Source organism: Chenopodium quinoa, unplaced genomic scaffold (assembly GCF_001683475.1).
Source record: "Chenopodium quinoa cultivar QQ74 unplaced genomic scaffold, ASM168347v1, whole genome shotgun sequence".
Classification (NCBI taxonomy): domain Eukaryota; kingdom Viridiplantae; phylum Streptophyta; class Magnoliopsida; order Caryophyllales; family Amaranthaceae; genus Chenopodium; species Chenopodium quinoa.
Genome location: NW_018743136.1, coordinates 460,444 through 532,532, shown reverse-complemented (window position 1 = coordinate 532,532; position 72,089 = coordinate 460,444). Strand labels below are relative to the sequence as shown.

At 35.4% G+C, this 72,089-nt stretch overlaps 5 protein-coding genes across 6 annotated transcripts; 2 read left to right on the top strand and 3 right to left on the bottom strand.

Annotated features, from left to right (window-relative positions):
* Positions 1-5,326: 5,326 nt before the first annotated feature.
* Positions 5,327-8,578, bottom strand: LOC110732076. Its single transcript, XM_021911989.1, has 2 exons — positions 8,060-8,578; positions 5,327-5,383 (listed from the first exon to the last, which is right to left on the bottom strand). The coding sequence occupies exons 1-2, from the start codon at positions 8,576-8,578 to the stop codon at positions 5,327-5,329; spliced, it is 576 nt and encodes a 191-aa protein (XP_021767681.1).
* A 9,654-nt stretch (positions 8,579-18,232) lies between these two features.
* LOC110732075 lies at positions 18,233-18,784 on the bottom strand. The gene has a single exon (XM_021911988.1). It carries the CDS (start codon positions 18,782-18,784, stop codon positions 18,233-18,235), a length of 552 nt encoding a protein of 183 aa, XP_021767680.1.
* Positions 18,785-35,104: 16,320 nt separating this feature from the next.
* LOC110732074 (zinc finger BED domain-containing protein RICESLEEPER 2-like) lies at positions 35,105-36,152 on the top strand. Its single transcript, XM_021911987.1, has 2 exons — positions 35,105-35,602; positions 35,745-36,152. The coding sequence occupies exons 1-2, from the start codon at positions 35,105-35,107 to the stop codon at positions 36,150-36,152; spliced, it is 906 nt and encodes a 301-aa protein (XP_021767679.1).
* Positions 36,153-40,042: 3,890 nt separating this feature from the next.
* Positions 40,043-49,427, top strand: LOC110732042. 2 transcript variants are annotated; one of them, XM_021911954.1, is made up of 10 exons: positions 40,043-41,243; positions 42,847-43,977; positions 44,118-45,227; positions 45,439-45,480; positions 47,275-47,351; positions 47,495-47,579; positions 47,664-47,747; positions 47,832-47,933; positions 48,334-48,432; positions 48,772-49,427. In XM_021911954.1, the coding sequence occupies exons 1-10, from the start codon at positions 40,503-40,505 to the stop codon at positions 48,880-48,882; spliced, it is 3,582 nt and encodes a 1,193-aa protein (XP_021767646.1). In that variant the 5' UTR covers positions 40,043-40,502; the 3' UTR covers positions 48,883-49,427. The 2 variants fall into 2 exon arrangements, 1 of the variants encoding a protein (XP_021767646.1); XR_002513422.1 differs by lacking the exons at positions 47,664-47,747; positions 47,832-47,933; positions 48,334-48,432; positions 48,772-49,427 and having other exon boundaries at positions 44,118-45,171; positions 47,495-47,553.
* A 694-nt stretch (positions 49,428-50,121) lies between these two features.
* On the bottom strand, positions 50,122-57,478 carry LOC110732043 (patatin-like protein 2). The gene is made up of 7 exons (XM_021911955.1): positions 57,169-57,478; positions 55,914-56,095; positions 55,062-55,248; positions 51,390-51,551; positions 50,987-51,289; positions 50,695-50,867; positions 50,122-50,456 (listed from the first exon to the last, which is right to left on the bottom strand). Exons 1-7 carry the CDS (start codon positions 57,298-57,300, stop codon positions 50,345-50,347), a joined length of 1,251 nt encoding a protein of 416 aa, XP_021767647.1. The 5' UTR covers positions 57,301-57,478; the 3' UTR covers positions 50,122-50,344.
* Between the last annotated feature and the right edge of the window lie 14,611 nt (positions 57,479-72,089).

Genomic DNA, 72,089 nt, shown 5'->3' with positions numbered 1-72,089 from the left:
GGCCTCTACTAGCTCTTCTTTTTTCACAATTTCATCACCGAACAATATATGCAACGCGATACCTAAAACTAAAGGCTTGTTTGGCATCAGTTTTGGTTTTCAATTTCCTGTTTTTTTTTTTAAAAACCAAAAACCAAAAACAGGAAACAAGAAAAAGGTGTTTCCACTTTTCTGTTGTCAGTTTTCAAAATTATCATAATTTTAATAAGTTTATATAATTTTTGATTCATTATGGGACTCATATCATATACTTTTATGAAACAAAAAACCAAAAAATAGAAAACCACATCAATGCCAAACAAACCCTAAGTTAGTTAATTTTATTTACAAACATTAATCACGTAGGAATTACATTGCAAAGTCGTTATTCTTTATTTAATTCAAATTCTTGAAAGGAGCAAAAGTAAACAAGATTCGCCTTGGCTTAAGTGATCAATAAACCAATTAATTATTCAATTCTAATCTTATTTAACGCAAGATACTATGTGGAATTGATTAATTAAATATTCTTTTAAAGTGGTCAAACAACACTATTTAATTGATTAACGTTCTTTTAAAAAAGAAAAGTAGATGTGATTTATCTAAGTGCTCAGGAATTTACCACTTCTCTTTGCTAGATCTCTGTTTAGAACACTCATGGACTCCTTCTTGTTCGGGAACCTCCACTTAGTAACAAAGAGTAAGAGGGGTGAGTGTTTAGGACAAGAGGGTTTGGTAGCACAAGTTCACAAGAGTTTTTGCCAGAGTTTTTAGGTTAATTTCTGTGTGTTTAAGCCTCGTATTAAGCCCCTATTTATAGGGAATGGATGCAATTAGGGTTTTAAGCATTCTGCCGCAGCAAGTGTCGCGCTCATCAAGATGAGTTGCGCGCGACATCCCAGCGCAAGTAATTTAGTTGCGCTGTTATGGGCAACGCAAGTAGATGTCTTGCGCGCAGCATTATGATAATATTTGACGAGCGCATCTCTAGAAGTTGCGCTAGGTGTTGCGTATAACTAAATCAGTTGCGCGCGCCAGACCAGCGCGACTCATTGAGATTCACGCGGCTTTTTCTGCGGCAGCATTCAATTTAACCTAGGCGCCTTTAAATCCGTCATTATTGGGTCTTAAGCACGGGCTTAAGCCTAATTATGATAAGGTTTATTTAATTGGACCTAGTTTGTATTTGTTTTTGGGTTAGGCTAGTCTTTTTGTGTCTTTGCGGTTTAGCCAGTCATCCATACGTATTCTTTACTTTGATCCAACACGAAGATGGTTTATATTATCATCATTGTACTTCCTGTCGGGACAGGAGGCCAAAAGTAAATGTCTACAGGGGGCGACAGGCCTTGTCGCCAAGCCAGCGCACGCAGGAACCTTTTTTCGCCACGCATCAAAGCTGTCGCGATACGACAAGAATCACGCATCGCGTGATTTCTGTTGTTTGGCACTAGAGTCGAGTTTTCGAAATAAAACCCCCTTTCTTCTCCATTTCAGCGTGGCTGCTTCGTTTCACTCGGTTTTGCTCAGGAATTCAAATTACTCATTCTCCCTTGTTTCTCTACCAAATTCGCTCAAGTTTATTTGCAAATTGAAGCTTTCGATCTCTATTTTCCCGATCAATGTAAGTTTTCCCCGAACTCACCTTGGTTATGTTGAATTTTGCCATGAAATTGTTTGTTTGTGTTTATATATTGCCTGGGGAGTGTTTTTAGACTTGTTTGACTCGATTTGGTGAAGAAACGAACATTTTTCCATTGTTAACCCCTTTGAGTTCGTGAGAACAATGTGGCTCGTTCTTGATGTTCTTGTTAGCTATTCATGCTCAATTTGTCGCAATTTTTGTCATAGTATTATAAGAAATTGTTTGATTGCTTTAAAATGCTATTTTTGTTAAAATCAAAATCATGCTCTATTTTAATACTACATACTTTGTTTTTTTTAACATAGTATCATGCGGCTAGGCGAACCATAGATACTATAGAACCTTTAATTTATTATTATTTTATACAATTTAGCATGTCTCGACGTCGTGGCTCTGTTTCTCGTTCCCGTGAGGCTCACCAGGAGGACGAACCTGTTGACGGAGGCGAGGGAGCTTTCACTAACCTAGGAGAGTTCCCTGAGTGAGACGAGCGCACTCTCTACTTCGCGCCTGAGTTTCACATCTCAGAGCGAGTGTGGCTCGGGACGTCCAGCGATTGTGTTGGTTGCCACGGCTCAGGCAACGGGTTTATTGGTCAGTTGTACGACCTTCATTTTTGCGACAACAATGAGTTGCGTGAGCTATGGGAGTCTTGTGGTCTGACTCCTCTTCTCTAGGCTACTCAGGCCATATACACTTTCACATCCAGTTGTTCTTTGGTTCGAGCTTTGGTGGAGTTCTTTTGGGACACCACCAACACTTTTCACTTTCCTTGGGGTAAGATGGCTATCACTCATCTCGACTTCTCTCTTGTCATTGATTTAGAGTTCTGGGCAGTTGCGATTCCATTTGGCAGCGACATTACTGTATTCTCTCCGGAGGTAGAGGAGTTGATCTGCCCTATATCTATTCGAGCTCGTGGTGAGGCTCGGCCGACGCTGATCAGCACTCAATGCATTCGCCGGAACATGCTAATAGAGGCCTTTTAGGATGGTACGACTACCCTAGAGCAGCGGGAGCGCATCTTTGCTTTGATCCTTTTGTCGGGGACCTTCTCCCCTAACAAAGGTAGCCTCGTACTACTCTACTATTTGCCTGCTCTTTGTGACCTTCATATGGTCAGATCATATGACTGGGCCAGCTTGGCCTATGCTGACTTCCCGCTTGGATTGCGACTCGCTTATCGCCACCGCAGTTTCGACGGGGAAGTCACACTTTCTAGTTGTTGGGGAATCGTAGAGGTATATTTTATTTCCTTTAACCAAAGCTGGTTTCAGGTTTTATGCTAGCATTTGCTGACACCTCACCATGTCTTATAGGTCTGGTTCTATGAGTATTTCCCTTCTTTTTCACCAGCGAGGCCTTTGCCTCGAGGGCTCCCCATTGCTGCCAGTTAGGGAGGTTGTTTTAACGAACAGACTGCTACTGCTTGTGTTCGAGAGTTGATTCTCTCGGTATGTTTTCTTAACATTTTGTGTTTGTATTACCCTTAGCAGAACTTGAGCTTGTGGATGTTTGTTTTGTAGCAGCCTGAGGTTTGGTTTCGGCCGTGGGATGATTTTATCTTTCCTGCATTGGCCGTGCAGTACACTGCCCAGCGTTAGTATTTTCAGGGGACATACGATGTTGTGGTATACCTAGGTGAGTGAGTGAGTTGTGATTCAGCACTCTTTAGAGTCCCTTGTTGTTCCTTCTCGCCCTCCTAGTCATATGTTCGATTAGACGAGGCTGAGAGCTCGAGCGGCTAGGACGCCAGCAGGTTCAGATTGGAGGAGTCACATCCATCTGAACCGTAGCTATGAGGAGAGACTTTTGTTGCGCTTGGCCCCACCGCCTTCTTGCCGGAGCCGACAGAGGTATCTTTGTATTTTTCATTTGTTCATTTAATAGCCCCCGAGCCAATCCTAATTATTCCGATTTAACTTGACAGGCTTCGACTAGAGAGTTTGTGCCTCCGCCAATATCCATCGTCTACTAGGGCACTGTTGGTCCTGTTGAGGAGATGATTCCCCTGGCTCCAGAGCCATGGCGTTTCAAAGAGGAGTCGATGCCTCGACACCGGTAAGTCAATTTATTTGTTATCTCATTTGTGTATATTCCTTGATTATTTCTGACTTTGTGACTTGGCAGTTTTCTCGTGAGGTGATGACGAGGATGGAGAGAGGCATGGACGCCTTCCGCTACCAGCTCGCGAGGTTGAGCCACCGAGCTATGTATAGTCGCGGTGATGACGACATGGAGGTATTTCTCTTTGACTCCGTTTATGTTTATATTTTTTTACTGTACTTGACTTGATTTGCTTTTTCTGTTTCAGCCATTCCTTCGACGCGCACTCATATGAGACCCGAGGCTAGGAGGGAGAGATCGGGGTCTGACTCAAGGCGTCGCCGGACCTCGGCTGGGAGTCAGGGTGGTCGAGTGGAGTCGGACTGTACTGCCAGACTAGAAGGTTTTGGTTCTTCGTCTGAGGGTGCATCAGGGGAGCCGACCGGCCAAGGAGGCATAACGTCAGCTCCTTTAGCAGGTGGTGGGACGTACGAGTTTTACTCGTTGTCGCAGCAGCCACAACAGCCTCAGCAGCTTTCGCATTTGGGAGTGCAGCAATAGGCGAGCCCGAATGGGCTAGCCCTACTCTCTCAATTCCGGCTTCTGCAAATTAGGCTGCGGGCGAGGATCATACTCCATGGACTGTACAGTTCTTTGATACTTTTGGAGTTCTTCTTCATTTGCGCCCTCCGCCGTCATGGATGTACCTGTTCTCGTATTTATTTTGACTTTGTAGGACTTTGCTTATTTGACTCAGACACTTGAATATATATATAGCTATGATTATTATGTTTATTTTAAACTTTGCATTTTTTATTTATCATTTTATTATGCATGCAAGTGTGAAAATTACGACTAATTGCTCAAAAATTTCCGTCATTTTTATTATCTATGGAGGGTATCCGACTTTATTTCTTCCCCTAAAAAGAAAAAATGAAAAATAAAACTGAGCTTAAACTTGATCAGAATATTACAAAAGTATTTTCCATAAGGTTGGATTGAATGATTTTCTGAAAAGAAAGGTGAAAACCGTAAAATCGCAGTACAAAATCGAGTCAAAGTCAAGAAAAAAAACGTGGTCAGCGTAGCGTGCAAGGGTGGCGTGACAGACATCTGGCTGTCGCGATGCGACAGGCATCACGTGATGCGTGATTTCTGTCGCGTGGCGCTGGATTTATTTTTTCCGAATCCGATCAGGATTCGGTTTGCGCCGATTTTGTGCATAAATAGCCCCCAAATCTGACGATTTGTGGATAGTCAAATAGATTAAAAATAGTCTTCATTTTTTTATTTCTTAATCATGTAACACCCCAATAATTCTCTCTTAAGAACCTGTGAGAAACCTGTATATAACCTGAACAATTTCAAGAGAATTATTGGCGTACTACCGCCACGTATTCAAACATTAAGGCTATCTCAGAAATTAGCAGCGAAAAACTAAAACAGTTATGAATAAACTTCAAAACAAAAGGATTAAATCAAAATAAGTGTTACAAGTTGGAACCATTAAGGCCCTTATTCAAAACCCAATAAAAGTAGTAAGTGATTAAATCCAGTGTTCCAATAAATTCAAACCCAAAAGAATTAGTGTCAAATAAAATCGAATTAAAATAAATTCAAACTTGCAAAAGAAATAAAATGCAAACAACCAACTCTCTATTCAAGATCCCACAACCCTGATGAATGTTGCATGTGTAAGAACATGTGGTTATTCTGCAACCCAATATTACAAGTGTAAAAATTGGATCGTCACAGGGTCATTGAAAGGCGAAGTCCATGACCAAAGAAAGACACACACAAAAGCACGCAGTCAGCAAAGCTGAGTACATACAAGCTGCGAAATAAATTAAGAAAATACCTAACATGCTACTAATAATCAAGCACAAGCATCATTAAGTACAGACTCAACTCATGACTCAATTATCAAATTTATTAAGACCTCACTAATTGATATTAACTAGCTCACTTATTTATTTCATTGGATTTAGCAATAGACAAGGATGTCCAACCCATGTCCCATTTGGAACATCAATAAAAGAAAAACCCCATGCCTCCTTTCGGAAACATCAATAAACATCCAACGACCACGGGCGCGACTCCGTGACCGTAGCTAGTATGAGATCTCACCTAACTCCTAATTTTAGAAAAATAATATTTGAAATAGGATACTCGTAGATCAGACGGCCTCGATAAAAGTACACGACAAATACCCCATGTACCCCAACCCCTGATTGTCATTACTCCAAATATGCACCATTCCAGAGTTTTATTGCTCATCCATCTTGCACTTTACGTGATTTACAAGTTTAGACTTGGTGATGACTCATATACATTACAATACAAACATTCCAAACACAATTCAATCAAACATGGCAAATTCTCAATTTATATTCTTGATTTATTAGTGACAAACAACATTTATTAATTATTCCTTTACTACCTCGGTGTATAAACACCTTGAGTGCATAAGCCACCCCAAAACCTTAATCTACCTCGTCTTACAAGACTTGAATTTCTCCTTTACTCATCCTGTTTGCATAATCATGAATGAGTAATAATTTAATCTTTACACCAATCACATACCTTTGCCTTTAAGCGCACCTTGCATAATTAGAGCACAAATAATACTTGCATTATAAACTAGTGCACTTCATTTGAAATTCACAATGTATAACCAGACAATTTAACCCAGTCAATCCTATACATGATACTAAGTTCTCGATCCGTCCTCAACATGCACCTACAAGTGGTTTCGTAGCTTATACGTACCTTGTGTAAACAATCTGGTTGGCCACTTTAAAACTAGAAGTCGCCTGCTACAAAGTCCTCTCCTAAAGCAAACAATTAGAAATAAATCAATACCAAAGCAATTAAATTTACAGCAATACTAAACTACTTTAAAACCTCTTAAATCATCAAAATAAAGCCTTTAAATTGTCCCCAATAATCAAAGTTAATAATATAACATCCCAACTTTAAGTTTATATGTTAGAATTATGAAAATATAGTGTTTTATATCAAATTACAGCAAATTTAAAGTAAGTAAATAAATCTGGAAATTTGTTTTAAGTATATAAAATAACCCCATAAGCATAATTACTTGAAATAATCATTATATGGAAAGTTAGTGTGTTAAAAATCCAAGAATATATCAATTCAATGCAATTAGAGGCTTCAAAATAAAAAGTATGAAATCTGAAAATTATTTTTAAAATTAGAATTTAAAGTTCAAAGCTTTTTCAATCACAAAATACTCACAATAATTATTTTATAGGTGTAGAAGCATAAAAACATGAAACTAACATAACTTGCTCATTAAAATTGAAACTTTAATAATCTGAATATATATATATATGATCAAAATTATTTTACTTTAACAAAATTTAAGCATAGTATAATTAGATAACTTGATTAGCACGTTTTCAAGCCCTAAAACATGAAAAATCAATGTTCAAACCCTTATTTTCTTGATTAAACAAATCTAAAATTTTCTATAATAATTTAAACGTGTCAAAACTCATGAATTCATAATCTTTTACAACCCAAGTATAATATAAAACAATAATAACAATCATTTAGGATAAAAATTAAACAAAGATGACAACTTTAAATCAATTTAATAAAATAAAAAGAAGTAAATAAAAGGGAAGAAGAAGGGGCGAACTGCAGGGAGAGGCGCGGCTGGCCGAGGGTGGTGGCCGGAGGTGCAAATGGTTGTGGTGGCTGTGCGGCAGGGAGGCGGCAACAGAGCTTGATTTTTTTTTTATTTTTTGTGTTGCTGTTCGTGAATGCAGGGAGAAGAAGGAGAGTGAATGTTTTTTTTTTACGTGAGAGAGAGGAAAAGTGTGAGGGTTTTATTTGGGCCTTGGGTTTCCTAATTAGAAGGAGTAAAATTTGAGGTTTTGGGCTATTAAGTTAAAATTGTTTGTAAATTAGTCAAAAACATATTAGTTTACTTAAATCTTTTCATAAAAATAATTTATTCAATAAAATTGACATAAAAATATTTGTAAGAATAAAATATAGATAAATTATAATTAAGTTGAAAATATGGGGGATTACAATCTTCCCCTCTTAAAAGAAGTTTCGCCCTCGAAACTTTACCCAAAATCCATAGTTCCTCAAAAGTATTCAAACTTATGTGTTTTGTGTTGCTGTAAATGGAATGCGTCTCAATATGCATACTCAACAAACTGAACTTTGTACTCAATGAAATCATAGTTGGCCAAAGTTTACATACTTTTATTGTATGTAAACGCAATAATAATGCATAATGATAAACAAAAACATGCAAAATCAAGCAATAAATTGTATAATTGAGGTAAAAGCACGAAATTACATCGCATTCTTCCCCCCTCAAAAGAAAAGAGTTACGCCCTCGTAACTCACCTCATCAAAAAACTCGGGATATTTGTTTTTCATCTCATCCTCGGCCTCCCAAGTAGCCTCTTCGTACTCCTGGTTTGACCAAAGGACTTTCACTATCTTCACATCTTTGGTTCTAGTACTACGCACCTTGTGATCTACTATCTTGACTGGTCTTTCTTCATAAGTTAGAGACTCATCTAGTTGAATAGTTTCCGGCTGCAAAACATAGGTTCCACTAGGCACATACTTTTTCAATTGGGAAATATTGAACACATCATGCATTTTCTCGAACTCCATTGGCAAAGCCAATTTGTGAGCCACTTTCCCCACACGTTGGAGAATTTCATACGGACCCACATATTTTGCACTAAGCTTCCCTTTCTTGCCTAATCGCATCACACCTTTTGTTGGAGAAACCTTTAGAAAGACTTTGTCCCCAACACTAAACTCATCATCTCTCCTCTTCAAGTCGGCATAAATCTTCTGTCTATCTTGTGCTGCCTTGATACGCGACAGGATTACTCTCACCTTGCTCACCATATCCTCAATGAAATCTATACCCAAAGTAACCTGTTAACTGTAATCATTCCAGCAAACTGGGCTTCTGCACTTCCTTCCATACAATGCTTCAAATGGTGCCATCTTGATGCTTGCATGGTAACTGTTATTGTAGGAGAATTCGATCAAAGGTAGGTGATCCTCCCAATTCCCTTGGAAGTCTAAAGCACAAGCTCGTAACATATCCTCCATGGTTTGGTGTGTTCTCTCAGTATGACCATCTGTTGCAGGGTGAAAGGCAGTACTCATCTTCAATGCTGTTCCAAGGTTCTCTTGCACTTTTTGCCAAAACTTTAATAGAAACCTCGAGTCTTTATCTGACACTATGTCCTTGGGAACTCCAAACTACATTCTTCACATAGACACTTGATAGCTGCTTCTTTTTCCAGGTTTCTTTGATAGGAATGAACATCGCTGATTTTGTAAGTCTGTCTAACATCACCCAAATCGTGTCATTCCCAGTACGAGTCTTTGGTAAGCCTGTCACAAAGTCCATGGATATGGAATCCCACTTCTAACCTGGTATTTCTAATGGTTGTACCTTTCCCATGAGTCTTTTGTGGTCTATCTTCACCTTCTGGCACGTTAGACACTTGGATACAAACTTAGCCACTTCTCTCTTCATATTCGGCCACCAAGAGAACTCCTTCAAGTCCTTATACAACTTATCACCCCCAGGGTGAACTAAAAATGGTGTATTATGGCACTCCTCCATGATTTTCCTCTTAATATCCTCACACTTCTGTGGTATACACCATCTCTCCTTATATCTCAAGCTCCCATCCTCATGAATCTTGAACTCGGTCTCCGCACCACTGGTCACACGATCCCTAATCTTCTGAAACGATTCATCTTCCAGTTGATTTTCTTTAATCCCCTCAAATATGGAAGGTTGGATGGTTAAAGCACTCAGTAATCCCTCTAACTCTCCTTGGTTGATAACCTCAAGGTTCAATCTCCTCATATCTTCACACAACTCATTGGCCACAATCAAAGCACTGCCATTATGACTCGACTTGTTGCTAAGGGCATCAGCAACTACATCCTCCTTTCCCTCGTGATATTGGATGTGGACATGGTAGTTTGTAAGATACTCTAGCCATCTACGTTGCCGCATGTTCAAGTGATCTTGGGTGAAGATGTACTTTAAACTTTTATGGTCCGTGAAGATCTTACAAGAAACACCGTAAAGGTAGTGCCTCCAAATCTTCAAAGTGAACACAACAGCTGCAAGCTCCAAGTCATGGGTAGGGTAGTTGACTTCATGTTTCTTCAGTTGTCTCGATGCATATGCGATCACCCTTCCATTCTGCTGTAGGACACATCCCAGACCATGCTTCGAGGCATCACTATACACTTCGAATCCTTCTATCCCATCAGGTAATACCAGCACTGGTGCAGTGGTCAATCGCTCTTTGAGGGTTTGAAAAGCTGATTCACAACTCTCGTTCCACTCAAACTTGGTCTGCTTCTTCATAAGAGTAGTCATGGGTCTGGCTATCCTTGAAAAATCCTTAACAAACCTTCTATAATATCCAGCTAATCCCAAGAAACAATAAACATCAGTCACATTCTTAGGTGTAGGCTACTCACTCACCGCCTTGATCTTCGCATGATCCACGGATACACCCTCCTTCGAAATGTAATGCCCCAAAAATGCAACTTTGTCCAACCAGAACTCACACTTGGAAAACTTAGCATACATCTTGTTCTTCCTAAGAGTTTCAAGGGTAGTTCTTAAGTGCTCAGCATGTTCTTCCTCATTCCTCGAATACACCAAAATGTCATCAATGAACACAACTACAAACTTATCCAAGTACTCATGAAACACTCGGTTCATCAAGTCCATGAATATGGCTGGTGCATTGGTTAACCCAAAAGGCATGACTGTAAACTCGTAATGTCCATACCGAGTTCTAAAGGCTGTTTTTGGAATGTCTTTATCTGCAACCTTCAACTGATGGTACCCCGACCTCAAGTCAATCTTCGAAAACACGCTTTCCCCCTTCAGTTGGTCAAACAAGTCATCTATCCTAGGTAGAGGGTACTTATTCTTCACAGTCACATTATTCAACTCTATATAGTCAATACATAGCCTCAAACTTCCATCCTTCTTTTTCACAAATAGCACAGGTGCTCCCCAAGGTGATGCGCTGGGCCTAATGAACCCCTTGTCTAACAACTCCTGCAATTGAGCCTTTAGTTCACTCATCTTAGCTGGTGCCATTCTATACGGTGCTTTTGAGATAGGTGCATCTCCTAGAACTAAATTAATGGTAAACTCAACTTCCCTCTTAGGTGGCATTCCCGAAATCTCTTCTGGAAAGATATCTTAAAACTCATTCACAATGGGCACATCCTCCATCCGCCTACTCTCACTCATACTCAAATCTTGAACACAGCAAAAGTACAATGGACATCCCTTCGTCACTAGCTTCTTCACCTTCATAGCAGAAATGATCCCAAAACCCTTAGGCTTCCCTAACCGTCTATAGGACATTTTCTTACCCAAAGGATCTCTCAGTTGCACCCTCTGCATCTCACAGTCTATCTTAGCCTTGTATAAACTCAGCCAATCCATCCCCAGAATTACATCTAAGTCCCTTAGGTTAAACTCAATAAGGTCTGATGGAAAGATAGCTTCTCCTATTTTCAAAGGCAAGCCTTTGAATATTTTATTACAATAAACAAGTTTTCCCGTAGGCAGACTAACTGACATATCAACATGACTCGATGCAGTTAAGTTTAATTTGCGCACAACAGAAGTAGAAATGAAAGAATAAGCTGCTCCAGAGTCAAATAGAGTGTTGACAGAGACAGATTGGATAGAAAAAGTACCAGTAACTACATCCGAGGACCTCTCAGCTTCTCCCTTGCTCATCACAGACAAGCGGCCAGGAGTGTTGTTTCTTGACTGATTTATCATTGTTGTTGTTGCCTGAGTTGCTGCTGTTGCCATTGCCAGACCTGTTGTTATTGTTGCTACCATTCCCAAACTTCCCATTCTGACCATTTCCCCCTATTCCCCTGGTTATTGAAATTGTTAGGCCTCTTCTGGGTGTTCCCACCATTCCCACCATTTCCCTGTTGTTTCAGCTTGGTGTAACACTCATACTACCTGTGCCCCATTTTGTTGCAGAAACGGCAGGTCACCAAATTACCATCACAGTCTCTCCTAGGGTGGTTCCTTCTACACCTCTTACAGTGGTAGGTTCTCTCTCAATTGTTTGCATTAGAAGAACTGCTAACATTATGGTTACCCCTATCAAATAAGTTCCCATTCCTAGGCCTCTTAAGTTACTCTGATTCTCATATTTCCCAAAGTCCTTCCTTTTCTCCCCAGCCTCAGCACTCGCACTAGCAGTCCTAGTATTCAGATGGTACAGATGGGCAGCTCTCTCATAAACCTTGTCAAGGGTTTTAAAAACTTTTCCGGCTAGGTCCTTCTGTAACTCGTCAGTCAATACTACCTCAAGAGAAAATCTATAAAGGGTCATAAACTTATTATAGACTCAGAGATTGACATGTCTCCCGTTGCTAGGCTTATAAACACCTGATCCTTCTGTTTCTTCAAGAACGGGGGGTAAAACTTGTCACTTAAGGAGGTCTTACACTTCCCACCCAAAGTTAGGTTTGGCCCTAACGGTCACAGCATTTTCTCTCCACCAGATATCAGCTTCGTCCTTAAGGTACATAGCGGCCTAGTCCACTTTCATACCCTCAGGACAGTTGAGTGCCACGAACAACTTGTCAAACTCTCGAATCCAGTTTTCTAGGAAAGTAGGGTCAGCACCTTCCCTAAAAACTAGTGGCCTAACCTGGTCCAGCTTCTTAAACATTTCAGCTTGGGGGTCGACTTGGTCTCCCTGGTTTTGGATCACATTTTCAGCCAACAAAAGAATAGCATCAGCTAAGGCAGCGTTCTTAGCCATTCTAGCTCTACTCCTGAAATAAAATAAATATGCACTCCATTTTTAACGAAACCCAAATACTATTCACACATATTCATTGAATCACAATATTACATTTGTCACATAAATTGGTTCAAAAGGGTACCTTGAGATTGCACCCCCTTGTCCCAAGCAAAACCACACAATAAAAGTACGATTCATACAAATGAAGTTAAGAAAATAATTTTCCCATCCCGCGACACTCTTACTAAGTTTGATCATAAACAAAGAAATTTTCCCCAAGAAGTATATGATCACAAAAATTAAACTTGCTCTTGCTCACAAATAAAAGTAAAATGAAGCTCTTAAAAATAAAATATCAACTTCTTATTGTAACTTATATAAAGGTATCAATCCCAAATAAAGACTTTGTAACACTAGCTACTTATAAAAATTAATCATCTAAATCAGACTATAATGAGGTTCTAATAATATTAACAATGGCAAATGCCTTATTCATGCTAACTCTACCCTAACAAAAATAATCCTCAAGGTATCACATTGTTGTTCTTATCTTTCTTCTCATTATACTTGTTAACATCAAAATCAAGGTCATTTTCGTCATCTGAGTCTTCAATAATTATTGCCTTGTAGAGCGGATTCGGATTTCTAGTAGCTCTCTTCCCAGCATTTGGATCTTCAGGTGGTGGTTGTAACCATTCAAGCTCATCCTCATCTGGAAAATCAATAAGAGCATAATCATGAAACATTCTTTGGTAGGTTTTAATCTTATGCTTCTTATTCTTTGCTATTTTAAACTCATGTAAGTACTGGTAGTCTTCCTCATCTGGATTAGTTGGCGTCATAATCTTTTCAAACCTTTCTAGAGTATTGTCACTTCGAGTATCATTCTCATCCTCAGACACAACAATGGGGTTGTTCCTAATATCATTATTAACGCTTTCAGATGTGATTACTGAGTCGTTCATCTCTTTTCTACGTTAACCCAACGCAACGAACATTCAAAAAGCATAACACAAGCACATCATGACAGGGTAAAGTCGTATCCTCTAATCAAAAGTAATTACCTAAGTCCTCTAACTAAAGTAGATAGGGAAGTAGGGTCGTACTCCACAGGGAAACAAGTCTTTCTACTCCTAATTAATTATTATAATCTAAATTATCTAAGTAACCAATATTATTGTGAATGAATTCTATACTACGAAGAATAAGATTGAGGTAAATAAAGTAGGGAGAAATCAAATATTAAAAGACTTAGGGCATAGGTTCACTAATAAACAATATTCCAGGGCAAATCATAATAAGCAATCATCAAGCATTGATTAATCAGATTATAAAGGGCTTTCGATACGTATTATAATCACATAGTTAATTTACCGGTATTAAATCTCATCTGTCGAATCTCGACTTAACCATTTATAAATCAGTCCGCCTATTGAAACTAAGCCTAAACATCAATTCTCATCTGTCGAATCTCGAATTAATATTGCTAAACTCATACAATTAAATCTGGCCAAACCTAATTGCATAGCATTAAATCAATCAATAGGAAATTAACCACGCAGTGATAATTAACAATCACAAAATTACCCCTTCATATAATTTATTAGATCCCCATAAACCCTAGAAATAAAACTACTCAAGAATCATCATAACTAAACTAATCAAATAAATAAAGCAAAGCATAATTAAAAAAGTAAATAAATAGCTGAAATTAAAAGAGAAAAAATTGTTACCAAAAGAAATCTGGATTAATGAAAGTAATTAAGAACAAAAGTTGAGAGATAATTTAAGAGAGAAATAACCTAAGTAGAGAGAGAAACTCTAAAGAAGAAGGTAATTAGAATTTACGTACATAATTCGTACTTAAACATTTCACAAAACAAAAATTAAAAACTAATATAATCAGCTATAAGAAAAACACGCGCCTGATCGGGCGAAGGGCCGCCCGATCGGGCCCGCCTTTTTTACAACGCCCTGCTGGTATGTCGCGCCCGATCGAGCTTACGCTCACCCGATCGGGCGTGCTTCTTCCTTGAAGGTGCTTAAGCGCGCATCCGCCCGATCGGGCGTATGCTTTCCCGATCGGGCCCGGTCTTCTTCTTCGAGGCTTGGATTTCGCTTGGGCTCAATTCCTCGGCCCAATCTGGATTTCCTCATCGGGTCTTGATTAATCGATCCACTAGCCTCGGTATCTCATACCGAGCCCTTAATCACCGGCTCTCACCGATCCTGGGCTTCAAGAGTGGTCGTGTCCTTCTAGCTTCCGTAGTTGATCCATGAAAACCCGGGAAAATGCTCCAAAAGTGCAATTTCCTGTAAAATACAACTAAAACTACGAAAACACAAACAAGTAATAAAAGTGGCCCTAAAGAGCCAAAAACACTTCATGTGATAATTAAATGCAAAAATATGTATGAAATATGCATGCATTCCCTTCTTAAGTCTACCCAAAGCTCACCAAGTAGAGAAAATAAACTTCAAAATTGTTTTAAATAAAATGGTTTAAAACATACTTAGTTTCAAATGAATAAAAAAATTTGTCATTAAAATTCAAAATTTAAATCATTGAATAGGCGCCTAAGTCATACTAAGTTAATTGGCTTTAGTGGTAATTAAATCTAACCTAAGCTCCCAGATACCACTTTGTAACAGCCCAATAATTCTCTCTTAAGAACCTGTGAGGAACATGTATATAACCTGAACAATTTCAAGAGAATTACTGGCGTGTTCAAACGTTAAGGCTATCTTAGAAATTAACAGCGGAAAACTAAAATAGTTATGAATAAACTTCAAAACAAAAGGATTAAATCAAAATAAGTGTTACAAGTTGGAACCATTAAGGCCCTTATTCAAAACCCAATAAAAGTAGTAAGTGATTAAATCCAGTGTTTGAATAAATTCAAACCCAAAAGAATTAGTGTCAAATAAAATCGAATTAAAATAAATTCAAACTTGCAAAAGAAATAAAATGCAAACACTAGTAGAAAAATAGCAGAGGGCACCGGTTCAAACACTAGTAGATCCCACAACCCTGATGAATGTTGCATGTGTAAGAACCTGTGGTTATTCTGCTCCCCAATATTACAAGTGTAAAAATTGGATCGTCACAGGGTCATTGAAAGGCGAAGGCCATGACCAAAGAAAGACACACACAAAAGCACGCAGTCAGCAAAGCTGAGTACATACAAGCTGCTAAATAAATTAAGAAAATACCTAACATGCTACTAATAATCAAGCACAAGCATCATTAAGTACAAACTCAACTCATGACTCAATTATCAAATTTATTAAGACCTCACTAATTGATATTAACTGACTCACTTATTTATTTCATTGGATTTAGCAATAGACAAGGTTGTCCAACCCATGTCCCATTTGGAACATCAATAAAAGAAAAACCCCGTGCAACCTTTCAGAAACATCAATAAACATCCAACGACCACGGGCGCGACTCCGTGACTGTAGTTAGTATGAGATCTCACCTAACTCCTAGTTGTAGAAAAATAATATTTGAAATAGGAGACTCGTAGATCAGACGACCTCGATAAAAGTACACGGCTAATACCCCATGTACCCCAACCCTTGATTGTCATTACTCCAGATGTGCACCATTCCAGAGTTTTATTACTCATCCATCTTGCACTTTACGTGATTTACAGGTTTAGACTTGGTGATGACTCATATACATTACAATACAAACATTCCAAACATAATTCAATCAAACATGGCAAATTCTCAATTTATATTCTTTATTTATTAGTGAAAAACAACATTTATTAATTATTCCTTTACTACCTCGGTGTATAAACACCTTAAGTGCATAAGGCACCCCAAAACCTTAACCTCGTCTTACAAGACTTGAATTTCTCCTTTACTCATCTTGTTTGCATAATCATGAATGAGTAATAATTTAATCTTTACACCAATCACATACCTTTGCCTTTAAACGCACCTTGCATAATTAGAGCACAAATAATACTTGCATTATAAACTAGTGCACATCATTTGAAATTCACAATGTATAACCAGACAATTTAACCCAGTCAATCCTATACATGATACTAAGTTCTCAATCCGTCCTTAACATGCACCTACAAGCAAGGTTTCATAGCTTGTACGTACCTTGTGTAAACAATATGGTTGGCCACTTAAAACTAGAAGTCGCCTTCTACAAATTCCTCTCCTAAACCAAACAATTAGAAATAAATCAATACCAAAGCAATTAAATTTACAACAATACTAAACTACTTTAAAACCTCTTAAATCATCAAAATAAAGCCTTTAAATTGTCCCCAATAATCAAAGTTAATAATATAACATCCCAACTTTAAGTTTATATGTTAGAATTATGAAAATAGTGTTTTATATCAAATTACAACAACTTTAAAGTAAGTAAATAAATCTGGAAATTTGTTTTAAGTATATAAAAAAACCCCATAAGCATAATTACTTGAAATAATCATTATATAGCAAGTTAGTGTGTTAAAAACCCAAGAATATATCAATTCAATGCAATTAGAGGCTTCAAAATAAAAATTATGAAATCTGAAAATTATTTTTAAAATTAGAATTTAAAGTTCAAAGCTTTTTCAATCACAAAATACTCACAATAATTATTTTATAGGTTTAGAAGCATAAAAAATGAAACTAACATAACTTGCTCATAAAAATTGAAACTTTAATAATCTGAAAATATATATATGATCAAAATAATTATACTTAAACAAAATTTAAGCATAGTATAATTAGATAACTTGTTTAGCACGTTTTCAAGCCCTAAAACATGAAAAGTCAATGTTTAAACCCTTATTTTCTTGATTAAACAAATCTAAAATTTTCTATAATAATTTAAACATGTCAAAACTCATGAATTCATAATATTTTACAACCCAAGTATAATATCAAACCATAATAACAATCATTTAGAATAAAATTAAACAAAGATTACAACTTTAAATCAATTAAATAAAATAAAAAGAAGTAAAGAAAAGGGAAGAAGAAGGGGCGAAATGCAGGGGGGAGGCGTGGCTGGCCGACGGTGGTGGCCGTAGGTGCGGCTGGCAGTGGTGGCTGTGCAGCAAGGAGGCGGCGGAAGGGCTTGAATTTTTTTTTTTTTTGTGTTGTTGTTCGTGAATGCAGGGAGAAGAAGGAGAGTGAATGCTTTTTTTTTTTTTTTTACGTGAGAGTGAGGAAAAGTGTGAGGGTTTTTTTAGGGTTTTATTTGGGCCTTGGGTTTTCTAATTAGATTAGGAGTAAAATTTGAGGTTTTGGGCTATTAAGTTATAATTGTTTGTAAAATTAGTCAAAAACATATTAGTTTACTTAAATCTTTTCATAAAAATAATTTATTCAATGAAATTGACATAAAAATATTTGTAAGAATAATATATAGATAAATTATAATTAAGTTGAAAATATGGGGGATTACAATCTACCCCTCTTAAAAGAAGTTTCGCCCTCGAAACTTTACCCAAAATCCATAGTTCCTCAAAAGTATTCAAACTTATGCGTTTTGTATTGCTATAAATTGCTTGCTTCTCAATATGCATTCTCAACAAACCGAACTTTGTGCTCAATGAACTCATAGTTGGCCAAAGTTTACATACTTTTATTGTAGGTAAACGCAATAATAATGCATAATGATAAACAAAAACATGCAAAATCAAGCAATAAATGGTATAATTGAGGTAAAAGCGCGAAATTACATCGCATTCTTCCCCCCTCAAAAGAAAAGAGTTACGCCCTCATAACTCACCTCGTCAAACAACTCGGGACATTTGTTTTTCATCTCATCCTGGGCCTCCCAAGTAGCCACTTCGTACTCCTGGTTTGACCAAAGGACTTTCACTATCTTCACATCTTTGGTTCTAGTACTACGCACCTTGTGATCTACTATCTTGACTGGTCTTTCTTCATAAGTTAGAGACTCATCTAGTTGAATAGTTTCCGGCTGCAAAACATAGGTTCCACTAGGCACATACTTTTTCAATTGGGAAATATTGAACACATCATGCATTTTCTCGAACTCCATTGGCAAAGCCAATTTGTGAGCCACTTTCCCCACACGTTGGAGAATTTCATACGGACCCACATATTTTGCACTAAGCTTCCCTTTCTTGCCTAATCGCATCACACCTTTTGTTGGAGAAACCTTTAGAAAGACTTTGTCCCCAACACTAAACTCATCATCTCTCCTCTTCAAGTCGGCATAAATCTTCTGTCTATCTTGTGCTGCCTTGATACGCGACTGGATTACTCTCACCTTGCTCACCATATCCTCAATGAAATCTATACCCAAAGTAACCTGTTAACTGTAATCATTCCAGCAAACTGGGCTTCTGCACTTCCTTCCATACAATGCTTCAAATGGTGCCATCTTGATGCTTGCATGGTAACTGTTATTGTAGGAGAATTCGATCAAAGGTAGGTGATCCTCCCAATTCCCTTGGAAGTCTAAAGCACAAGCTCGTAACATATCCTCCATGGTTTGGTGTGTTCTCTCAGTATGACCATCTGTTGCAGGGTGAAAGGCAGTACTCATCTTCAATGCTGTTCCAAGGTTCTCTTGCACTTTTTGCCAAAACTTTAATAGAAACCTCGAGTCTTTATCTGACACTATGTCCTTGGGAACTCCGTGCAACCGAAATACATTCTTCACATAGACACTTGCTAGCTGATTCTTTTTCCAGGTTTCTTTGATAGGAATGAACATCGCTGATTTAGTAAGTCTGTCTACAATCACCCAAATCTTGTCATTCCCAGTACGAGTCTTTGGTAAGCCTGTCACAAAGTCCATGGATATGGAATCCAACTTCCAACCTTGTATTTCTAATGGTTGTACCTTTCCCATGGGTCTTTTGTGGTCTATCTTTACCTTCTGGCACATTAGACACTTGGATACAAACTCGGCCACTTCTCTCTTCATATTCGGCCACCAATAGAACTCCTTCAAGTCCTTATACAACTTATCACCCCCAGGGTGAACTGAATATGGTGTATTATGGCACTCCTCCATGATTTTCCTTTTAATATCCTCACACTTCTGTGGTATACACCATCTCTCCTTATATCTCAAGCTCCCATCCTCATAAATCTTGAACTCAGTCTCTGCACCACTAGTCACACGATCCCTAATCTTCTAAAACGATTCATCTTCAAGTTGCTTTTCTTTAATCTCCTCAAATATGGAAGTTTGGATGGTTAAAGCACTCAGTAATCCCTCTAACTCTCCTTGGTTGATAACCTCAAGGTTCAATCTCCTCATATCTTCACACAACTCATTGGCCACAATCAAAGCACTGACATTATGACTTGACTTCCTGCTAAGGGCATTAGCAACTACATTCGCCTTTACCTCGTGATATTGGATGTGGACATGGTAGTTTGTAAGATACTCTAGCCATCTACGTTGCCGCATGTTCAAGTGATCTTGGGTGAAGATGTACTTTAAACTTTTATGGTCCGTGAAGATCTTACAAGAAACACCGTAAAGGTAGTGCCTCCAAATCTTCAAAGTGAACACAACAGCTGCAAGCTCTAAGTCATGGGTAGGGTAGTTGACTTCATGTTTCTTCAGTTGTCTCGATGCATATGCGATCACCCTTCCATTCTGCTGTAGGACACATCCCAGACCATGCTTCGAGGCATCACTATACACTTTGAATCCTTCTATCCCATCAGGTAATACCAGCACTGGTGCAGTGGTCAATCGCTCTTTGAGGGTTTGAAAAGTTGATTCACAACTCTCGTTCCACTCAAACTTGGTCTGCTTCTTCATAAGAGTAGTCATGGGTCTGGCTATCCTCGAAAAATCCTTAACAAAACTTCTATAATATCAAGCTAACCCCAAGAAACTATGAACATCAGTCACATTCTTAGGTGTATGCCACTCACTCACCGCCTTAATCTTCGCAGGATCCACGGATACACCCTCCTTCGAAATGTAATGCCCCAAAAATGCAACTTTCTCCAACCAGAACTCACACTTGGAAAACTTAGCATACATCTTGTTCTTCCTAAGAGTTTCAAGGGTAGTTGTTAAGTGCTCTGCATGTTCTTCCTCATTCCTCGAATACACCAAAATGTCATCAATGAACACAACTACAAACTTATCCAAGTACTCATGAAACACTCGGTTCATCAAGTCCATGAATATGGCTGGTGCATTGGTTAACCCAAAAGGCATGACTGTAAACTCGCAATGTCCATACCGAGTTCTAAAGGCTATTTTTGGAATGTCTTTATCAGCAACCTTCAACCGATGGTACCCCGACCTCAAGTCAATCTTCGAAAACACGCTTGCCCCCTTCATTTGGTCAAACAAGTCATCTATCCTAGGTAGAGGGTACTTATTCTTCACAGTCACATTATTCAACTCTCTATAGTCAATACATAGCCTCAAACTTCCATCCTTCTTTTTCACAAATAACACAGGTGCTCCCCAAGGTGATGCACTGGGCCTAATGAACCCCTTGTCTAACAACTCCTGCAATTGAGCCTTTAGTTCACTCATCTTAGCTGGTGCCATTCTATACGGTGCTTTTGAGATAGGTGCATCTCCTGGAACTAAGTCAATGGTAAACTCAACTTCCCTCTTAGGTGGCATTCCTGAAATCTCTTCTGGAAAGACATCTAAAAACTCATTCACAATGGGCACATCCTCCATCCGCCTACTCTCACTCATACTCAAATATTGAACACAGCAAAAGTACAATGGACATCCCTTCGTCACTAGCTTCTTCACCTATAGCAGAAATGATCCAAAAACCCTTAGGCTTCCCTAACCGTCTATAGGACATTTTCTTACCCAAAGGATCTCTCAGCTGCACCCTCTACATCTCACAGTCTATTTTAGCCTTATATAAACTCAGCCAATCCATCCCCAGAATTACATCTAAGTCCCCTAAGTTAAACTCAATAAGGTCTGATGGAAAGATAGCTTCTCCTATTTTCAAAGGCAAGCCTTTGAATATTTTATTACAATGGACAAAATTTCCCGTATGCAGACTTACTGACACATCAACATGACTTGATTCAGTTAAGTTTAATTTGCGCACAACAGAAGTAGAAATGAAAGAATAAGCTGCTCCAGAGTAAAATAGAGTGTTGATAGAGACAGATTGGATAGAAAAAGTACCAGTAACTACATCCGAGGATCTCTCAGCTTCTCCCTTGCTCATCACAGACAAGCGGCCGGGAGTGTTGTTTCTTGCCTGATAACCATTGTTGTTGTTGCCTGAGTTGTTGTTGCTTGAGTTGTTGTTGTTGCCATTGCCAGACCTGTTGTTGTTGTTGCTACCATTCCCAAACTTCCCATTATGACCATTTCCCCTATTCCCCTGGTTATTGAAATTGTTAGGCCTTTGCTGGGTGTTCCCACCATTCCCACCATTTCCCTGTTATTTCTGCTTGGTGTAACACTCATACTCCCTGTGTCCCCTTTTGTTGCAGAACCGGCAGGTCACCAAATTTCCATCACAGTCTCTCCCAGGGTGGTTCCTTCTACACCTCTTACAGTGGTAGGTTCTCTCTCCATTGTTTGCATTGGAAGAACTTTTAACATTCTGGTTACCCCTATCAAATGAGTTCCCATTCTTAGGCCTCTTAAAGTTACTCTGATTCTCATATTTCCCAAAGTCCTTCCTTTTCTCCCCAGCATTAGCACTCGCACTAGCAGTCCTAGTATTCAGATGGTACAGATGGGCAGCTCTCTCATAAACCTTGTCAAGGGTTTTAAAAACTTTTCCGGCTAGGTCCTTCTGTATCTCGTCAGTCAATCCATGCTCAAACCTCTGAGCCTTCAGCTCTTCAGTTGGTACTACCTTAGGAGCAAACCTAGAAAGGGTCATAAACTTATTATAGTACTCAGAGATTGACATGTCTCCCATTGCCAGGCTTATAAACACCTGAGCCTTTTGTTTCTTCAAGAACGGGGGGTAAAACTTGTCCCTCAAGGAGGTCTTAAACACTTCCCACCCAAAGTTAGCTTTGGCCCTAACGGTCACAACATTGTCTCTCCACCAGATATCAGCTTCGTCCTTAAGGTACATAGCGGCCTGGTCCACTTTCATACCCTCGGGACAGCTGAGTGCCACGAACAGCTTGTCAAACTCTCGAATCCAGTTTTATAGGAAAGTAGGGTCAGCACCTCCCCTAAAAACTGGTGGCCTAACCTGGGCCAACTTCTTAAACATTTCAGCTTGGGGTCGACTTGGTCTCCCCGGTTTTGGATCACATTTTCAGCCAAAAAACGAATAGCATTAGCTAAGGCAGCGTTCTCAGCCATTCTAGCTCTACGCCTGAAATAAAATAAATATGCACTCCATTTTAAACGAAACCCAAATACTATTCACCCATATTCATTGCATCACAATATTACATTTGTCACATAAATTGGTTCAAAAGGGTGCCTTTGAGATTGCACCCCCTTGTCCCAAGCAAAACCACACAATAAAAGCATGATTCAAACAAATGAAGTTAAGAAAATAATTTTCCCATCCCGCGACACTCTTACTAAGTTTGTTCATAGACAAAGAAATTTTCCCCAAGAAGTATATGATCACAAAAATTAAACTTGCTCTTGCTCACAAATAAAAGTAAAATGAAGCTCTTAAAAATAAAATATCAACTTCTTATTATAACTTATATAAAGGTATCAATCCCAAATAAAGACTTTGTAGCACTAGCTACTTATTAAAATTAATCATCCAAATCAGACTATAATGAGGTTCTAATAACTATTATCAAAGGCAAATGCCTTATTCATGCTAACTCCACCCTAACAAAAATAACCCTCAAGGTATCGCATTGCTATTCTTATCTTTCTTCTCATTATACTTATTAACATCAAAATCAAGGTCATTTTCGTCATCTGAGTCTTCAATAATTATTTCCTTATAGAGCGGATTCGGATTTCTAGTAGCTCTCTTCCCAGCATTTGGATCTTCAGGTGGTGGTTGTAACCATTCAAGCTCATCCTCATCTGGAAATTCAATAAGAGTATAATCATGGAACATTCTTTGGTAGGTTTTAATCTTATGCTTCTTATTCTTTGCTATTTTAAACTCATGTAAGTACTGGTAGTCTTCCTCATCTGGATTAGTTGGCGTCATAATTTTTTCAAACCTTTCCAGAGTACCGTCACTTTGAGTATCATTCTCATCCTCAGACACAACAATGGGGTTGTTCCTAATATCATTATTCACGCTTTCAGACGTGATTACTGAGTCGCTCATCTCTTTTCTACGTTAACCCAACGCAACGAACATTCAAAAAGCATAACACAAACACATCATAAAAATAAATCAATTAGAACATAATTATAACATGTTAAATAAATAAGAAAATAACACTTCATGTGATAATTAAATGCAAAAATATGTATGAAATATGCATGCATTCCCTTCTTAAGTTTACCCAAAGCTCCCCAAGTAGACAAAATAAACTTCAAATTGTTTTAAATAAAATGGTTTAAAACATACTTAGTTTCAAATGAATAAAAAAAAAATTGTCATTAAAATTCAAAATTTAAATCATTGAATAGGCGCCTAAGTCATACTAAGCTAATTGGATTTAGTGGTAATTAAATCTAACCTAAGCTCCCAGATACCACTTTGTAACACCCCAATAATTATCTCTTAAGAACCTGTGAGAAACCTGTATATAACCTGAACAATTTCAAGAGAATTACTGGCATGCTACCGCCACGTGTTCAAACGTTAAGGCTATCTCAGAAATTAGCAGCGGAAAACTAAAACAGTTATGAATAAACTTCAACACAAAAGGATTAAATCAAAATAAGTGTTACAAGTTGGAACCATTAAGGCCCTTATTCAAAACCCAATAAAAGTAGTAAGTGATTAAATCCAGTGTTCGAATAAATTCAAACCCAAAAGAATTAGTGTCAAATAAAATAGAATTAAAATAAATTCAAACTTGCAAAAGAAATAAAATTCAAACAATCAACTCTCTACTCAAGATCCCACAACCCTGATGAATGCTGCATGTGTAAGAACCTGTGGTTATTCTGCTCCCCAATATTATAAGTGTAAAAATTAGATCGTCACAGGGTCATTGAAAGGCGAAGGCCATGACCAAAGAAAGACACACACAAAAGCACGCAGTCAGCAAAGCCAAGTACATACAAGCTGCGAAATAAATTAAGAAAATACCTAACATGCTACTAATAATCAAGCACAAGCATCATTAAGTACAGACTCAACTCATGACTTAATTATCAAATTTATTAAGACCTCACTAATTGATATTAACTGACTCACTTATTTATTTCATTGGATTTAGCAATAGACAAGGTTGTCCAACCTATGTCCCATTTGGAACATCAATAAAAGAAAAACCCCATGCCTCCTTTCGGAAACATCAATAAACATCCAACGACCACGGGCGCGACTCTGTGACCGTAGTTAGTATGTGTAGGTAATATTTCAAGCATTATCCCTAGCTTGAACCCCACTGTGATCATACACTAAAGTACGGTGGTGTCCAAAGGGAAAGAAGATAGAGCAAAAGAGTCGCCAACAAGTTTTTAGGAACTTGTAAACCGTTCACGAGGTGAAGGTTACACCCCTTAACGATCCAAGAGATCGTCAACTCCAATAGGTCTGGAACCATGAATGGTAGTTCGGGGATGAAGGTACAAATCCAACCTAAAAGAGATTGAACCTGCCCTAATAATAGGCCTCTACTTTATTCTGATCGTATTCATGTGCGTTTTCTGACTAACATACAATCAATAGGATTAACCCTAAACTTGTTTATCTATGTTGGTTGAATATTAATGCACAAACAAATATATTATTGGCGATCACTTGAATTATAATCATATTAACCCTAAACAAGATTATTAATTATCTTATTAAACGTGATTACAAGTATCAATTCCCTTTAAACATGCATAAAAGGCGTGATCAAGCAATAACAATAATAATCAAGCAACATAATAATCATAACAATTATAAAAATAATAATCATAATCATGTTAAAGAATAATAATAGCAAGATCATAGGCATGATACTAACAAGATTAATAACAAACCCTAGCATGTCTCTAAACATTAAAAAACAAATATATAGCCCTAACATGATACTATTAGGAAAGATAATAAAAGGCATCATAGAAATCATAATTGACATTATATTCTTTACCCTAAACATGATACTAGGAATTTATTGTTGTCACCCTAAACATCAAATTAAGAAAAACATCCTAACAGTATACTAGGAATCATAATAAAAACCTAGACATGATTTCTATATCATAATATCAATTAAACAATTAAAGCACTTACTTGGATGCCTCGTACCTCAATCTAATAAAAAAATACACACGTTAGTAACTTCAAGGAAAACATAAACAAAAAAATTAAATTAAATAATTGAAATAAAGATTTGGGACCAAACCCTCAGAAATTAATCCTTTCATGTCTAGGGCGAAGGCAACTTCGAATACGGCTAGGTGTACCTAAGTCGTGTGAATGCGGAATTTTGTATTTGAGAGAAGGCTAGTTTAGAAAAGAGAGAGAGAGAGTAATCAAGAAAATCTTGATGAGAGTTGGTGAAAAAGAGAATAAGAGTTTATGAGAATTGGTGATTGAAAATGGGGTTTTTAGAAAGCTATTTATAGAGAAAATCAGCCAAAAAGATAGAAAATCGAAACAGAGTTCTGACGCGCATAAACCTTGATTAGCGTCGACACTGGCAATTCACGCCAGCCGCTGAAGGTTAGCGCCAAGCGCCAAGACTTAGCGCCAGGCGCTAATGCTTAGCCTCAGGCGCTAATAATCAGTATCACGCGTTTTTATTTTTGTCATATCTTTTGATCCGGAAGTCCAAATAATCCATATAATATCTCGTTGGAAATCTCTTGAAGTCTAATTTCCAAACCAATTTGAATCAGATTAAAATCTTTTGTAAATAAAAAGATATAAGCGAAATAGTGGAAGGGTATCAGTTTTGGATAGAGTTTCATATCTCATTCATATCTTTTTCGTTATAACTCGGATTTAATATTATAATATATCATTGGAAAGATAATTTCAATATCTATCCAAACACATAAAATTTGGATAAAGATTATGAAACACGAAAATAAAATCTGAATATATTCCACTTCGTACAAAACAAGGATTCTTAAAAGGAGTAGTTTTATTCAATTTCAAACTCTTTAAAACATAATTATCAATCCTAACTCCATTAGGATTTAAGAGAACCTTCTAGAGTATTCTAGAGGACTATAATCAATTCTAATAGTTTTAGGAATGATAATTAATAATAGGCCCTCCTCTAGATCATTGGGCCGCATATAAAAACCAAATCAGGCCCAGTTTAGTATTTTGGCCATAACTTCCTCATTATTCATCGGAATTGAGCTTATAATATATCGTTGGAAAGTTATTTTCAAGCTCCATCCAACTAAACCATTATTGGACCTTATCATGGACCAAACTAAACTAAAATGCATGTTTTTTCAATAATAAGGTAAGAAAAGAAATATTTTCAAAAACAGAAAGAAGAGATATTTTAATAAAAACATCCTCATCACTAGACTTTTCACACTTTCGCTTTGTTCGATAATCAAATGACATGAAAGGTACTCATCACTGGGTTTGGTTTTGGGAAGACACATTTGGTTGTCTACAGTATGAGATCTCACCTAACTCCTAGTTTTAGAAAATAATATTTAAAATAGGAGACTCGTAGATCAAACGCCCTCGATAAAAGTACATGGCTAATACCCCATGTACCCCAACCCCTGATTGTCTTTACTCCAGATGTGCACCATTCCAGAGTTTTATTGCTCATCCATCTTGCACTTTACGTGATTTACAGGTTTAGACTTGGTGATGACTCATAAACAATACAATACAAACATTCCAAACACAATTCACTCAAACATGGCAAATTCTCAATTTATATTCTTGATTTATTAGTGAAAAACAACATTTATTAATTATTCCTTTACTACCTCGGTGTATAAACACCTTGAGTGCATAAGGCACCCCAAAACCTTAACCTCGTCTTACAAGACTTGAATTTCTCCTTTACTCATCTTGTTTGCATAATCATGAATGAGTAATAATTTAATCTTTACACCAATCACATACCTTTGCCTTTAAGCGCACCTTGCTTAATTAGAGCACAAATAATACTTGCATTATAAACTAGTGCACATCATTTGAAATTCACAATGTATAACCAGACAATTTAACCTAGTCAATCCTATACATGATACTAAGTTATCGATCCGTCCTTAACATGCACCTACAAGCAAGGCTTCGTAGCTTGTATGTACCTTGTGTAAGCAATCCGGTTGGCCACTTTAAAACTAGAAGTCGCCTTCTACAAAGTCCTCTCCTAAACCAAATAATTAGAAATAAATCAATACCAAAGCAATTAAATTTACAGCAATACTAAAGTACTTTAAAACCTCTTAAATAATCAAAATAAAGCCTTTAAATTGTCCCCAATAATCAAAGTTAATAATATAACATCCCAACTTTAAGTTTATATGTTAGAATTATGAAAATATAGTGTTTTATATCAAATTAAAGCAACTTTAAAGTAAGTAAATGTAGACACCCATTTGTGTCTCCCCAAAACCAAACCCAGTGATGAGTACCTTTCACGTTCAATCATAATCGAATGAAGTGAAAGTGTGGAAAGTTTAGTGTTGCGGATAGTTTTAATTTCTTGTCTCTTCTCTCTGTTTTTGAAAACCTATTTAAAGAAAACAGCCAATCCAGTTTGGTTGGTCCATGATATGGGTCCCATAGTAGTGTAGTTGGATGGGGTTTGAAAAGAGCTTTCCAGCGATACATTATAAGCCCAATTCCGATGAATATTGAGGAAGTTATGGCCAAATTACTGAACTGGGTCTGGTTTGAGCCTTATATGCGGCCCAATGATCTAGAGAAGGGTCTAACATGGATTTATCATTCCTAATGCAATTAGGAATGGTTTTAGTTTTCTAGATTCTTCTAGAAGGTTCTTTTCATTCCTAATTTAATTAGCATTGATAAATTGACTTTTGTTGACTTTTTAGAGTTTTTATCAGAATTAAAGAACTTTTTTGAGGAAAATACGATTTTATCCTCCTGTACGGCAATTTCTATCTGATTTTAAGAAAACGCGTCAAAAACTTAGTCAGCGCCAAACGCCAGCATTAGCGCCTGACGCTAAGCTTGGCGCCTGGCGCTAGTCTTAGCGCCTGGCGCTAACGTCAGCGTCTGGCGCTAATCCTGGTTTTGCGCGTCAGAAATCTGTTTTGATTTTTTATCTTTTTGGATGATTTTCTGTATAAATAGCTTTCTAAAAACTCCGTTTTCATTCACAAACTCTCATAAAGGAATTCTTGATTCTCTCTCTCTTTCTAAACTAGCCTTTTTACAAACAAAATTCCTCATACATTAGCACTAGACACACCTAGCCAAGTTCAAAATTGCCTTCGCCCTAGACGTGAAAGGTTTGATATTTCTGAGGGTTTGGTCCCAAATCTCTATTTCAATTATTTAATTTAATTATTTGATTATTATTTTCCTTGAAGTTACTATCGTGTGTATTTTGTTATTAGAAAGAGGTACGAGGCATCCAAGTAAGTACTTTAATGGTTTTTATTGATGTTATTATGTAGAAATCATGCTTAGGTTATTATTATGATTCCTAATGTTATGTTAGGGCGTTTTGATCTTCCTAGTATCATGTCTAGGGTAACTTTAATATTAAGTATGATTAAAAGTATGATGCCTTTTATGTTCTTCCTAATATTTATGATTGTTAGTATCATGTTAGGGTTAAAGCTTTGATTTTTAATGCTTAGTGACATGATAGGGTTTGTTATTAATCTTGTTAGTATCATGCCTATGATCTTGCTATTATTATACTTTAACATGATTATGATAAATATGATTATTTTATGATGATTATATATTATTATCATGATTATAATTGTTACGATAATTATTGTTACTGTTATTATTATGTTGCTTGATATTTATTGTTATTGCTTGATCACACCTTTTATGCATGTTTAAAGGGAATTTGGTACTTGTAATCACGCTTAATAAGATAATTAATAATCTTGTTTAGGGTTAATTTGATTATAATTCAAGTGATCGCCAATAATAGTTTTATTTGTGCATTAATATTCAACCAACATAGATTAAACAGGTTTAGGGTTAAATCTATTGATTGCATGTTAGTCAGAAAGCGCGCATGGATACGATCAGAATAAAGTAGAGGCCTATTATTAGGGCAGGTTCAATCTCTTTTAGGTTGGATTTGTACCTTCATCCCCGAACTACCAGTCATGATTCCAGACCTATTGGAGTTAACGATCTCCTGGATCGTGAAGGGTGTGACCTTCACCTCGTGAACGGTTTACAAGTTCCTAAAACTTGTTGGCGACTCTTTTGCTCTATCTTCTTTCCCTTTGGACGCCACCGTACTTTAGTGTATGATCACAGTGGGGTTCAAGCTAGGGATTAACGCTTGAAATATTCCCTACAGTAAATAAATCTGGAAATTTGCTTTAAGTATCTAAAATAACCCCATAAGCATAATTACTTGAAATAATCATTATATAGCAAATTAGTGTGTTAAAACCCAAGAATATATCAATTCAATGCAATTAGAGGCTTCAAAATAAAAAGTATGAAATCTGAAAATTATTTTTAAAATTAGAATTTAAAGTTCAAAGCTTTTTCAATCACAAAATACTCACAATAATTATTTTATAGGTTTAGAAGCATAAAAACATGAAACTAACATAACTTGCTCATAAAAATTGAAACTTTAATAATCTGAAAATATATATATGATCAAAATAATTATACTTTAACAAAATTTAAGCATAGTATAATTAGATAACTTGATTAGCACGTTTTCAAGCCCTAAAACATGAAAAATCAATGTTTAAACCCTTATTTTCTTAATTAAACAAATCTGAAATTTTCTATAATAATTTAAACATGTCAAAACTCATGAATTCATAATCTTTTACAACCCAAGTATAATATCAAACCATAATAACAATCATTTAGAATAAAAATTAAACAAAGATTACAACTTTAAATCAATTTAATAAAATAAAAAGAAGTAAAGAAAAGGGAAGAAGAAGGGGAAAACTGCAAGGGGAGGCGCGACTGGCCGACGGTGGTGGCCGGAGGTGCGGCTGGCGGTGGTGGCTGTCCGGCAGGGAGGCGACAACAGGGCTTGATTTTTTTTTTTTTTTTGTGTGTTGTTCGGAATGCAGGGAGAAGAAGGAGAGTGAATGCTTTCTTTTTTCTTTTTTTTTTTTTACGTGAGAGAGAGGAAAAGTGTGAGGGTTTTATTTGGGCCTTGGGTTTCCTAATTAGATTAGGAGTAAAATTTGAGGTTTTGGGCTATTAAGTTAAAATTGTTTGTAAATTAGTCAAAAACATATTAGTTTACTTAAATCTTTTCATAAAAATAATTTATTCAATGAAGTTGACATAAAAATATTTGTAAGAATAATATATAACTAAATTATAATTAAGTTGAAAATATGGGGGATTACAAATCATGTCTAAGATTTATAGCGATTTCACTCGTAAGTGGTGCCGATTTCTGGCTGTTAAAGAGAGAAAAGAACTTGCCTTTTTCACTTAGGGGGTATCTATGGTATAAAGGGGGTAGATCTTGACATAGACTTTATTCATACCATCTTGGAGTATTGGAATTCATACACTCATTGCTTTAGACTTGGTTATAATGAAATTTATCCTTTACCGAAAGAATTTGGTGCCATACTAGGCTTCCCTTCCCTAAATCTTGCGATAATTCCAAAAGTAAGCGAGTATTATTATAAAGATTTTGAGTGTTTCCTTAACCTTAAGGACAAGGATTTGAAAAATATTGTGCATGGAAACATAGTTAATTTGAAAGAATTTGCACGTTTTTATTTTGACAGACCACGCTCCGAATCTTTTCATGTTTATAGGAAAAGGGCCTTTCCTTTTTTGCATGCTAAACCAGTATTTGCTCACTAGTGGTAATATTTACGAGGGTAGTAGCTTAGCCGGGCTTGGCCAAAATAAGACTACTCTAGTATGTGAGCAAAAGTGTTCAATCTTGTGGATGATCCTTTCTAGCTTAACCCAAGTGGGTTTCTCAAATCTCAATGCTATGGAATTATAGAGAAATCCCATGAATATTCCACTCTCCCATCAATGTGGGAGAGTTGGTAAAATTCCATTTTCTATTTTAATTTTAATTCAAAAGAAAAATCAATGCAATCAATAATAAATAAGTGTCAAAACAAGCGGGAGAGAGTAGGTGAGGACCACAAAGGGGGGGACCAACTCCCTTGCTCCCCAAGCATCCACAAACCGCCCCTCACACTCTCTCTCGGGTCCAACCAAAATGCGCCAGCTAGCCGCAGCCAGCCTTTGGCACCAAGGCAGCCTCGCTGATGCCTGGTGCCCTTGAATGAGCCTGCTGGCCTTTGGAACGGGCTGCTGCCTCGGCCTAGCACGCTCCGCATGCATGCGGGTTGCTGGGCTAGGCTTTGTGCGCCTGTCGCTAGCATCAGCTAGCATAGCCTAGTACGCTGTTTGCGCGCACCATCGATGCTGCTGTTAGCTTGCTAGCACGTTGGTGCGCGCCATCGATGCTACCACGCGCATGCTAGCATGCTGCACCCGCACCAGCCAGCGCTGCTTGAAGCCTCGGCTTGGTGCAGCGCAAATGCTAGCTTCTAGCTAGCACTTGTGCCCCTAGCACTTTGTTTGCTCGGGGCATTTTGATGCTAGGGGTATTTTGGTACTTTTTTGATGACTTGAATCGTTTCTTCGTCTTTTTAATTTGACTCGACTTGTGACGTTCGGTCTCGACGCTCCTAGCTTGATATTCGATGTATATGTTCATAATACTCGAGTGACTCATTAATTCCTTTCGGATTAATTTGTTGTAACTGATCGTCTGTTTGCTTGGGTGTGACCCGAAGGGTTCATTCAAGATTAAGATGTAATATTAATTATACATTAATATTAATAATTGGAAGCGGTCTCCAGCTAGGCATTCTGATCACTTGACCTCACTAAATAATTAGTTTTTTAATAATTTCGAACCCTCTATTGGAATAATACACATGTTCGAAGGATACCATTCCCATCAGAAACAACATGAAACTTGCCCCCAATCTTGTAGTTTATTAATTCATTTCTTTTAAAAGTGGTTACCCTTAAATAAATTTTTTTCTTAAATTCAAGATGTCTACGTACCAACAAGTAATTGAAGTTTACTTTTTGGATCAAGCCAAACATAGTTCAATTTGTGTGATTTTTGCTTGTTTTTTGTTGTTATTGCTATTGTTTTTGTTTTTGTTGTTTTTGTTGTTGTTGTTGTGTGTGTATGTTTTTATTTTATTTTATTTTTTGTTGTGCGGTTTAGGCTCTTGCTCGTGAGCTTTGAGGACCAGTTTTTTATCTTTACCCCCCCTTTGATGTTGATGATCATCTAATCAGGTATGTATTCACGATTGTTTATTGTAAACTCCATCTCATGAGCTTGAGTCGCCAAGTCTTGGAAAGTTTTGGGTTTAATTCCTTGCAAGATGTAAGCAAGATCCCAATGCATACCTTGGATGCACATCTCGATTGTAGAAGTTTCGGACAACTCATCCGATTGGTTGGTTTTTGTCAACCCGGTCATGTTAACAATGAGGCAGGTGTTGTAGAAGCGATTAGGGAACATTTCTTCCATTTGCTTCCAATTGTCGATAGATTTTCGAGGTAGATTTGGGTACTAATCAAACGCAACACTCTTGAGTAAGGCTGTGCAAAAAGTGGGTCGGACCGGAATTTTGGACCGGACCGACCCGGACCGGTTCGGACCAAACAAGACCAAATATAATCGGTCCGGTCTTCGGTTTCGGAAAATTATATTTCCGGGTTTCGGTCCGGTCCGGTCAAAACCCGGAAAAAGCCCAGACCGGACCGAAACCCATTTCACAGATTAAGATGGGCTGCGTTAATTGCTAACAAAAAAAAACGTTCTAGACTAATTCTAGGGAAATTAAACGTCAAAACATAATTGTTGAAAAAACCCTAAAACCTACAAACGTTAACCGCAAATCCGCAATACTGATGAGTGATGAAAAACGCAACTTGTAAGTTTGCAGACCCATCATCACATCTTCCTAAATTTCTTTTATGATTGCTTCTCTGATTCGCTTCTCAATATTATTATCAATTATCATCAATTTAGGCCAAGTGGAGTAGTATTGTTTCCTGATTTGCCCCGACAAAGGTAAAAATCTTGAGTATTTTAAATTTATTGTATGCTTTCATAGTTTCATGTAGTGGAATTTCTTTGTGAAATTTGAGATTTGTGTTTATTCTGCATGAAATAATTGTAATATGCACTTGAGTACTTGATAACTTGAGTCTTTTATTCAATAGTTGCCTCTTGCATGTATAGTGTATAGTTGTATACAATTGTTTAATTGTTTAACATGATTACAAAACTACTATATTATATTTATATACTAATCTTGCATGAGGTCACGAGTTGCATCTTTAATAACAATATATCATACTAAAAACATAGATTATATAGGCATTGCAATTAAAAACTACTATATTATATTCTTCAAAAGTTAAAGATGGATTATATCACTAAAACAACCTACAAAGCACTATAATATATTCTCCAAAAGTTAGATAGATTATAGCACTAAAACAACCTACTATATTATATTCTCCAAAAGTTAGATTATATAGCACTAAAAAACTACTATATTATATTCATGCTAGTATGCTACTAGCCACTAGATATATTAGTAATATTACTATACAAACTAAGCTTATAGCACTACTGTAAAGCTCATAATTTACATCCAACGAATACATCCATAGTTAATTGCATTTAATGAATAATATATTTTATGCATAAGAAATGCTTTATAATTTACATTTCCTTGTAGATGTCAAGCTCCAAATCAACAAATAAGAGGCCATTCTCTGAGTTTGAAGATTCAGAGGCAAATGATGCAACTTTTAATGAGGATGATGTTTCTGATAATGTTGATAAAGAGGAGCAAAATGTCACAACACTACTACCACCTAGGAAAAAGTTGGAGGGAAGATATTATGTTCCAAAGGGAAAAAGAAGAAGAGCAGAATATTGGGTGCATTTTTGGGAGTACAAGGAAAATGGTAAGCTTAGAGCTGAGTGTATGTATTGTGAGAATAAAACATTTGCTTGTGATGTTAATATCAATGGGTCAAAAAACATGAAAAATCATTGGCAGGCTTGTCCAGCTAATCCTAAAAATAAAACTAGAGGAAAACAAACTGAGATAGCTTTTGACCATGATGTTGAGGTTGGACAAGATAAAATGAAAGCTTGGGCTTTAAATATTGATGATGCTAGTGATGCTCTTGTTTACATGAGTATTGTGGATGAACTACCTTTTCGTCATGTAGAAAAACCTGGTTTTATGCATTTTATGTCTGTAGTTTGTCCTAGGTTTCATATACCATCACGCACTACTATTGCGCGTGATTGTTTACAACTTCATGCAAAATAAAGGACACAACTAAAGGAACTACTAAGAATGACATGTCAACGGATTTCTGTCACTACTGATACATGGACAAGTATCCAAAGAATCAAGTGCATGTGTCTTACGGGTCATTTCATTGATACTGAGTGGAAGTTGCATAAAATGATCTTGAACTTCTGTCCTATTTATAACCACAAGGGTAAAGCTATTGCTAAGGGGGTGGAAGAATGTTTGACTTCTTGGGGTGTGGATGAAAAATTATTCACTATTACTGTTGATAATGCAAGTTCTAATGATGTTGCATGTTCTGAATTAAGAAAAATGATGCAAAGTAAATTGTCTTTTATTGGTAATGGTGATTATATGCATATGAGATGTGTTGCACACATTATTAACCTTATAGTGTGGGATGGGTTGAAGAAGAATAAAAAATCCATCAATAAGGTTAGATATGTTGTGAGGTTTGTTAAGAGTTCTCCACCTAGATTGAAACTTTTTAAAGACATAGCTGCAAGGTATGCTCCAAACCATTCTTCATTGTCTTTAGATGTTCCAACTAGATGGAACTCCACTTTTGATATGCTAGAAAAAACATTGAAGTTTTGAGATATTATTTGGAGGATGGATATTCTAACTAATCCTCAATTATGATACGATTACTGAAACCCATGATGGATATGATGATAATCAGAGTGGTGGTATTGGAGAAGATGATTTGAGAAATTCTGGAGCTCCTCTTGAGAGTGATTGGAAGGTGGTTGAAGGGTTAGTAGTTTTCCTAAGAGAGTTTAAGGTTTTGACTGATGTCGTCTCTGGTTCATTGTATGTAACAAGTAATAATACTTTTTTTCACACTGCTCGTGCTCTTGATCAATTGAAAAGGTGGATGAATAGTGATGATGGAGATTTTAGACTTATGGCCATTACAATGCAACAAAAGTTTGACAAATATTGGGGAGATATTGAAAAGATGAATGTGTTGATCTATATGGGTACCATACTTGATCCCAAGGTGAAATTTGTAGGCTTGAAACTTTCTTTTGCTCGTATGTATCCATCATCTAAAGATGAAGAGTTAAGTCAAATTGTGTATTCGTAGAGCTACTTCATTGTTTGATGACTATAGAAAGATGTATACTCCTTTCACATCGCACAGTGATGACTCATTCACTACTAGTAGTAGATGTACTTCTTCACAACCTACTATTTTTGACTTAAAGAAAGATATTGAAAATCAAGTGAGGAGTTTAGCAACAGATGGAAGATATTCAAGTTCGGAATTGGATAGATACTTGAATGATCAAATAGGTGAACATGAGTTAGAGATGGACATACTAACTTGGTGGAAGATGAATGCTCATAGATATCCTATATTGGCACACTTAGCTCGTGATGTACTAGCAATGCCAATATCCACAGTTGCATCCGAGTCGGCATTTAGTGCCGGGGGTCATCATCTTGATTCATTTAGAAGCTCCTTAACTCATAAGGTAAGGTCTACATCTTTTTTATTTTTCTTTCTTATCTTTTTTGTTTATATTAAATTAATAATTAATAATTTTATTGATTTTTGTGAAAATAATTGTATTTCATTTAAAAGATGGTGCAAGCTCTTATATGTTCACAAGATTGGCTTCGTCCTAGGAAAGATAAAGAAAGAGGAGTTGAGGAAAAATTGGAAGAAATTGAGCAACTTGAGAAAGGTATTTTCTAATATATCATTACAATTTAGTTTTTTTCTTTTATAGTAGCTGATTTGATATATCTTTTGTATAGATTTGGAGAGCTCTACTTTAAATGATGGTGAATCTGATGTAGTTTTTGTTTGATAATTAAAAAAGGTAATACTACTATATTATTACTAATACTTCAATACATATATTATCTCTTTGGAATTTTTTAATTTATATGTGTTTTTGTTTTCTTTTGCAGATTGATACTGATGATATGATGATGTTCAAGATTCTTGGAGCAATTTCATAATTTCATTTTTATTGTCCTTGTTGATGTTTTGGCTTTAATATGAATTGTAGTATATTCAACGTATACTTTTGGAATTGTGGATTTGTGGTTTGACTTTTGAGTTATAAATGGGTACTATATGACTTAATGACTTGATTAATAATGATAAAAATATGTGTAAATAGGCATTAGGCAAGCAGTAATGATTAATATATTTATAATGTACAGTACTCAAAGAATTAAAGGCTTAAAGGCCATAACAATAAGGTCCACATTAGAAAACTATTCAGGATCACCAATCATCGGTCCGGTCCGGTCTTGGACCGAATTTGACTGGTCCGGTCTTCGGTCCCAGGTTTCCTAAAATTCGCTCTTCGGTCTGGTCCGGGTCGGTCCGGTCCGGTCCGATTTTGGACCAATGCACATCCCTACTCTTGAGAGAGGGAACAAACTGCTTGACAAGCAAATCTCTAGAGGTCCTAGCATTATTACAAATCTCTATGAAGTGTCCAATATGTTGCTTGGGGTTGCCTACTGTCCCATCAAATTGCTAAAATTTCGGAGGTCAATAGCCGTTTGACATTCTTATCTTGTCAATCCTCTTAGTGTTAGGTTTGCTATAGCGACCATCTTTGTTGACGTCTTTATCGAGTTGTTGTTTAATAGCATTGGCTATCATCTCTTAGATTTCTTGGAAGCTAAATGAATCGCCATGGGGCCTATCATTTTTTGAACTTTAATTTGCTTTGTCTTAGTGCTAAGTTCTGACCTGCTGCTATCACCTTCACTTTCTTTAATTGGGCGCTTCTTGAGTCTTCTTTCGAGTGCAACAATTTGTTCACTTTGAAGTTTGATTTGTGCATATTTTTCCTCGTTGTCTTTGATGAGTTTTTCAAGAAGTAACTTCATATTTGCTAACTCCTCCTTGATGGTGTTTACTTCAATTGCTAGGACATTTACAATGACGTTGTTGTGTACGTCCTCCTTTGTCATCATTTCTTCTATGTGCTTTGTCGTTCAATGTGTGGAGAAAGAGATGAGAGGTAGAAATCTAACCATCGAGCGTGCCAAATTTGTAAACACAAATTTTAAATCTGAAAAATATAGATTCAAAATAAATGCAACAAAAAGCATTTTATTAATTTGATAATTTTGGTACAATTTCTAATTTGTTCCTTTGATTCGATCTCCACTTTGTCTTTGACGTAATTCACGGATTGACTTGATTCTTGAACGAGGTTCGTAGAAGCTTGATCTTGATTGAAGATTTGATGTAGAACTTTGACTTATATTGATGTAGACCTTTGAGTTATATTGATGTAGAACTTTGACTTATATTGATGTAGAAAATTTGACTTGTTGAAGATTTGATGAAGATTTTGATCAATGACTATTTGATGATGTTTCCAAGTTTTTCTTTCCTTTGTGTTGAGGGCCGTCGATTTGAGAGGTATTTCTTTGTATTTTGATTCTACTTGTTTTCCTCCCCTCTTTTCAAATGAGGTAAAGAGTGCTCTATTTATAAAGTGAAAACATCCTAGGCTTAGGGTTTATGTATATTGGATGTATGGTTTTAACATTAAAAAAAAAACATATGTAAATTAATTAAAATGCGCTAATCTAATCTATAAATAAACTAAAAGAATTACCGCTGATGTCATTACTTTCCACATGTCAACTTCTTGTAAAAAATTTTACCTCCAAAACTAATAATGACATCATTAATTTTTTTTTCAACATAAATAAAAATTTGAAAATGCTAAGTTAATTATAATTTTTCTAATAGATTTTATATTTGAATTGACTAATTATGTAATTTTCATTGGAGAATTAAAGGAAGGTCGGACTATTTCATTTTCTTACAAACATTACGGAGTATCTTTTCCTCATACTCCATATATTTTATACAGATTATATGAGTTGGGGTGTCCACTCTTTATTAATTTATCAATTTATTAGATTTTTGTTAAATTAAATCTACTACGTACATATTACTCACAAATAAGCTAAAAGATATTGTTAAAATCATAAATTATTGTTAAACTCGTGCATCGCACGAGCCTAATCTAGTGTATATATATATATATATATATATATATATATATATATATATATATATATATATACTAGGTTAATCTTTCAAAAAAAAAATAAAAAAAAAATATATATACTAGGCTAAATCCCATGCAATGCACGGTTGTTAAATAATTTTGACAATTTTATTATAAATTTTTTAATATAATGACTTGAGTATTAAAAAATATAGAGTATATTAAAAATAAAAGCATGCAAGAGAAAATATTTAAAAAACATGTAATAGTTATAAACTTATAATGGATATTTTAATCTTTTAGGAAAAGATTTATATTTTATATAAAACAAATTATGTCATAATTTAGATATAATTTTTATTTTCCTTAAGTAATAATAATTTTTTTTAGAAGGTATTTTTTTGGGGGAAATTTTTTTAATAATACATTGACACGTGTGTCTTTAGATTCGCTTTTTTAGTAGTATGTAATAATAATAATTTTTTTTAGAAGGTATTTTTTGGCGGGAAATTTTTTAATAATACATTGACACTTGTGTCTTTAGATTCGCTTTTAGTAGTATGTAATTGATATAATTGACGGGAGTTTTTTCCTGAGTTTTTAGAGAACCACGTAGGATTTAATTTTTTCAGCGCGCCACATAAGATAATAAATTTTACTGGTAGCTAATTAAATAGTTTTTTCGTGAGTTTTTAGAGAACCACGTAGGATTTAATTTTTTCAGCGCGCCACGTAAGATAATAAATTTTACTGGTAGCCAATTAAATACGAGATTATTAATTTATTTTAGAATTAAATAAGTTAAATGACAAGTAAGCAAAATGAAATTTTTCAGTATTAATTAAATATAATATATTATCTTTTGATATCAGAAATTTTATCTAAATATATAACAAATTTTAGCACATAAATATATATACAAAAAAATTATTTTAAAAAATTAAAACAAACCGTGTATCGTACGGGTTTTATTTAATTTAATGTATTTCAATCAAAATAACTAATTTAAATAAAATACCACCGAGTCAATAATTTGATTTTTAACCGGTATATATCCAATATGACACTTAAATAATATATTTTCGTTCCTACAAAATGATTTACAAATTGCAATTTATTACTGTACAAGTAAATAAGAACAGAGAAGTATTTTCGTATATATAAAAAAAAAACAAAAAAAAACAGAGAAGTAATGAAATACCGTTCCGTATGATAACCGTAAGTGGTATTATTCCACGAAAGTTCGCATCATCCAGCAATTTTCCCTCCTCTTCTCCTCCCTTCCCCTTCTTCAAGAAACACCCAATACTCTTCATTCCTCCATTTTCCTTTCCTTGGATTGCTAGTTTGCTACAACACCACCAAAACAACTCCAAACAATTGAACTACATTACATCACATATCATTCCAATTACCATTTTTAATCAAATTCTGTGATGCTTCGTATCTTCCTCCACAACATCCGCCATCGTCGATACCCCTCTTACCTTCGCCAACGCCGATTTTCCTCCTCCACCCCGCCCTCCTCGTGTCAATCATCAACGCCGTCATCGAATTCTCACCCTCACAACCCAAACCATTCGCCGATTAAATATGTCAATTCCGCCTCCACTCTCTCTCCTCTCTCCGCACCCACCACCGCCTCCTCCGTCTCTCGCACCACCCTCTCCCTCTCTCTCCTCTCCATCCTTGCCGTAACTGGAACAACATTTCTATTTTACTCCGAAGGCGGAGGCGATGACATTCGCAAAATCACCTCCGCAATCGAGGCAGCAGTCCACCGATCCACCGATTCGACTCACCGGATCATCAATCAAATGAAGCATACTGGTGCTGCTGCTGCGGTCCTATGGCAGTCGCTTCAGTCGGTTCTTTCATCTGCCAATTACGAGGTTCGGTCTGGTTTTGAGTTTAGGGTTGCGGCGTTCTTGGCTGACATTGCTGCTGCTAATGCTGCGAGAAGGTCCGCCATTGTTGCTGCTGGTGGTGGGAGGGTTGTTGATTGGCTACTCGAGACGGTTGCCGGTGATGTTAGTGGGACTCAGGCTGAGGCTGCTAGAGCTTTGGCTTACTTGATTGCTGATCCTCTTGTTAGGCCTCAGGTTTTTGGGAGGCCTCATTCTGTTCCTTATCTTTTGAGGTTCATTTCTTCTTCTCAGCCTCAGCGCTCCAAGAAGGTTAGCATCCCTTTTCGTATTTTTTTTTGATTAAGTTTTGTTTTGTATTTCGAATTTCGAAATTGTTGAGCTTGGTTTGGTGCAAGTATGGTTGAATTTAAATGTTTGTCGAGGTTCGATTAATTCATATGAGTATACTGTATATTGGCAATGTGTTTTGATCAATTACAAACGAATGCTAGGAATTTCCAATCAAAACCAATAAGAATGATTTTCGAGATTGAGTGATGCTTATGAGTAAAACTTTGTCACATTGCTTGACACGAGCCACAATGACTGAGAGTAGTACAAGGATGGGTGACCTACTTGAAAGTGCTCATGTTGGTTCATGTAGGCGTTCCCACTTATGGGATTAAGGCGTTCTAGCAGAAGAGGAAGAAGAGTGATGCTTATGAGTATACTATACATGGGTGATATGGTTTGACCAATTAGAAACTGATTGTAGGATTTATTTACCAGAACCAATTTTAAGGACTTCTGAGTTTGAGTAATGCATATGATTGATATGAATATATTATACCTTGGTGTTGTGGTTCCACCAAGTAGAAATGGATATAGGTTTTGCTACAAGAACCCAAATGAACGATTTTTGAGGTCATTGATGTTATCACTTATGGTTCCACCAATTACAAACGACAAATGGTTGGATTTTCCTGTGATTATTTGTATTTGAAAATTTTGAGGCTGGATAATGCATGAGTGTAATTTAATATTGGTGATGTTGTTCCACCACTTTCAAACTAATGAATAGAACTAAGGGGTTTTTCATCAGAATCAATATGAAAATTTTTCAAGGTTTGTTTAATGCATATGAATATACTTTACAATGGTGATGTGGTTCCACAAATTACAAACAATGAATCACAGGATTTGTTTTGTAGAACAAACTGGTACTATTTGAAATTACAGTAGGTAAAACCGAGCTCTTCTTTCATGTGTGGGTTATGGTGGAATTGAGCCGTCACTTTGATTTATAGACTTTATAGAGCATAATAAATTCTGTATTAGGTAGTGATTGTCTATATTTGAATGGTATGATATGCAGGCACTCTTTCTTGATGTAAGACACTGGGATAAATTGATTGTCTGCTTTATGATAAATATATTCATTCTTCAATTTGTCATGGTGCATTGATATCTATGCAGTAAATTAAATTTTTGGCATTGGACTAGCATTACCATGGGCATGGGACTTTTCTTACAAAATTTTGTATATATTTACGATAACCACCTTTAATAACAACTTACGTTTGGCAAACTCATTTTCACAATTGAAGGTAGCTGATAATTGTGCCAACAATATGCTTATTCCGTACTACAATCACTCACCTCTTTTTGAAGTTTGATTTCTTTTATATCTACACCTTTCAAGGTGATTCTCTAAAATGACTTCTATGACCAGTGATAACTGATAAGAGAGCATGGAAGATTGGAAGGCAGTAATTTTGAGAAATTTCGCATTTTAAATGACTTGTTTGATTTTGGCTGTGGAATTGTGCTTTTATCTTGTGGATCTTGGTTTTGTGACATCTTACAATCAATGTTAATTTTTGGATGCATCTGAGTTTATGCTTTGTAAAAACATTAACTTTCACTGGAACAGAATTCAAGAGTTTCTGATTCTGTGAAAGGGAGGAGCATGCTTGTTGCAGCAATAATGGATGTTGTGACTTCCACTTGTGACAGCAAGGGCAATGTCCGATTCCAGCAATGCCTTCCTGCAAATGCTGAGATGAGGGACATTGCATCAGCAATTCAAGTAATTGAAGGTGGTTTTCTGGATGATCCAAATACTGAAGAAGATGATGATGGTGGGAATGGATTGAAGGGTATTGGTATCAAGGTTCTTGGAGGGACAACTGTATTAGGACTTTCAAGATCTAATGGGCATATGAGTTATGATGATAGTGATAGTGTAACAACCAGTAAATACGCTTCAAAAAATCATGTTTACCAGAAAAGGCATGATAGCTACCTTGGAGATGCAAGCTTGTCATCTTCTGTAGTGCCTGGTCTCTGGGATGATTTACATACTCAGCATGTTGCTGTGCCATTTGCTGCATGGGCACTGGCCAATTGGGCTATGGCATCAGAGGTTAACAGATTTCATATTCAAGAATTAGATCAAGATGGAAATGCTATCATGACTGCCTTAGCAGCTCCTGAAAGATCAGTGAAGTGGCATGGGAGTTTGGTTGCTCAATTGCTTTTAGAGGACAACAATGTTCTGTTGAGTAATTCTGTTTCAGACTGGAGTTCTTGTCTGCTTTCAACTATATCACAAGCTTGTAAAACTGATGACATACCTCTGGCACTGGTAGCTTTGTCTGCATTTTTGCTTTCTGTTGATAAGAGTTCGGGAGCCAAAAAAGTTGTTATGGAGAAAGGTCTTGATTTGATGAGAGACACTGCTAAACAAACAATGCACCATAAGGATATTCAAGAAGCTCTGGCAAGAGCATTAGAACTAATATGTACCAGTGAAAATCGTTTATCTGTTGAAGAAAGCCTAAAGTGGTCAGGTATCCTTCTTCCCTGGGCTTGTGGAAAATTTTCTTCTGAAAAGACTCGATATTCGGCAACTAAAATCCTTTCATGCATTCTTGAGGATTTTGGACCATCTTCTATCCCGATTTCTCAAGGATGGTTAACTATTCTAATAAATGAAGTTTTGGACTCTACTAAGGCATCATCAGTTAAAGGATCCTCCCAGCCAAAAAGCGACAAAGTGAAGGTTAGGATGTGCATTTATAGCTATATGTTCTATTATAAATTTCTGTAATATATTCTTCACCTCTGTTTTGGATTCCAATATTTGATTGGAATTTTTTGATCAAATATTTGTTCATATACTATGCTATCTTACATTTGCAGACTCAAATTGATCAGTCAAATATTCAATCTGGTATACTAATTGCCAGTCAGCTTGCAAATTCTGTTGTTAATCTAGCTGGAAAACAATTGGGTATTGCCACAGATCGCGGTGACTCATTCCCTATAGCTGATCTCCTGTCTCAAGAACCTTTCGCTGGAGCATTTAAAAGCTTAAATAAAGATCGGAATCCTAAATGTGATGCTGCTGACTCAGCAGTGGCAACCCTGAAGGGAATCAAAGTGCTAACTGAAATTTGTGCAGATGATCTTGTTAATCAAAACAAAATTGTAGATTCTGGGGTCTTATGTTTGTTGAGGCGCTTTTTGCTAAGAGATGATTATGAAAGCCTTGCTGCTATTGAAGCATATGATGCATCAAGAGCTGGGGAGGGACCAGACCAGGCTAGTAAGGTCCAAGATGAGTCAAAGGTAGATACTAATGGTCAATCAAATGTCCGAATCCCACCATCTACTCACATCCGGAGGCATGCAGGTAGACTACTAACTGTTCTTTCAGCATTGCCAAAAGTTCAAAAAGTTATTATAGCAGATGCAACTTGGTGTAATTGGCTTGAAGAGTGTGCTAATGGAAAGATTCCTGGATGTGATGATCCTAAGATTCAAAGTTATGCCAGAGCTACTTTGTTAAATGTGCTTTGCCATGAAAAACGGGACTCGGACACTGGAAGGAGTGGTGGTACTGGTACTGGATTTGTGAATGATAGAGCTGTAACTCGTGTTCAGCCCCGCTACGAGGATATGATATATCTAATCAATCCTGAATCACAGCACTGGAAATGTCATGATAGACCTGTATCCCAGAATTCAAATGAACACTCTGGTGGTGATAATGACATCAATTTATCTAGATCCACAGAGGGGTATGAGAATTGTTCAGATTTAGAAAACCCTGCAGTAGACATTGTTTTTGTTCATGGTCTACGTGGCGGGCCTTTTAAAAGTTGGCGCATATCTGAAGACAAGTCATCAACCAAGTCAGGCCTTGTAGAGAAGATTGATCAGGAAGCAGGGAAACAAGGAACCTTTTGGCCAGGTGAATGGCTCTCAGCTGATTTTCCTCATGCTCGTTTGTTTACACTTAGATACAAGGTTTGTTTAGAATCAAAGTCCCTTGTGCCTTTCTGCTTGGGGTTGTTGATGTGCCAAAACTAATATAATAACTAATAATAGCACTTGAATTTTGGATACATTTCTTTTTGTAAAGAATAAAAAGTAGAGTCTAATTTTAGTGCACCTATACAGTTTCCTTTTTTGTTTTGGGAATCATGAGTTTGAAATTGTACCTGGATAATTGTTGCAGACAAATCTTACTCAGTGGTCTGGAGCTAGCCTTCCTCTTCAGGTCTGCATCATTTTGCCATATATTTTTGATAGCATTCAATGTTATTGTTTGGTTTGGTGAATTTATCCAAATGTTATATGATTGAAAATTTTCAATCACTTTTATATCTTGGCTGAAGTTTTTTAGGCTCAATTTAGGGATTCCATAACTCATCTTGTGAACGGTAACATGTGTAAAACCATCTCTAATTCCCATAATTAATATACTAACACATGTAATGTTTGTTAGCAGAGAGGGTTATTCCAACAATAGATACATTATGTCAGGAAATTTTAAGGTAGACTAATAAGAGAGGGATACTTTGAAAAATCTCAAAAGCATCTGGTTTTAGATACCTCCCATCCCCCTCTTCGAAAATATCTTTTTTTTGGAAACATTTTGTTTTTACTCTCAATGATAACTTTGGTAATGCAAACTTGGGTGCCTGTGGTTATTTATGTTTTCATGTTTATTTTTGGAAAAATTGCCAAAAATAATGCTACCATTGGCCATTAGGTCATTCTTTTTTAATAATACAACCTTTTGATTATTTTTTAATAATAAAAACTTTAGGAGGTGTTAATTTTAAACCGGACAAAATCGGATGTGTAGTGGATTTCAAGGTTAGGAAAGGGGAGGTGATGAGTTTTTGGTGGTGGGGATGGGGAAGGGGGGAAATATTTCCCTCCTCTTCTCCTACCAAAAAACCCACCGAATATCCGATTTTATCTTGTTTAAAGCTAACACCCCCTAAAGATTGTATTATTTGAAAATAATCAAAAGGTTATATTATTAAAAAGAGAATAGGCCAAAGGTTGTATTATTTTTGGCAATTTTTTTTTTTTTTTAATTTTTTTTTATAAAGACGTGGACTAAACTTAATTTTCCAGTGTACTAATGATTGAGAATTTAGTTCAAGGAAGCTATCAATGAATATCGTTTGGGGTGGGGGTCATCAAATTCAAGTCAAACATGTTTCTTTATATGTATTTGCTCTCATGTATGTATAAAATAAGGCTTGTCAGAGGAAAAGGGAGATTCTTATGTTTCTGATCATAATGGAGGAAAATTGTCTTATGATCTTGGACCTTTTTAAGGCTATGTTGCAATAAATAAACCTCCCTGTTGTGTTATCATTTTTAAATTGTACTCCCTCTGTCCTTAATTGATCTACCCTTTTCTCAAATTTCACGGGAATTAAGAAAGAAAAAGGACAAAGTAGTAGCAGTACATGGGAAAGCTAAATTCAAATGGGAAAGAAAAAAAGTAGAGAGAGAATTAGAGAAAGTAGTAGAAGTACATTCACATGGAAAAGCTAACTTTTGCACAAATATTTTTGCAAAATCAAGGGTATTTAGGAAAATCGTCTAATTAAGGCAAGAAAAATGAGGGTAAAAGGGTAATTTCATGATACCAATAAATGGTAAGAAAAAGAAATGGGTGCATCATTTAGGATCACCTAAAATAGAATATGTGTAGATCATTTGGGGACGGAGGGAGTAATAGTTATTTGGTTGTAGAGGTATAGTCTTTTGGTTTTTTTATTTTTTATTTTATATCTCTTTCTCTTTTTGATTTAATGTATCTTGATGGACTCCCTTGGTTCTACCAAACAAAATGCTTGGTACTTGGTAGGATATAGTCTTTGTCGTGAGAACAGGGTAACAGGTAAAAATTTAAATATCATGCTAAGGAAGGAATGTAAACTCCTGAACAACACGCATTTTGGGATATTTTATTTTTAATTTTTTAGCTGATCTAGTATCTTGCAATAATATTATTGCCTTTGCATTTGATTTTATGTACAAATTACAGGAAGTCAGCTCAATGCTTTTAGAGAAGCTTGTCGCTGCAGACATCGGCAGTCGACCTATTGTGTTTGTCACACACAGGTTCTTTACCCTCTTTAAAGAACCATTATCTCTCTTTTGTCAGGCTTTCATGTACTTTTTATCAGGGAATTATTATTGTGTTTGTTGTTCGTATGTATTAGAGATCTTTTTGTTGGTAACTTTTGAATATTTAATGTTTACAGTATGGGCGGGCTGGTAGTGAAGCAGCTGCTATACCAAGCAAAGACAGAAAATTTGGACAATCTTGTCAATAACACCGTAGGAGTTGTATGCCCCTTTCCCTTAAATCTTGTTTCAACCATATTAATTTTATTTAGCATTCTATGATACTTATTTTATCCATGGTGACAGGTGTTCTATAGTTGTCCACATTTTGGCAGCAAACTGGCAGATATGCCCTGGAGGATGGGCCTTGTGCTTCGCCCTGCACCTACGGTCATTTTCACTCTTATCTCATTGTTTTTTTTTTTTCAATATTGTCACATGTTTGTTTTAATCAGTTGTATTGTTATTTTATAGATAGGGGAGCTAAGAAGCGGATCTCCTAAGTTGGTTGAGCTTAATGATTTTATGCGGCAACTTCATAAAAAAGGGTTACTTGAAGTACTTAGCTTTTGTGAGGTAAAGTATTCTATTTGATTTGTCTGGTTAAGCAGTATGTTGCAACTCTATTCTTGACTGTTGATTGTCCTGTTATGGACTGACTTAGGATTTTCTAATTTAAGGACTAATTAAGATATAAAAGCTTGATAATTTAGATTAATAATGGCAGAATTTGGATACAAAAGGATAGATTAATAGCTTAAGGCTATCACTCTCTTGATAACTTTAGGTTATCACTCTCCTAGTAACTTGAGGTTACTACTCTCAACATTTTCCCTCACAATTCACATGATAGCTAATGCATACACTATCCCTTATTTATACTAAGGCTTAGTTAGGAATAAGGGCTACTAACCTAAAAGTACTAAAATTCCCAAACTACCCTTGTTAATGTTAGTCTATTACATGTCCCTTTCAGACCAAGGTGACTCCAATTGTTGAGGGCTATGGAGGATGGGCTTTCCGCATGGAAATAGTTCCAATTGAATCAGCATATCCTGGTTTTGGTGATATTGTGGTAAGTATGGTGCTTTGTTAAGATTGCCTGAGCAGGCGAAGTATTAAAAGTTAACCCTCATATTTTGCCGTCATGCTGGTGTTTATGATGATATACTTCTATGTGGTTGTTCGAAAAATTCAGGTTATTTCGATCATATAGCACAGTTTGGAAGTTTCATTAGCTTACACAAATAATAGTACTACCTCTAAAGATTAAATATCTGTGGAGTTAAATTGCTGTGGCCGGGATGTTTCTCCCATTTAAATGAACGTTGTCTCACTATGATGTGCTCCAGTTTACCTTTTGATCTGAGTTAAATGTTTTTTCTCTGTCTGATTGTTTTCATACCTTTGTTAGGTGTTAGAGTCAACTGATCATATTAATTCCTGCAAACCACTCAGTCGTGATGATCCTTCATACACAGAGATATTAGAGTTCTTGCGTAAAGTAAAAGCTCAGCATACGTGAATTAAGAAAAGGATAAGTGTTTCAGAGTTTCAAGCCATTTTGAATTATTCATTTTGTACATAGTTATAGATAGCTCCATGAATCTAAAGCTCAGTAGAAAACTAGAGATGACTGATAACTCACGGGATGTTCTTTGAACCAAGGATGCATTTTATTGCAATTTGCATGAGCTTCTATCAAAGTTGGCATTTTAGTGAAGGAACTGGTGCATTTATTGCTAGTAGGCATTGGGTGGCTTACTCTACGAAAAGTATTTTCTGATTGTTGCAGGGCTTTATGCTCACCTTTAGGTTGGAACGCTCATTCTGTTTCCTGTTATACGAGTCAGGTTTCAGCTGTGGACAGTTGCCCTTTATTAGTTGTATGTTGTAGAATCAACAATTAGCATAGGAGTTGTAAATGAATATTTATATACTACATAGTATGGTACATTTATAAGTCATACTTGTGAATTATGATTTCATCATCATATCATATCAATTATTTGCATAGAGATGCAAATTTGTGTGAGCTTATTAATGTTTGAAATTCACTATTTATTTCTATTTGTTTTTAATTTGTGTGTGTATTTTATCATCTTAAGTCTTGAATTGAACCTTGAAAAAAAAAGCCTTGGTATTGATAAAATTGTTTTAGAAAGGGGATTAAGGACTTAGGCTTGCAATCTGTAATTCTGAGTTCGAAGCTGTTGGAAATCAAGGTAGAAAAGAGGATTTTATGGCGGAGAGTCGGGGATAGACAATTTGGGTAGTCGTGCACTACTGAGCCCTAGTTAGCTAGAAGTAAGCGTGCCATACAGCCCATACTGGACTTCAGTGCACCTGCAGGGCATGCAACATCAGTATAGCAAGCCGCGGATTGTTTAGCTAGGTTTATATGGTTTCGTATAGATTTTAGGCTCTTTGGACACAATTGTGCTACGTCGGATCTAGTAATTCTTTAAATTCTTGAATTGGGTTTGAAATGTGTTAGTATGATATGGAGCTTATATAAGGCCAGTTTGGGACAATTTAGGAGGCTTGTCCAGTTGTCCATCTTCACTTTTGTTTCAAGGAAAGGACAAAGATTAAAATCCTTTAATTCTCCATTTTCCTTAGTTAGAAATTGCTACCTTTTTTTTTTCTTTTTTTTGAAACCTAGAAATTGCTACCTAAGCGTGTTTTCTGGTAAATCTTGCCAACAAATGATTCATAATAGATAATGTATTTAGAGCTTTTAATATGTAGCAAAGAAAAGCACTTAGATTTAAGTACACCATGTTTTATTAAATAAATTTCCTTTGATTGAGAAAATTACAAGTAATAAAAGACAATGATATCAACAACAATATAAGCAACAACATTTATTTCTTCTGTATAAAAAATAACATACGGTATCAAAGCAAATAACTAAAGGAAAGGTGCTGATGAAAAAACTGAGATGCAACTGATGTTTTCAACCGGCCAAGATTTGATTTACATGACTAGGATGTTTCGGCTTGTCCAGTATGGGCATGACCGTAATGAGCGCGCCCATTTCCCTGGGGTGATTTTATGTAACGTAGCCGCCTCTCCTTCGACAACACCTCTGCTAGCCTATATGAATTACAAAATAACTCATTCATACATCTCAAATTATAAAATTGCTCAAGTAAGTTGATCCATTTTGAATGGAGTATGGTTGATAAATGATAAGCACGTGAACAGTAAATGTAAAGAACATTAGTATGAAATGGACATAATATATACTTTGTACATCGCAAATATTACACATTTTTACCATTTGCTTCCATAAAAGTACAAGTGTACAAGTAGTGAGATTGAATTGACTAACCTTTTGAGAATTTCCTCATTAGTATGACGACTGATAGGCTCACTTACACCAGTAGCCAAATTCACATTTGAAATAGGTTTTTTCAGCAACTCTTCCCCAACTTTTACTAGATTACCCAAGTTTTCTTCAGTCGAAATATCAACAGATGATATATCCCCCATCAATGTATCATCCTACAAGTTAGGAAGTATTTAATATCATCAATTCTTTCAAAAAAAATACAAGTATACTTATCATAACATTAGGAAACCCCATTCACGAGGGAAAAAATAGGAAACTTGAAATAAAATACCTGAATCCGGATATAATTTTTCTCACAATGAAGGGCTTTAAAGACAGTGTTAAGATGAAGATCCACCATATCACCACTTGCTTGCATAAACACATCAATTAAAGGGCAGGACCCTCCAGATGTAAGCCAACTCAGCATACCCCATTTCGCCGCTGAGTCAGCATCATACTTCTCATCACATTTGGTTGTACCAGTTCCTAAGGATAATACTAAGTATTTATTATAATCTGATGGTTTTATAGGGTAGAAATCAGGGCTCCCACTATATATCTCATTTGACACTTCGTTTATTGCTGCCAATGCCTATAAATATTACACAAATGACGCGAAGTTTATATTAGGAAAGTTAGGAGTTGATAAGTTCAGATCAGATAAGGTAAGTCAAGTAGTGATAATTACATACCGGATTGTTAGCGGCGACACCACCATCAATAAGATTGTATTCTCGGATTTCTCCACTATGTCCTTCATACTTGAAATAATGGGCTGGAAGATAAGTTGGTGCAGCTGAAGTGCCTATGCATATATCCGAGAGTAACACATCTAAGCTTGGAGTCCTTTTTACCTGAAAATTAAATACGTGGTCAATCAATTTTGTTATTCATATCGTGTTAATCAATTTTGCCTGAAATTAAATACATGGTGAATTGAAGTAATAATAATCTTATTTCACCAAATGCCATTGAGTAATTTAAAAGTGCACCAAATGCCATCGGACTTTTCATAATTCACCAAATGCCAATGAGTTTTTAAAAAATTCACCGAGTGCCATTAATGACTAACGGCAATTAACTCCGTTAGTCATTAAGGCTAATTATGCCACGTGGTGGCTTATGATTGGTTGCTTATTAAATTAGTAAATTAATTACTTAATAAAAAACTTTTAAAAAAAAAACACCCACCATGACCCAGCCCCAACCACCGTCTGTCACTGCCACCACCATATCTCCGCCTCCAGCCAGTCCCCACCGCGACGCAACCCAGCCTTGAACAACTGCACCGGCGACGACGCAACCCAGCCTAGCTAACCCGCGCCAACGACGCAACCCAGCCTAGCCAACCCACGCCGACGACGCAACCCAGTCGCGATTCACAAACTCTCGTTCTCCCTCGACAATCCCTCCCCTCCCCACCGCCGATGACCAAATTCCCCCCCCCCACGCCGGAGAACCCAAATCAGTTCATCCCCTCCGAGCTTCACCCTTTAAACCATCACGCCGGATCCCTTAATTTAAAACCCCAAAAATCGAAATCTAGGGTTTCGACACCTTAAACCCCCAATATCGATTTCCCTTAATTCGAAGCCCCTTCCCCGCTCCGGCGAACCCAAACCAGCCCTTCCCCTCCCATCTCCACCCCCTGAACCACCTCACTTAAACCCCAAAATCGAAAACCTTAAAATCGAAATTTAGGGTTTCTATTTTGGAGATTTCAATTTTGGGGTTTTACGGTGTCGAGGATGATAGTTTAAGGGGGGGAAGTGGATGGAGATGGTAGGGGTAGGGGGAAGGGTGGCCGCCGACACCAAAGAGGATGTTGGTCGTCGGTGAGGGTGGGGGCAAGGGGTTGGGCTGGCGTAGGGGCGGTGGTGCGGTGGGAAGAGTGGCTGGGGTTTAGTTTTTTTTTGTTTCTGATTTTAATTTTTTTTTTATTTTTTTTTGAAAACTTCTGATTTTAATTTTTTTTGATAAATAAAATAATAATGAAGTGAACCAATTAGAATACATCACATGACATAATTAACCTTAATGACTAACGGAGTTAACTGCCGTTAGTCATTAATGGCACTCAGTGAATTTTTTAAAAATTCAGTGGCATTTGGTGAATTCTGAAAAGTCCGATGGCATTTGGTGAATTTTTAAATTACTCAGTTGCATTTGGTGAAATAGCTGAATAATAATTTGGTATATTGATAATTCAAGATATATACACGAACGTACGTACAATCATTATGCAGCAATAATGCAAGTAGTGTGTGCACAATGACAAAAATGGAAATTTTAAATTCGTACTTGTAACGTTGCTGATAGAGAATATCCATAGAATATTCTCATCCTAGGTTTAGGATATATTTTGTATAAGATTATCTTTGATGTCTGTACATATCTTATAGTTACCTAATATGATTAGGTTTCTCATTGAAACCCTATAAATATTGATCAATGGAAATCACTCTAATCAAGAAGTTTTATATTATCTGACATGGTATCACAGCTTAGGTTAGATCTTGGGATTATATACAAAAATTCTCACTCTGCCGGTGGGTTAGAAAATTAAACCCGCCGGCGGGATATACAAAGTTTTTTATGCTTCCGCAAACACACATATAGATTTTTTTTTTTCTTTTCTCAAAGTTTTTTTTAGAATCTTTATGTAACCTTGCGCCTCCCACCAACAGTAGCAATCGCGAAAGCCTCCTCCATCATTGTTGGCAATCGCATACACTATCGCCTCCCACTACTGGCAGTAACCACATCTGCCAACCTACTCCATGTGCCGCACTCTATTTCCACCTCCCCATGACCAACAATGATTCTTACATTGCCTCATTGGTTTTTTTAACACATAATCACATAGATTTTGTTTGGGTGGTGGTATATCACAATAAGGTCAACTTTTGCAAATCTCTTTTGCTATCAAGTTAGCTCCTTTTATTGTTGCAACACTTGGAATATTTGTGGAGTATTACTTCTTGCTACCTGGTTTCTCTTCTGAAAATTGATTAATTTCAAGCGGTGGGATTTAATCTTTTCTTGCGCAATTTTATTTATTTTTCTTCAAATGTGATTTCATGTAGTAGTGTAGTGTCTTCTTCCCGATGATGGTTTGATCCCTTAGCTTCTTCTTCTCTGGATCTGCAACTTAGCCCAAGTCTGTGTGCGACTCTTCTCCTTCTCCTCCGGCCTAGCAGTGCTTATCTCTACTCTATGTAGGTCGTGGATGTTGCTTCTCTTGTCATCACCGGCACAATTCTACTACTTTCTCTTTTGATCATGGGTTACTATACTATCCTTACCGTTCGATGCGTGATTCAGATCTAGTCTGAGCATCCGATTTTCTCCCGCTCTGACTGCGGGGTGTGATAGAGAATATCCATAGAATATTCTCATCCTAGGTTTAGGATATATTTTGTATAAGATTATCTTTGATATCTATACATATCTTATAGTTACCTAATATGATTAGGTTTCTCATTGTAACCCTATAAATATTGATCAATGGAAATCACTCTAATCAAGGAGTTTTATATTATCTGACAGTTGCTTTAGTATTTTGTACCATGTATCCCGTTGAAAAAAGAGGCTTCCAGTAACTAATTGTACAAGACTAGCTACAACTCCTACAAGTACACAAGCTAATGACAAAGTAACCCCTATAATAAAATATTTTTTCCGTTTTTTTAGTTGCTACACTTTTGATTTCACGGACTCTTAAACAATTTTTAAGAGAAGAAAGATAGAGCGAAAAATAAGAGGGACCTATGTGGATATGAGAGCAATAGAGAGAGAAATGTCAAAAATAGAAAGTATAACAACTAAATAACAATTTCCAAAATAGGAAATAGTAGCAACTAAAAAGAAACAGAGGAAGTAATATTGATCGGGTAACCTCTTACCGCTGACCGAATAACCCTTTTAAAACTGACAAAGTAATTTCTGTGACACTGATCAAGTAACTCATATAACAATAAAAAAAGCAAGCTCGTGATGTTTGACTATATCGTGAGGCCAGTCACATATAAGAATTTGTGTAATTATATGCCTACAAAGATTTGATTAACATTCTTATTATGAAGGGCTCGGTATAATATATGTACTATGTAATCCAAATGTTATTTAAAACCAATTAGGTAAGATATGTTTAACTATAATAACGACAATAATGTTCCATCCTTATCATAATTTTTGTATTTCTCTATTTTGAGAAAAAAAAAATACGTAGTATGAATAATGACAAGGGCTTAATTTGTCGGGAAGATAGAATAATTTATTATCCATTGAATTTCAGTCAATCAATTTAATGAAATTAGGCGTATACAAAGAATAAGTAATGAGTTTGAGTAAAGACTAACTACCTCATAACTTGAGAAGATAACCGGCTGCATACGTTTGATGTCAAATGTTGGGACAACAATGTTAGTCAAAGTTTGATGTAGCTTTGTATTTCCTAACTTTTCCTTTGCAATTTCATGCAAATACTTGCCATCATATTTGGGTCCTTCAAGTGACTTCACAATTTTACTCGCATTACCAAAAACAGACCTACACAACATGTTAATTCATTTGTTATCATCTATGAACAAACGAGTTAATCTGGTCCAATATCACGGGCTAGCTAGCCTATCTATTTTAATTTTCCCGTGAAAAGGAGGCATGTATATATAAATAATATAGTAAGACAATTAAGTTTCTTTTCTCATAATAATAAATATATACATTTTGTTTCAAACACATATATATATATATATATATATATATATATATATATATATTTTAAAAATTACATAATTTTTTTTTATTGATATGTAAAATTCAATAATAAAAGTGAACTAACCCGTTTAAAAGGTCATCTTTTTCTTAAGAAACACCCACTTTATACTATTCAAAACTATGTTTCATCTCAATAATATTCATTTCTTTGAGTTCACAAGAGAAGGTGTTTTAATTTTTTGGAATCACATTACAATTAAATCAATTTAATTAATGTCCATCTGATGATATTCCGTTTATATTAAGATGCATACTTCATATAATGTGCATTATTATTGAGATATAAAATAAAATAATATTTTAATGAACTAGGTGTATATATATTGGCACCCTCTCACATTCATCTGTTCTTAGGCAAATTAGAAAAAGAATGTGACAAGGTATCAAAATACATTGGAATGTAAGGTAAATAAATTAAACAAGTGAGAGATGCATACTTTTCTTGAGGGAAAATTCCGGGGCAATGATCTAAGTAGAATTGCTTGATATCTTTGGCAGCAAACAAAGGGCGGTTGTTTTCGTTTGGTGCTGCAAGCATGGCTGTTACTAGACCTCCAGTGCTGGTTCCCGCCATCACGTCGAAGTAATCCGCTAGCCTAGCATCCTCTCCATCCAATTTCTGAATCAAATCATCATACACAAAAAATTACTTCGTTTTATTTTTTAGTCAAAACACAATTTTATTTGATCTTTGACTATAACAAACTATGGTTTTTTTTTGTTCAATTTAAAGGTAAAAAAAATGATGGTAATGAACTAATGATTATATATAAATACTTCCTTCGTTTCTTTTAAGTTGACACGTTTCTTTAGTCACGTTTGTCAATGCAAAAATTCAATCATTAATATCTTTAATTATCGATAAACAAAAATTATAAAAAGTTGATATTTTGAAAATATACATTGTGATGAATCTAAAAAAATCCCACTTGACTATATTTTTCTTCACATATAAAGCACAAAACACAGTCAAAGGCGGGTGTGTGTGAATAATGCTAAAGTCAAAACATGTCAACTAATAAAAAACGGAGGTAGTATAACTTTTTTTTTCCTAGATAAAAGAATTATAACTATGGAGTAAATTAATAATTAAAATTAGTTTATTACTTGGTGTGTATGAAAAATTTAATTTAAGTAGTAATCTAGTCTTGATTAAATGATTATTCATACCACTTGGATTTCCACATATGTTTAGGATAATTGTTTTTTAAGCCATTTGTTGTGTTATTTTATTGTAATATATTAGGTATTCTAATTAAGAGATAATGGAGTATTGTTATTACGGAGTATAATTTAATACAAAAGTTAAAGCAAATTTGGTGGGCAATTCAAAAGTGGGAATTTCGTCCCATTATTACGACGGAAGCTTCAAGTAATTTACAATAAGCTTTTGCCACTACCTAATAATGCTACCCATTTTATTTGCTCTTTTTTTTTCACTTAATTTTTGTTCAGTCAATATTGCTAAACTATGCAAATATTTTAGGGCCAAGCAAAAATTTTATGCATTTTATTAAGGTCCAAGTCATTTATATTATGTTGGAGCTTGCATTGCATAAAAAGATTATCTTTTCTACACATCAACATATGCATATACAATGATAAATCTCAATACCATATAAGCATGATACATGACATACGTACTACTTTATGATTAATGCATGGTCACATAAATAGTATTGCACTCTTTACCTGAAGTTCATCTTCTAAGAAGGCTAGAATGGTCCCAGGAATCAGTCCTCGGACTCCACCTCCGTCGATGCTAAGAATAGTGATTAAGTTACCATAAGTTGGAGCTTGAAGAAGCGAGTAGGCTCTTTCCATGGCTAACAAGAAAGTTTTGTGATTTGTGTCTAGAATTTGATAGAAGAAAAACCGTTATTTCTGTAGAGGAAAATACTTAATTTTGATGGAGGTAATTATTATTAGCGAGTTTGATAATACTATCGAGATGAAATGGCTATTATTTATAGACATTTCATGTCTAGCAAACTAGACATGTAAACTTGACGTAGTAAAACGATATACAACAACTAGTTTATAACCAATGTTGAAATTTCAATATAATAACAATAATTTTATGTTGTTATTAGACGTTAGACTAATCAACGAGGTCTTAGTTCTAGTGTAGTGGTGTTGAATGATAAAGTTTAGCTAATTGGTTGGTCATACGAAAACGTGTGACTTATTTATTGTCAATTGGGAAAGAAACACTTTTGTACTTCTGTAAAGAGGAGAAATTAAATCAAATTGCTTCGAGAAAAGTAAAACTTTTGGATAGTTTTTTTTTTTTTTTTTTTTTTTTTTTTTTTTTTTTTTCACCAAATCATGTTCAAGTGTTAGTTACAAGTTTGGGTTATATTACTTGACCGAGAGGTAATTGATTTGGTCCATACAAATAAATGAGTATTGGCAAGACATATTCAACGCGATTCATAGAAACTTATCCAATTGGTTTGGTTTAAGATTTTTTAGTTTAAGATGTTTCGGGTGGTTTTTTTTATTTTTTATTTATTTTATTTTATTTTATTATTTTTCTCTCCCACTAACTCCAATTTTTATGAATACTAGATGTAAGCCAGTGTGATGCACGGTTTTTAAATATTTCATTTTGTATATTTTTTTTTTGTAATTTCTTAATATTTTTTGTTTTTATTTTCAATTCTATTATTTTAACATTAATTTAAGGTAAAATATTTTGTTAAGTTTTAAATTATTCTTACAAATATAATTCAATTTTGAAGTAAAAAAAAAGTAGAAAAAATGAAATGGTTTATTTCAGTCAATTTTACGTATATAGAACTTGAATTTATAAATTGAAATAAATATTATCTCGTTCATCGGATAGTTAGATAAAATCATTAAATCAAAATATATTTTTTAATTTCTAATTTTTGTTAAAATAATATAAACCCTAATGTAAAAGATAATATAAAAGATAATTTTTTTTTTTATAATTTAAATCTTAAATTACTATTTTTTGTTTTCAATTCTCAAATTTCATTTGTTAATTTTTTCTTAAATGGCGACCGAAAATTAAAATTCTAAATTAATATATAAATCTAATTTTTCATTGGTAGAAATATTACTTTTGTTTATGTGGCGTGCGATGCACGAATTTTTATATACTTCCTCCATTCTTTTATTATTGCACCACTTGCCTTTTTAGGAAGTTTCACAAATATTGCACCATTTTCTCTTTAGGAAAAAAAAATTATTTGTGTTCACACTACAAATACCCAACATACCCTTACTTTCTCACACTTACTTTTTAGTTTATCAATATGTCACATGGGCAATTTTGTATTTTTACCTTTCTCTCTCTCACTTTTTTCCACTACCAAAATATTTGTACCAAACCCTTATGGTGCAATAAAAAAAAAACGGAGGAAGTACATTTCGTATATAAATATTTTTTTTGGTGATCTCTTAATTTTTTTCTTGCATTATAAGTTCTAAAATTTTGTATGAAAGTATTATATCATCAGATATTTACATAAAACCATTAATATCAAATGATAATTTATATTTTTTTTAAAAATCAAAATATAATTTTTAGTTTTTTTAAATAATATAAATCCTAATATCTAAAGATAATTTTTAGTTTTGTAACAAATAAAAATGATAAAATTTAATGTTCTTAAATAATTAAAATCCTAATAAATTACTATTTGTCGTTTTTACCTACGTGGCAAAAATTTGAAATTTCATTCATCACTTTTGTTTAGGTGGTGAGTGATTTTTTTAATTCTAAAATAAAATAGAAATCTGATTTTTAAATGGTCGAAAATATACCTTTTCTAATGTGGCGCTCCCAATGCTCTCCAAAATGCCTACTTTATTTATATGTATTAGATTTTATTATTTCTCATGATTCAAGATTTATTATTTCTCTCTTCTACCAACCCCACTTAATCTTCTTTTTTATTATGAGAAACATTTAAAAAGATCAGATGCACAATAAAATATTGTAAACCCGCTTTAAAGTTACCTTCTTAAATGATAAAAAAAATTACCCTATAATGAATGAAAGTTACCTAGTATATATAAGTTATTCTTGATATAAATAAATGTTATTTAAGCTTGTGGAAAAAATTTACCCCAAATTCAACAAAAGTTACCTCGATGTACAGTAATATTATTGTACATTGGATGTATACATTAGTTTTTGTTTTATTATTTTTTTTTTTGGAAAAATTTACAAAATTAATCCTAACTATTGCCTTCCTTCTCATTTTAATCCCAACTATAGTTTAACCTAGAATAATCCCAGCTATTGGGTGATCCTTCTCAAAATAGTCTTACTCATTTTTTAACCTGTTGTTTAGGTAAAAGGAGTGATGTGTAAAGTTGATGTTGATTAGTGCTATTTTAATAATTAAAGATAATAATAAAACAAACACCCCCTCTTTTTTCTTCTCTAATCAGAGTTCATTGCCACCATTGACCACCCTCTCCACAACTTCATTCGAACATTCTCCGTCATCAAAATTACTTTACAGCCAAATCCAGCCACCGAAACCACCATTCTAGCCAATTCCAGCTACCTGCAACCACCGAAACCACCATTCGAGTCAAACCCAGCCACCGAAACCACCATGCATTCTGGCCAATCCCAGCCACCAAAACCACCATTCTAGCTAAACCCAGCAACCAAAACCACCATTACATTATGCCTAGCCACAGAGAACCATTATTCCATCGATGTCTAACCACCGAATTGGAGTGTCAACAATTATCCATCGTAACCACAATTATATCTTGAGAATTGGAGTGTCAACAATTATCCAATTAAAGGTTGATTTTTTTCAATTTTTTTTTACAAATTAAGGTTTGGAATTATTCAAAAGCAATCCAACTAATTAAATTCTAAAATTGATAACTTCTTTATTTTCCAAGTTTAATTAAAAAAAAAAACAGAGTATTCAATAGAGGAAAAAGGTGTTATACGGAGATGATGGGGATTGGGGAAGATAGAGAAGGGAAGCTGCTAAGTTCTTTCAGGAGGAGATGGTGGGGAGATAAGGAAAAGTGAAAGGTAAAAAAAAAAAAGAAGAATGAGAAGTAAAAAAAATTAAACAACCGGTATGAGAGGTAATAGGTAAAGGAGAGTATTTTGAGCAAGACCCCTTATAATTGGTATTATTTTAAGTCAAATTGTAGTTGAGATTAAAATGAGAAGGAAGACAATAGTTGGGATAATTTTTGTTAATTTTTCCTTTTTTTTCCCTACTAACTATACCTTATTCTAGATTTAACCCTGTGTGTAATGCATGTTTAATTAATATATCATTTTGTACAAATCTTAGTTTTGTAAATAATTTAAAATTTTGTACCTAAGGATAATCTTTAATTCTTAAAAAGAAATAATTTATAGTTTTCTAAATAATTTAAAATCCTAATAAATTAAAATTCGTCATTTTTGCCTATGTGACAAAATTCTTAAGTCTCATATGTCACTTTTGCTTAGATGGCGAGTAAATTTTAAATTTTAAAATAAAATACAAATCTAATTTGTAATCTGTCAAATAATATCATTGCTTATGTGGTGCGCCGAATGCTCCGGAAAAATGCTACTTTATTTATATATACTACATGAAGCTTGTGCAATGCATGGTTTGTTTGTATTTTTTTAAATAATTTTTTGTATGTATGTGATAAAATTTGTTATTTTATTCGTTATACATAGAATTCATTGAATATTTTTATTTTAAAATAAATTAGATGTAGCATGTGAGATGCACAGTTTGTTGTATTTTTTTAAACCAATATTTTTTTGTATGTATGTGATTAAATTTGTTTATATAATTTTTTATTTTTAAATAAATTGTAAATTTTTTCTCATTTGTTACATACATAGATAAAAATCATAATCTCAAATGATAATATTTTATATTTAATTTTTTAAACTTTAAAATCTCATTCGCCAATTTTGCTTGTGTCGCATTTGATTTACTTAATTCTAAAAGAAATTACAAATATATATATGTGTGTGTGTGTGTGTGTGTGTAGGGTTGACCCACTCAAGCGCCAAACGTCGTCTTTTTCCCGCTTTCATCCTCCCTTCCCAATCGAAGGGATGAGATTTTAGGCCGGTTTTCAATTCGCTTCTCTCTCTCCGGCGAGGTTTGAACTTCGTCTTTTTGAAATCATCGTAAGTGACCATTGAACCATTTCATAAAATTTGGCGCTTGTGTGGGGTCTGGGGGGTCCTTTCGAAACGTAAGTGTTTAGAGCTTTTTCCCTGGCGGGAGCTTCTGTGTATGCTGGTGGTTTAAGTTTGAATTAGATCCAATGAGAATGATCTTATATTGAGAAGAATGAGAAGGATGAAATATGCATATATTTTTTTTTTTACAAAATGTACATATTTGATTTTAAAACTGATACTTTTTAAGAAATTTCTGGAAAAACAAAAACTTATGCGCATTATGCACAAAAATATGCACATTAAATTTCGGTTAGATTTTTTTTCTCTTTTTATTAAAAAAATATGCACATTAATGGAAAAAGTTATGCACATAAGATCCTTCTCATTTTAAAGAACTTCTTATTTGACTCTAAATCTATATATATTTGTTGAATGTTTGAGTTCATATTTCCATCTTCTTTTAATTTTTTCAAAGCCCATTATTAATTTATGTTTGGTTAAATTAATAGTGAGAATAGCCATTCAATTTTGTAGCATCAAGTTGAACCTATTAGTATTTAAAGAATAGTTCTTGAAATTAATTTGGTTTGTGCACTAAAATTGAATTTATTAACTTGGACTTGTTTTAATTTCATTTTTGCTCAAAATGTTGATTCTAAAATTAATTTAGAATTGATTAAATACATCACACAAAATGGGGTAAAATCATAAGGCATATGCACACAAATCGAGGCACAAAACCCTGAGCAATATTCTTCGCCAGCCGGGCTTGTGGCTGTCGAGGATGCGCGGGAGCCTCGGTGTGTTGCTGCTGAAGAATGTGTGCGTGGGAGATGTGCACTTAGTGCGTGAAGGGGCTAGCAAGCCTAGTGCGTATAGCCTCGCACCGAGTAGCCCGCAGATAACGCTATTAGGAAACACTGCTAGGATGCCCACGGGAGCACCTAGCATGTGTTGTGTTGCTAAGGTGCGGGCACACGCACCATACCGCATAGCCCTAGCTGTAAGGCAGCTGCTGCAGCAAGCAGTGGCACGCGCCTAGCTAGTCTATGTGCGCATGTCATTTGCGTGCGGTCAATTTTACGTGTTTGCATTTTTTGCATTTTGCCGATGTTATTATTTTAATTGTGTTAAAATTGTTTTAATTAAAAAGGGAGGCTAGGCTTCGGGTTATGAGCAGCATTTGCATAATTTTATTTGGCAAAATTATGAGTTTACCGGCTTAATTAATCGGATTAATTAAGATGGATGCGGAATCTAATGGGAGCTTCGTTGTTTATTGCGTTAATCACATAATTGATTAACAACTTTGACTAGTTTTAATTAGGCGCGTTAATCGGATTAACCACCGTAATTAGTTACTAGTTTGCAGGAAATGTTGCATTGTTACTATAGGGAATAATTTCAAGCATCCCACACTTGAGTCCCACTGTGATCATAAACTTAAACATGGTGGCGTTTAGAGGGTAGGAAGTTAGAGCAAAAGATTCATCAACAAGTTTTAGGAACTTGTAAACCGTTCAAAGGGTGAAGGTTACACCCCTTCGCGATCCATGAGATCGCTAACTCCATAGTGGTCTGGAACCATGACTGGATATTCGGGGATGAATGTACAAATCCAACCTAAAAGAGATTGAACCTGCCCTAAAAATAGGCCTCTACTTTATTCTTCTCATATTCATGTGCGCTTTCTGACTAACATACAATCATCAAGTTAATCCGATCCTAAACATGTTTATCAATATTTGTTGAATTTTAGTGCACAAAAAAATCTATTATTGGCGATCACTTAAATTATAAATCACATTAGCCTAAACATGATTATAAATTATTTTTTTAAGCGTGATTAGAAGTACAAATTCCCTTTAAACCTGCAAGAGAAGGAGTGATCAAGCAATAACAATAATAATATATCAAGCAACATAATAATAACAATCATTATAATATAATCTCAATCTCATCAAAGCAAAATAATATTAGCAAGATCCTAGGCATGATACTAACATGATTAATAATAAATCCTAGCATGTCACTAAACAATAAAAATCAAACCTTTAGCCCTAACATGATACTAACATGATAGAAGAAAATAGGAAGCAACCTAAACATGATACTAAAAAGCAATAAATAACATCCTAACATGATATTAGGAATTAAAATAATATAAGCATGCTTTCTATAGATATAGAGCAATAAAGAGACATACTTTGTTGCCTCGTATCTCTTTCTATCAAAATAATACACACATTAGTAAATTCAAGGAAAATATTAAATCAAACAATTAATTGAAATAATTGAAATAGGGATTTGGGACTAAACCCTAAGAAATTATCAACCTTTCACGTCTAGGGAAAAGGCAACTTCGAGCTTGGCTAGGTATGTCTAAGCCTCGTGAATGCGGTATTTTATTTGAAAAAAGGCTAGGTTAGAAAGCATGAGGGAGAAAGATTAAGCTATTAGCTTGTAGAGAGAAGAGAATAGAATTATATTATTGTTGATTGTGAATTCTTGATGATTAAAAACGGGAAAACACGACCCTATTTATAGAGAAAATAGCCCAGAAACTACCAGAAAAGACCGAATTCTATTAGGAGTAAAACTGCCCCTGTCGCAGTACGACAGGGTCCAACGCGACGCGACAGCCTTGTCGCTGTGTGACAGGGTCCAGCGTGACGCGACAGCCTTGTCGTGGTGTGATAGCTTTGTTGCTTCGCGACGGTTCACGCGTTTTCTTTAAAACTGCCCAATGATCTAGAGGAGGACCTATTAATTATTATTCCTAAAGTGATTAGGATTGATTTTAGTCTTCTAGGAATATCTAGAAGGTTCTCTTTAATACTAATGAGGTTAGGATTGATAATTATATTTTTTTAAAAGATGTTTTATTTTGAATAAAATATATTAAATGTGATTTTAAATTTTCTTAGACGCATAACTACCTGTAACCGGCTTAGAAAGTAATTCCGCGTGTAAAAGAGTGTTGACTTTTAAACCAGCGCAAGACGACAGAGTCGTCGCCAGGCGCTGACTTTCCACTACAGGAAAATTGTCTTTTCGTAGCGATCATTTTGCAGCGATTGTACATTCGCTATAATATGCAAGAATGTTTGTGAAACAACTAAGGAAATCGTATCATTTTACAATCTTCATGGTTTTCCCATATAAAATCGATACAGAAAACATAATAATACATATCCACACTATTTTTGCACATTTATAAAATTATGAGAAATCGTATCATTTGCAATCGCCACTAAATCCCAAAAATCGATACAAAAAGCCTTTTCTAAACTAGATATATAAATATTGTTTGACAAAGAATACATAAAATATGTCATAATTTATTGGTGAAACATTTAATATAAGAGTTTGAGGTTGCATGTTCGAATCTTGTAAAGATCATATGTATGATTTTTTTTTTTTTTTTTTGAAGAAAATGAGATCAACATTTATAGAGATTATAATCGCTACAATAATCACCACGATTGGATGTAGCTTTTCGTATCGATTATTGAAGCCATCCCAGCGATATTGAAAACCACTACTAAAGGCTAAGGCAACGGGGGATATTGTATCGAATGACCATTTGTTGGGAAAGCTTTTTGTTGCAATTACAATCGATACTAAAGGTTAAAATAATCGCTATGAAAAGGTTATTTTCTTGAAGTGTTCGTCGCCTGGCGCTGGCCCCTGGTCTGGCGGCGAGCCTGTCGTCTGGCGCTGACTCCTGTCGTCTGGCGCTGACTCCTGTCGTTTGCGACAGGAAGTATTTTATTCCGAATATGATTTTCTTCGTTCCCGTGCTATTTTCCCTATAAATTAGGGTCGTATTTCCCCGTTTTTTTATTCATTCATAATCACCATCTCTCTCTCTAAAAGCTAGAAGCTTTCTCTCTTTTATTTTTTCTAAATTAAACTTTCTCTCTCTCAGAATTCCTCACTTATTAGATCTAGAAACACCTATCCAAGTTCAAAGTTGCCTTTTCCCTAGATGTGAAAGGTTTGATAATTTATGAGGGTTTGGTCCCAAATCTCTATTTCAATTATTTAATTGTTTTTTTTTTTTATTTTTTTCCTTTAATTTACTAACGTGTGTATTTTGTCATTAGAAAGAGGTACGAGGCATCGAAGTAAGTAATTTAATTGTTTTATTGATCTTTTGATATAGAAGTCATGCTTAGATTATTTTATTAATTCCTAGTGTCATGCTAGGATGTTTAGGGTTAATTAATATTCCTAATATCAAGTATGATGATGCTTCCTGTTTTTTTCCTAATAACATGTTAGTATCATGTCAGGGCTAAATCTTTGATCTTTAATGTTTAGTGACATGCTAGGGTTTGTTATTAATCTTGTTAGTATCATGCCTAGGATCTTGCTATTATTATTATTATGTTTTATTTTTAACATGATTATTATGTTGCTTGATGTTTATTATTTGTTATTGCTTGATCACGCCTTCTATGCATGTTTAAAGGAAATTTGTACTTGTAATCACGCTTAATAAGATAATTAATAATCTTATTTAGGGATAATTTGATTATAATTCAAGTGATCGCCAATAATAGTTTTGTTTGTGCATTAATATTCAACCAATATAAAAAACAGGTTTAGGGTTAATCTAATGATTGTATGTTAGTTAGAAAGCGCACATGAATACGAGAAGAATAAAGTAGAGGCCTATTTTTAGGGCATGTTCAGTCTCTTTTAGGTTGGATTTGTACCTTCATCCCCAAACTTCCAGTCATGGTTCCAGACCTATTGGAGTTAACAATCTCCTGGATCGTTAAGGGGTGTAACCTTCACCGTGTGAACGGTTTACAAGTTCCTAAAACTTGTTGGCGACTCTTTTACTCTAGCTTCCTTCCCTATGGACGCCACAATGCTTAAGTGTATGATCACAGTGGGGCTCAAGTGTGGGATGGCTTGAAATATTCCCTACATTTTTTTTGGCGGCTCCACTGGGGAGGATTTCTATTTTCATTCCTAAAATTTATTTTGGAAATGATTTTGAATGAGTGGATGATACTCGAAAAGTTCTAAGTATTTCATGTACGTAATTTTGATTAACTCTATTGGCATAAGCATAAAAAGGTTTGCATTGGAAAGACCATCTGTAATGCGTTAAAAACATAGGATTTTTACACGTAGGAAACTATGGAAATATTTTTCACAACTAAAGTCAAAATAACGCAACGAAAAAAACTGGAAAATTCAAGAACAGAAAGCTGCCGAGGCATGTAGGAATTAGTGGTGAGAAAACAGCGTCAGCGCTGATTGATGGCACTGTCACCTGGCGATAGTCTTTTCGTTTGGAAAAAGTGCCAACATCAGGCGACATACGCTATTTTCTCGCACCGAATTCTTCCAATACCGAGCCAGAAATCTAACTTCTTGTTTCGACTAGTTTTCTAGTACTGTTTGCTCGATTTTTCTTCCTAATTGAGTTTTTCCCTTTTTTTTTCTGAAACCCATATGTGTTCTACATATGGCCCTAACCCTCTGGGATTTTACGCTCCATCTACCCAATCGAACACTCCTGGCAACGAAGGGTACATCCGAGTTTGTTGAATTCACCAAACCATGGAAGCGAGTTTAACTCGTGGGGTCCCATCAACTCACGCCAACCCTTCCAAAGGTAAGGCTTCCGCACACTGCATTCGGACTCATAACCATGGACCATCTTTGACTAACCCTTATCCTTGAACTTAAAAGAACTAGAGCCATGGTTAGGTTGCAAACTCATTGCATCATATTGTGACTATTTGACTACTTGTGCATTATTTGCTTGTGCATACTTATTATGTGACTAAACTAACCGTTTGGTTTGACATGTAATCATAAATACGCTTAAATAAACTAACTAAGGACTAAAGGACTTTGCCTAATTAATTGATGAATTAATTTAAGCTAATAAATATGTCTAAAATCGAGTCATAGTTCCTTTGAGTAAACCCGGATTTTTATTCCCGTATGCTGCACAAACGTCAACTTGTTTTGGTCATATCCGGATTTCTAGGAAGAGTTACGAGTCTTAAAACTTATGGCTCTGTAGCCCTAAGTTTTATCTTTCATTTGGGTTGGTTTAGTTAAACTTGGAGTCACAGATAAAAAGTTATGACTAAAATACTACAGCCTGTCCAGTTTAGTGCACATACGTGAAGTTTTAGCTTAGTCCTTAATTAAGTCTAGTCACATAGTCTAGTCGCATGGTCTTGACACGAGTATTAAACATATCACTTACACTCAAAAATATTCACACACATTTTGTACATACTTTTTTTCACACCATGACCATGTCTTAGGTTCATGCATGAGTCGCTCTTTCCGTCATTTGAGTTGGGGTCCACTTTATTCCTAAATTCTTCTATATATTCCCATCTATATCATTTTTTCACTCTCTACACATTTTTTCCATACTTATCATTCTCCCTTTTCTTCCATGATCTCTTCCCATCTATTGCATGTTGAATAGAGCTCGAGTTAAAAATGAAAAACTTACCTCTAACTTCCCTTTCCGCAGCGCTTGATTGAGGAGAGAAGAGTGTTTAACAAAGACAACATTTTTTTTATATATCACTCTTTGATAGAGGAAAAAAGATCGTAATAATGGCTAGTGAACAAGAAATTTTCTTACGTAATACCGAGGAAAACTCGTCAAGTTTGGGAGAGGAAGTTCATGAATTACGCAATACTATTGTCATGCTTATGGGTACAGTAGAGGAACTAGAAAACCGGATAATGGTTATCGAACAAGGTTCTCATTGTCAATATCGAAAGTACAAAAAGGAGGATCACTATTTTTCCTCTTTCTCCCGTCAAAAATTTAATGAAAAACTCAATGCTCCTAAGCCGCAGGCAAAACAGACCATTGATGAGTACACACCAAAAGGAATGACTTATGGTGAAGCTTTCAACTACCTCCAGGGCCAAGGTCTCATTCACCCTATTGGTCCGATTCCAGATCTAGTACATGAGAGACAATATTCCAATTGGGACCCAAAATCCTATGGTCAATATCATAGAGGCCATGGTCACACCGCCGAAGAATGTTTATTTCACCCTCAAGGATCGCGTTCAAGACCTCATTGATTCAAATGTCTTTCATGTTCCTCCGAGCAACAAGAAGGCTAAGATTAGTAGCAATAACGACAATGGCTGGAAAGGAAAGAGGAACGACCATCCTTCCTCTTCCAAAAACACCTACTCTATTAACAATGATGCTACCTTTGACCTTAATGAAGTCTTAGCCATGGATAACCAAGGACCTAGAAAGCAGTTAAAAAAGAATTTTGCTTCTATTGCGATTAGCTATGATACTGCCTTCGATCGACTCCATGCCAAGGGACTCATCACTCCCATTGGACCTATTTAAGATCCTTCACCTGAGAAGAGACTGCCTAGTTGGGACCCAAACGTACACTGCAAGTACCATCAAGGTAGGGGTCATACTACTGAGAACTGTTGGAAGCTAAAAGAGGTGATCCAATAACTAATTGATAATAACAAGATTCCCACACCTCTAAATGGCAAGAAGACTGGGTAATGATAAAATAAAGACACGAGGCGAGCTTCAAGATTTCGTGACCTTTTTTTTTCTATTGCTTTTATTCAGCCTTTCCCCAATAAGTCTAGCATAGGCACCTTTTATTTTCTTTAGATCTTATTTTGTAGGTTTTTTACTTTTTACCTTTTAATAAAATTGAGCATTTCTTTTCTTGCATATGATTATTTCATTACATTGCACAAAAAAAAAGAAAAAAAAAAGAAAAGAAAAATTCATGTCGAAATAAGCACAAGGTATACCAATGATTTGAGGCACCCTTTGTAGCCTATCATATCATCTTCACCCTTTCAAATATACAATCTTTTTTAGATAAACCACTTTCACCTAAAGATAATCCTTTCTTTTTTCAACCCACATCTACCTAACCTAGGGATATGATGGTGTGCAATTTATACAATTTTCAAAGAATAAAAGCTTGAGTGATTTTATAAAATTTCAAAAGAATAAAATAGCAATAAAAGTGTGCAAAAGGGCAAGTGTTACAATGTCTTTGACATAAACATGTCTTTGATACTGTAGGGAATAGTTTCAAGCCTTTAAAATCCCACTAGCTTGAACCCCACTGTGATCATACACTAAAGTACGGTGGCGTCCAAAAGGGAAGAATATAGAGCAAAAGAGTCGCCAACAAGTTTTTAAGGAACTTGTAAACCGTTCACAGGATGAAGGTTACACCCCTTAACGATCCAAGAGATCGTCAACTCCATAAGGTCATGAACCAAATAAGGGTTCGGGGATGATGGTACAAATCCAACCTAAAAGAGATTGAACCTGCCCTAATAATAGGCCTCTACTTTATTCTGCTCGTATTCATGTGCGCTTTCTGACTAACATACAATCAATAGGATTAACCCTAAACCTGTTTAATCTATGTTGGTTGAATTTAATGCACAAATAAACTATTATTGGCGATCACTTGAATTATAATCAAAGTTAACCTAACAAGATTATTAATTATCTTATTAAGCGTGATTACAAGTATAAATTCCCTTTAAACATGCAATAAAAGGTGATCAAGCAATAAATATAAATAATCAAGCAACATAATCAATTATGAATAAAATAATCATGAACAATAATGAATATCATAATCATAGCAATCATAATTATAACAATATTCATGTTACAGCATAATAAAAGTAAGATCCTAGGCATGATACTAACAAGATTAATAACAAACCCTAGCATGTCACTAAGCAATAAAAATCAAATCTTTATCCCTAACATGATACTAACATGAATAAAAATTAGGAAGAGAATAAAAGGCATCATAGCAATCATATTTAATATTAAAAATACCCTAGACATGATACTAGGAATATCATAATAAAAATATAAACATGATTTCTACATCATAATATCAATTAATCAATTAAAGTACTTACTTTGATGCTTCGTACCTCTTTCTAATAACAAAATACACACGTTAGTAACTTCAAGGAAAATAATAATCAAAGCAATTAAATTAAATAATTGAAATAGATATTTGGGACCAAACCCTCAGAAATTGAAACCTTTCACGTCTAGGGCGAAGGCAACTTCGAATATGGCTAGGTGTATCAAGATCTTGTGAATGCGGAATTTTGTGTTAAAAAGCAAGAAAGAATATTTATTCTAAAGAATTAATATATTGAAGATTGATGAATGATATGAATGAATGAATTGTTTATAGATGAAGAGAATGAATGATTTGTGAATGAAGAGAGTTGATGAATGAAGAAGAGAATTGATGATGAATCTTGGTGAATGAAAAGAGTTGATTAAAACTCCAGAATAAAGAGAATTGGTGAATTAAAACGGAGTTTTTAATACGATATTTATAGAGAAAATCATCCAAAAAAGATAATTTAACAAAACAGAGTCTGAAGATTGAGAACCAACCTTGGCGCCAGACCTGGCTAATTGGCGCCAGGACCAGTGGCTAGCGCCAGGCGCCAATGGCTAGCGCCTGGCGCCAATCCTGATTCCAAGCGCCAAGGCCTGGGGTTGGACGCCAAACTGACTTTTAACGCGTTTTCGAAAATCTGATAAATTTCCCGTACTGGAAGATAAAATAATATAATTCCATCAAAATGTTATTTGATCTTGATTAAATCTCTGAAGAGTCCTAATTAAATTAGGAATGAAAAGAACCTTCTAAAAGATTCTAGAAGACTAAAATCATTCCTAATTACATTAGGAATGATAAATTATATTAGGCCCTCCCCTAGATCATTAGGCCGTACATAAAGCTCAAACCGGACCCAGTTTAGTAAATTGGCCATAATTTCCTCAATATTCATCGGAATTGGGCTTATAATATATCGTTGGAAAGGTCTTTGCAAGACCCATCCATCTACACCACTATTGGACCCATATCATGGACTAACCAAACTGGATTGGATGTTTTCTTAAAATAAAGTTTTCAAAAACAGGAAGAAGAGAAAAGAAATAAAACTTTCCGCAACACTAGACCTTTCCACACTTTCGTTTCATTCGATTATGATTCGACGTGAAAGGCACTCATCACCGAGTTTGGTTTTGGGGAGACACAAATGGGTGTCTACAGATACGAACACGTCTCAGATTGCCAAGTGAGTGATAGACCATATGATCGGGATTGCCCACACTTATTCAAAAAAGATTCAAATATAAAAAAAATGCAAAAGCTAAAAAAGAGAGAGCAAAAATATAAAAGAGAATTCAAAAAATAAGAAAACCTCAAGCATACAATACAAAGATTTAAAAGCAAGGTTACACACCTTGGGGGCTTATCTAGGGTTTTGAGCCTTTTATCCCCTTCTTCTTCAACCTTTAGCCTAACCACGTTACAACCCTTAAAATAACTCTTTGAGGTATACACATACTTGTGCGAGGTTTGGCTAGAGCTACGTTTGGCCTGATTCCTAACGGATA

Excerpts from the sequence above, each read along its gene's own strand:
- LOC110732076 (XM_021911989.1), bottom strand. The coding sequence starts at position 8,578 with ATGGTGAGCAAGGTGAGAGTAATCCTGTCGCGTATCAAGGCAGCACAA. Across the intron at positions 5,384-8,059 it reads ATCCCGAGTTTTTTGATGAG|AATAACCACATGTTCTTACA; the intron begins GTGAGTTACGAG and ends ATTGGGTTGCAG.
- LOC110732075 (XM_021911988.1), bottom strand. The coding sequence starts at position 18,784 with ATGGTGAGCAAGGTGAGAGTAATCCAGTCGCGTATCAAGGCAGCACAA.
- LOC110732074 (XM_021911987.1), top strand. The coding sequence starts at position 35,105 with ATGACATGTCAACGGATTTCTGTCACTACTGATACATGGACAAGTATC. Across the intron at positions 35,603-35,744 it reads ATTCTTCATTGTCTTTAGAT|AGTGGTGGTATTGGAGAAGA; the intron begins GTTCCAACTAGA and ends GATGATAATCAG.
- LOC110732042 (XM_021911954.1), top strand. The coding sequence starts at position 40,503 with ATGCTTCGTATCTTCCTCCACAACATCCGCCATCGTCGATACCCCTCT. Across the intron at positions 43,978-44,117 it reads CAAAAAGCGACAAAGTGAAG|ACTCAAATTGATCAGTCAAA; the intron begins GTTAGGATGTGC and ends TTACATTTGCAG. Across the intron at positions 47,748-47,831 it reads TGCTTCGCCCTGCACCTACG|ATAGGGGAGCTAAGAAGCGG; the intron begins GTCATTTTCACT and ends GTTATTTTATAG.
- LOC110732043 (XM_021911955.1), bottom strand. The coding sequence starts at position 57,300 with ATGGAAAGAGCCTACTCGCTTCTTCAAGCTCCAACTTATGGTAACTTA. Across the intron at positions 51,290-51,389 it reads GTGTCGCCGCTAACAATCCG|GCATTGGCAGCAATAAACGA; the intron begins GTATGTAATTAT and ends TAATATTTATAG. Across the intron at positions 50,868-50,986 it reads AAAATTATATCCGGATTCAG|GATGATACATTGATGGGGGA; the intron begins GTATTTTATTTC and ends CCTAACTTGTAG.